This window comes from Zootoca vivipara, chromosome Z1 (assembly GCF_965207765.1).
Source record: "Zootoca vivipara chromosome Z1, rZooViv2.hap1.1, whole genome shotgun sequence".
NCBI lineage: Eukaryota > Metazoa > Chordata > Lepidosauria > Squamata > Lacertidae > Zootoca > Zootoca vivipara.
The window spans coordinates 17,202,374-17,263,917 of record NC_142583.1 but is presented as its reverse complement, the minus strand read 5'-3'; the positions used below and the strand labels follow the sequence as shown (position 1 = coordinate 17,263,917).

Below are 61,544 nucleotides of genomic sequence, written 5' to 3'. Positions count from 1 at the left end.
CATCAATAATATTTAGGTTTTTTTCTTTTCTTTTAAAAAAGAAGCTTTGAAATGATGCTACCTGTCATATCAAATAAAGAACTGGTAAATTGCCTCAGCTTTTCTTGTGATTTAGCCTGGCTCTTTGCGTACCAAATTATCAGGTGGAATATCGTTGTGCAACACAATGGTGAGGCTACTCCAGCCTGGTTTGGCGCACATGGCTGCTTCCCAGAAAACATGCGCACCTGCCTTGCACCTGATGTCATATGGGACATCAGGTGCAGGGCAGGTACAGATGGAGCTACAAAAGAAAAACTGGCAACTGAAAGGGAGCTGCCAATTGTTTCTTTGCAAAAGGGGCTCCCTGTTGGTGCCGATCAGCTGATCAGGACTGACAGAGAGCCCCTGTGAAATGGCTCACAAACATCAATAGACCATTGCGGGGGATGCATTCTTAATTGCCTGGTGGAGCAGAAAAGTTTCCAGTAGGAGTTAACGCCCGTCACCACAAATTTTAAAGTGTGTTTTGCATCACTAAACATTATGGGAATAGTTGACATCAAGAGATTGAGGCATATAATGACACCATCCAAGCCATACTCTTCTTTAATCCAGCAAATGAAGCGGAACAGACGGGGAAGGGCACCACTTTGCAAGTTTGTTGTGGTGCCTAAATTTCATTTTCAGCCTTTATTTGGAAGTCAGTGTTGAGTCCGAGCCAGCTCCTTAAGGAAGGAAATGTTGAGCCATTTCTTTCAGTGACCCGTTCATTAGCTTACACGCTGACACGAGGACTTGTGATTGTGAGCATTTTCACCCCTCCCATTCTGAAAATCTGGTGATATCTGCTGTTGGGAGGGAACAGTTAGGAATTGTTACTTTGTTGTTTTTCATTCCTGACTCTGCTCTCTGCTGTGTGCTGTGTGCAGTTTAATATCTTCTGTAGACAAGATGGCTAAGTGAGAGGCTGTAACACTCACAAAGCCAGATCTGTAAATATGCAGTAGTTAATAGAAATAAATGAGGAATGTTTTGAAACCTCTACAAATGCTTCTGCTGTTTACTGCTGATTTGGTGCTCATAAAGCCCAGTTATGAGTCCATGATTCCCGGGTGTATGCTGAAGGTGTTCCAGACGTCCTGCCCAGGCATAGGGGCCTAAGAAGACCTGGACAGATCCTGGCATTTACCCACATATGGTAGCAGGAGGATGGTTGCTGGTAGCAGACTGGTGGTTGCAGATGGCTATTGATGGTTGGATAATTGGATGTTTCTGATCCATTTCCATCTGATGCTGCACATCGGAGTTGAGCTGTGAGCTGAAGCTGTTTTTCAAGCTGCTGTTTGATTTACAGAAAGGTATGTTGCTGGCTGCCAAGAAGACAGCAGAGACGCTTTTCCAGTTTGCCTGTTAATTGTGCTGAGTGGGGAGAGAAGTTGCTGAGAGAGTCAAGAGTATTTGGGGTGCATGAAGGGAAGTGTCTTGCTGTTAACAAAACACAGGCATGGCTTCTGCACATTCTGGCCAGATGTCTCTATCTTTTCCTCTCCTTACACCAGAGACCTATCCTACGTGGCAGGTCAAAATGAAAGCACTTTTACAAAGGGAAAAGCTTTACCATATTATAGAAGATGACCCCCCTAATGAGGATGATGATGGATGGCCAGCATGGCATGAGGCAGACATGAGAGCCAGGGGGACAATTATTCTGAGTGTCCAGGACCAGTTGTTGGTCAACTTGGAGAACCAGCAGACTGCACGGGCTGTTTGGAATAAACTTCGAGATATGCATCTAAGACAAAATGCAGGATCCAGTGTGCTTTTCTTTAAAAAGCTGTGTAGGCTGGAATTGCAGAAAGATGGTGATTTGCCCAGCCATCTAGCCCAATTAAAACGTCTCAGACAGGATCTTGTCCAGCGAGACTTAAATATTTCAGAAGCTGTTTTTGCAATGCTTATCATAAACAGTTTGGATGAATCTTATGATGCTGTAGCTGCTCAATTGTCGTCTTTGCCCAATGACCGTCTAACAGAAGATTATGTGTCTAGCGTGCTCTTGAATGAGTGGGATCGCAGACAGACTGCTAGAGAAAGCAGGGACAAGGCTGTTGGAAATGCCTACAAGCCTTCAACAGGGGAAAGTGAAAGTGTTGCAAAAGCTCTTAAAATGCGCCGCTGTTTTTCTTGCGGAGAGGTCGGCCATTTTAAAAATCAGTGTAAAAACTCTTCAAAGAAGAAGGGCAACTTCAAAGGCAAAGGGGGAGGAGGCCGAAAACCCCAAGGGCCAGCTGCATCAAAGGCTTTGATTTCACGCAGTTCTAATCAACTCACACGTTCTGTTTTTGTTGTCGACTCAGGAGCCACAAGGCACGTGGCCAATGATAAAAATCTCTTTCTTCATCTTGAGAAACAGGGAGGAGCAATTCATCAAGCGGATGGAACGACTATTAAAAGTTTGGCTCAGGGAACGGTTTCTTTGCAGAGCCTTAATGCAACAGTTAAAAATGTTATGTATGCTCCTCATTTGCAGGATAATCTCTTGAGTGTTTCTCAGCTAGACGCTCAAGGATTTAAAGTGGTGTTTGCAAACTCTCGGTGTGAAATTCTTCGAGATAACAAACTCATTCTTTATGCTAAGTGTGTTGATGGTTTATATGTATTGCCTTTTGTTACAGGTACAGCTGCTGGAGCAACTAAAGAAACTGAAAAGGCGTGCTGTAATATATCAGTAGATAAGAATGAGAAATTGCATAACCATTGTATTCATGATTATCATCGTTTGTTTGGTCATTTGCATTTCCAGGCAGTAGGTAAAATGCAAAATATGGTTGAGGGCATGAAAGTTCAAAAGTGTCCTTATCATATGAAATGTGTCTCATGTGCAGAGAACAAAATTAAGCAAGCTCCCAAAGGTACAAAATCTGGGAGGGAGGTTAAGAAACCTTATGAGATTGTGCATGCAGACTTGGTTGGACCTCTAGCGCTCTCTAGAGGAAACTCATGTTATTTTTTGGTTCTGATAGATGCCTATTCTAGATATGTTTGGGTCTATATGTTACAAAAGAAGTCTGAAGCCTTCTCTAAGTTTCAAAAATTTTGTGCATGGCTCAGGAATGTTCACGATGAGCATGTACGTTGTCTTTTCACTGACAGGGGTGGAGAATTTTGTTCAGAACAGTTTGAAAACTTTACTGCAGAACAGGGCATAGAGCACATGACTGCCACGCCCAGATCTCCATGGCAGAATGGTTTATGTGAAAGAGTAAACCAGACCTTGCAACAAGGAATTAAAACTCTGTTGCATGATTCAGGCCTACCCAACCCCTTTTGGGCTGAAGCTCTATCGTGTTTCACCTATATTTACAACCGCAGATATCAATCAACCATTGATTGCACCCCATACGAAATGCTGTTCAAAAGGAAACCGTTTGTAAAACATTTAAAAATTTTCGGTTCTGAAGTTTGGGTGCACACTCTGCAAGGTGACAAACTGAGCAAATCTGGTCAACATGGCATTTTTCTAGGTTATGAAAAAGGTTCCTATCGTGTGCTGATGACAGACACAAACACAATTAGGCTGACCAGAAGCATGGATTGTAATCCAAAATGGGACAAAGTTGGCATTTTTCAATGTCATCCCATTTCAGATGATGAGGTGGTTAAACCAATTAACAAAGAGGCAAAACCTGTAATTGATGCTGATGGTAGCACAGATTCTGACACTGATACAGATGATCAGAATGAAAAGACCTCTTTTAAGAAATCAGATGGGTCTCACACTGATCTAGAGGTAGAATCTTTGCCAGATACAAGTCACCATTCTCCCAAGGAGGAGGAACCAGACCCAGAGGATCCCAGAGTATTGCGTAGATCTGAGAGAACTACCAAGGGACAAGCACCTAAACGATTTTCTAAAGAATTTGCTAAAGCTGCTATTTCAGATATGGCTGCCACTAGCAACCCAAACTCAGTTTTTGAACCAACTAACTACAAAGAGGTTCAAAATTTACCTGAAAAAGATGCCGAACCTTGGCTTAATGCCATGAAAGCTGAATTGAATTCCCTAAAGCAAAATGACACGTGGGAATTGGTTCCAGTAGAACCAGGCATGAAACTTGTAGACAGCAGGTGGATTTACAAAACCAAGACTGATCAGACTGGTAAAGTGGTCAGATATAAAGCCAGATTAGTTGCACGTGGTTTTTCTCAAGTTCCTGATCAGGACTATCATGAGACATATTCACCGACAGTCAAATTTGAGACAGTTAGGCTGTTGATGAAAATTGCTGCAGAAGAGGGCATGACCATATCTCATCACGACGTTAATACTGCGTTTTTGTACGGAATTCTCAATGAGAGTATTTACATGTCACCGCCAGACGGAGTGCAGATAAAAAAGGGAATGGTGTGTAAATTAAAAAAATCCCTGTATGGTCTAAAACAAAGCGCTCGATGCTGGCACACTAAGCTGACAGAAGTGCTGTTTTCCTTAGGTTTCAAGCAAGGAAAGGCTGATTCTTGTGTTTTTGTTAAAGAATCTAACCAGCACAAATTGTACTGCATTTGTTTTGTGGATGATATTTTGTTTTTCTGGAAGGATGCAAATATTTACAAAACCACTCTTGCAAAACTGCAAAAGCATTTTGATATGAAAGACCTAGGGGAAGTCAGCAATTATCTCTCACTGGAAGTAGAGAGAAATAAGCAAGGTGATGTTTTGCTGCATCAATCACGTAAGATCAATGATGTGATTGAAAAATTAAATCTGACAGATGCCAATTCTGTAGACACCCCCATGGTCACAGGGTACCAACATGATACTAATGCTAATGTTTTTCCTGACACTACATTGTTCAGAAGTGTGTTGGGTAAACTTAGTTTTATAGCAAGGTGCACAAGACCAGACATTGCTGTTAGCGTAAATTTGCTCAGCAGATATGTAAATCAACCTACAGTGCAAGACTGGAAGGCACTGAAACGCATAGTTAGGTATTTAAAAGGCACTATGCATTACAGGTTGAAGCTTACTAGCCAAAAATCTGGAGGTCTTGAGATCTATGCCGATGCCAGTTTTGGTAGTGATACAACTGATGGCAAGAGCACCTCAGGTGTGTGTTATTTGTACAATCAGTGCCTATTTGATTGGTCTTGTAAGAAACAGGCAACAATAAGCATGAGTTCATGTGAAGCAGAACTCAACGCTTTAAATTTTTCCCTCATGAATGTAGAGTGGTTGTTGCAACTATGTGAGGATATGAGAGTAAAAATTTGTTGTCCAGTTCAAGTTTATCAGGACAACAAAGCCTGCATAGAACTAATCCATTCAGAAGGGTGCAAGCAAAGAACAAAACATTTGCTAATCAAATTGCACCGTGCCAGAGAATGCATTCAGAAAGGAGTTGTAAAAGTCTCATATATGCCAGGGAAAGAAATACCTGCTGATGCTTTGACTAAAGCTGTTAATAAGGAACAACTTGGTATATATGTAAAGAAATTGCTTTTGTGCTAGATTTTCATAATGGTCAGAATGAAAAGGGGGAGGTTGTGAGCATTTTCACCCCTCCCATTCTGAAAATCTGGTGATATCTGCTGTTGGGAGGGAACAGTTAGGAATTGTTACTTTGTTGTTTTTCATTCCTGACTCTGCTCTCTGCTGTGTGCTGTGTGCAGTTTAATATCTTCTGTAGACAAGATGGCTAAGTGAGAGGCTGTAACACTCACAAAGCCAGATCTGTAAATATGCAGTAGTTAATAGAAATAAATGAGGAATGTTTTGAAACCTCTACAAATGCTTCTGCTGTTTACTGCTGATTTGGTGCTCATAAAGCCCAGTTATGAGTCCATGATTCCCGGGTGTATGCTGAAGGTGTTCCAGACGTCCTGCCCAGGCATAGGGGCCTAAGAAGACCTGGACAGATCCTGGCATTTACCCACAGTGATGCCATCCTGAGATTCTGCAAACAAGGTCCTACACCAACTTGATTGACAGAAACCTTTTGATTCTGCCCTTGGGAGCCTATTCCTGCAGATGATTATGTTCAGCCACTATTCTGCCTTCAGCCTTAATCACACCTGCTTGACCAGATGCTGATGAGATGCTTGAAGCACATTCGCATGCGACAGAACGTGCCTGGTAATAACATTTTGAGCTTTCTCTTGAAGGGTAAAATTATTTTCATATTGTGCACGTTACAATGCCATTTCCTTTTAGCATATACTCAACCAGTGACTGGTTGGGCTAGGGAATGTTCTGTGGGATATTAGCACCACTGACTTCATTTCAAATGCTTTTTTGACTGGTGCCCATTCAGTCTGAGTAGGAAGAAAATACATTTCAGCCTTTCCGTGTGTGTGTAAATCATAGCAGCATATTAGTTAGCAGAGACACCGTCAGTTCTATGCAGTGCTTTTGTTTTCTAAAAAAATGTTTATGGGGTACTCTCATTTTCCTTCTCATATTGAAATACTGCCCCTCAATGAAGCCAAACGTAGAATCACAACATGTTTAGGGGTACGCGTGCCCCCCCCCCGGTAAAAAAAGCACTGGTTCTATGAATACAGTGGCTTCAGAGCCCTAATAGATTGTTAATAGTGTACGTAATTACTTGAAGTCTTTGATCCTTACAACAACTGACTGAACTTTCACTATCACTTCATGGTATAACACAAGACATCTGCTTGGCAAAAGATCTGAGAAATTAAATCAATGCCTCTGCATTATTGGGGTGTGAAGTTGGATATAATTTCTTAAATGCATGGGGTTTCACATTTAAATTTCAGGGTTTTAGCCAATGCATGTGATACCTTGCATTTCATCTTAAAGGTTTCACTTTCTGCACAGTTGACAAAATGCAGAGCAGAAATCTCCCCCCCCCCCAAAGCCTCATTTGTGTTGACAGTCCAAGTATGTGCAGAGTAAGTATTAACTGTTGTGAAGCAGATGTAAGTATGATCGCAACATTATCAAAATGATGAACAGCCCCAAATTTCAGCCAGGTTGTATTCTGTACACAGTTGATCCTCATATTCTTTACAAGGCTTTGCTATCACAGAGCCACCTTCCCCACAATGTTTTATTGAATGGTGTTAGTGCAACGTATTATGGGACTCTGCATTGGTACCAATGTGAGCTTCTCTCTATCTCTCTCCTCTCTGTGAAGGCTAACAGCAGCCCGGAGAGTGGAGGTGGGTGGATTATTTTGTCAGGACTTTGGTGGAGAAGAAAGGGGTTAAACCTCCCCTCCACATGGATGAAAATGCCCCCCCTCCACTATTAAGAAAAATAATCCATGATTTGCCTCTATGTGAGCTAAAGGTTAAAGGTAAATGTAAAGGGACGCTTGACCATTAGGTCCAGTCTTGACCGACTCTGGGGTTGCGGCGCTCATCTCGCATTATTGACCGAGGGAGCCGGTGTACAGCTTCCAGGTTATGTGGCCAGCATGACAAAGCCGCTTCTGGTGAACCAGAGCAGCACACGGGAAACGCCGTTTACCTTCCCGCAGGAGCGGTACCTATTTATCTACTTGCACTTTGAGGTGCTTTTGAACTGCTAGGTTGACAGGAGCTGGAACAGAGCAATGAGAGCTCACCCCGTCGCGGGGATTCGAACTGCCAACCTTCTGATCGGCAAGCCCTAGGCTCAGTGGTTTAACCCACAGTGCCACCCGCGTCCCACCTCCACTATTAATTAAGAAAAATAATCAGTGATTTGCCTCTATGTGAGCTAAAGGTTACTTGGCACCAATTATCTGCTACTAATGAACTTAGGAAAAAAGAATTATTTTCTGCCCCACATCACTAGGGTTAAACACTGTGCCCCTGTTGTTTTTATTCTGCTTCCATATCCTGATAGGATGTGTCATGTGTAATATACAGTTAGAGCAATGCAAAAAGGGGTGGTTTGACAGATGTGCTTATTGACAACCTCTCCATATTACTTTATCATGCATTTAGAGTCTGGCTCCAGGAGAATGGTGCGTCATGCAATTATGTCTCATTCAAGGTTCCTCATCACCAGCATATAATGGAAGTTTTGAAAACTGTGGCAGGCAGTATTGTTTCTTTGAAATCTCTGGACATTCTCCTGTGCAGACATTTTTATAGGGCCAGGTGTTAGTAAAAGCAGGTGCAATAGCACAGAGCTAGTGATTTGTATAATGTTTGCTATAATATTGAATCACATTCTTCAGCTTTATATTTTGCTATGCCAGGCAACATATTATTCCTCGCCTTGCGTTTCTGCGTTCAAAGCACCTTGTCATTTACCTCATGCTCAGGTACATAAAGTCTCTGGCATATATGCATAAATTAATAAATCATCATTTGAACTACCTTTTGGTTCTTCGGGGAAATTTATCTAACAAAACAGCTCAGATAAAGGCGGAGTGTGTTTGAGGGGACTAGTGTTAGCTGTGGGAATCTTGATTTGAAATCAGGATTTGAGTCAGAATGATGGGCAATTCATGCTTAAGCAGCCTAGTCTACCTCTCTGGACTATTGTGCAGGATAAAGTGACTTAAAATATGTGTAGCATCCTCAGCAATTTGGAGAAAAGGCACGATATATCACAATGGACAAACCATCGTGCTGTTAAAAACAACAGCCCACTTACAGTTATTTACAGCTGTGACTCCAAGTACAATTTAAGTGTTGTGCTGGCTAAGCTAAAAATTGTTTACCTATGTATTGTTTTAATGACTCGGTTCATTTCTCAATCATGCCCTTGGCCATTCTGTCAGAGGCATTAGCAGGCCATTACTGTGCACACCAAGGCCACAAGTTTATATTGGGAACCATAAAACCAACCGGCAGGAGCGTAAATTCAATTTCTGTTCTATAGTCTTTTCTGCATTTACAACAGTCACACGTGACACAGGCCTGCGACTCTCAGGCAGCAAAATAAAACAGACCCTTCAAATTCCCCTATTTTCCAGGAACAGTCCCAGATTTACAGAAGCCACCCCAGTTTCTGATTTGATCCAAGAATGTCCCGCTTTCCCTTAGGGTACCCCTACTTTCATTGGAGAAATGTTGGAGGGTATGGAGTTATGTGACCCACAAAGCAAGGAGATAAGTAACTATACAACCTTTAGAAGACATCTGCAAGCAGCCCTGTATACGGAGTTTTATGTTGTTTTTATATGTGCTTGAAGCTACCCAGGGTGGCTGGGGCAACACAGGGTACAAATAATAAAACTGTTGTTGTTATTGAATAGGACATCCCTACTTCCTTCAGAGAAATGTTGGAGGCATCAATAAAATGGCAGAAGAGAATATATCACTTCAGGATGCATGTGATTATTTTTTTTTGGGGGGGGTGCTACCCTAGGGTTGCCATATTTCAAAAAGTGAAAATCTGGACAGAAGAGTTGTTGAGGGCGAAATAATGGGATGTTTTTGAGCTATTTTTTTTGTGGGAAATCGGCAAAAACAAGACTGCCAACATCCTAGACATTTAGCTGAATTCCACCCAGACACTGCTTTCGACTGCAGTATTCTGGATACGTCCGGGAAATTCTGGACGTATGGCAACCGTATCATTACTGCCCATGCCCCTGAAAAACCCCTAACACAAAGCCAGCAGTTGTTCATAAGGGGTGGGTGGCTAGAGGTAATGTCATCGTCAATGCAATATAGTTGTCGTGCTACTAGCTACTAGGAGGGAGCCATGCTTCTAAATCCCAGTTGCTGGAAACCACAGGAGGGCAGAGGGCTCTTGCGCTCAAATCCTGCTTGCTGGCATCTAGTTGGCCCCTGTGAGAACAGGATGCTGGGCTACCTTGGCCATTGGCCTGATCCAGCTGAAGGCTCTTATGCTAGGCTTATCAGGATACTGGGGTGGGGTGAGGCAACGAGGACACAGCAACGGATCTGGATGACTCAGTTGGCTAGAGCGTGGCACTGATAATACCAAGGTTGCAGGTTCAGTCCCATTATGGGGCAGGTGCCTATTCCTGCATTGCAGGGGGTTGGACTAGATGACCCTCAGGGTTCCCTTCCAACTACAATTCTATGGTCTTCCCGCCCTATCTGCATCCGGACGGTGGGGAGGGAAGCCACTTCACTTCCTCCACAACCAATTTCATGCTGACATTGGCACTAGCCAAGAGAGTTCCTTGCTCAGCTAGGGCTTTTGAGTTTTATTTATTTATTTATTTGTTTCATCAGATTTATATGCGGTTTGATTGTAGGGGGGGGGAAGCCTCGAGGTGGTTTGTTTACAAAAAAATAAAACAATAAATGTATCACTAAAAACTTAGAACCATAATTAAAAACGCGGAGACCTTTGAGGGTTTTGGGTTGTCTTTTTTTTTAAGCAATCAGTGTATAAATTTTACGAAATAATAAATAAAATTAAAATAAGAATAGAATGCACCAAAACAAATTAAAGCTTCAGTGACAATTAAAGCAAGTGTTTTATTAATCTATTCAGATATTGGATTCTTCACTTAGCACTGCCCTCTCTTAACATTTCTGCACTAGCCCCAATTTTACTCTATGGTCTTTCGCGTGGATTAAAAATAAAATAAAATCCTGCATCACTTGCAGTTTTGAAGGACAGGTCACCCTTCCCCCCCCCCCCCGGCAAATATAGTAAGGTTATACCCATCACATGGGCCCGCGCATGCGCCCCACTTTTTAAAACGAACTGCCGCAAGAACCTCTCCTCTTCCCAGGACAGCCCTGCCCAAGAGCTTGGCCAATCAGAGGTTTCCCAGTGCCTAAAACGCACGCGCAGTACTTTCCTCTCCCTCGGAGCAGCAAGTTTTACTGTGCAGAGCGGTCGGTTTCTTCCTTCCTTCTTTCTCTCCCCTCCCCGCTTATAGCCTGTAGACTTTTAAAAGGATTAGACTGTCAGTTTCATAGCCTGGAAGCGCACTTCCGGGTTAGTTTTGATGTTTTGATACCCTTCCTCCCCGCATATTACAAGTGACACCTCCACGTGGGGCATGCAACTTATTATTTTTTTATTTTATTTTTACAAATGCTTTCTTTTGGAAATTCCACAGTAATAAAACGAATAGTTACAATACTACAAAAATTAACAAAAATAAAAACCGCTATTGCATTTCAGTAATTACATTCCATTTTTAATTGACCTGCCTAACGACAAATAATTAAAATTACAACAAATAAAGGCTCTACATATCTTGCTTTGCATGTCATGCATCTTATCTCATATATTGGTTTCACCTTTTAAGTTGCATTACTGAAATAAATGCACTTTTTGACGATATTCTAATTTTCCGAGTTTCACCTGTATAAGCTCTTTCTTGAAAGAGATTGTGCGGTGGTGTGTGGCTTTATGTATGAACGCGCAAAACAAGAACTGTACTGTATAGTGTCAAGATGAGGAAGAACTTCCTGACAGTAAGAGCTATTCCAACAGTGGGACAGAAGGTGCAGTTTTTTATGGAAAGGTTGGATGGCCCATCTCACATGGACAGGGCCGGATTTAGGTTTGGTGAGGCCCTAAGCTACGGAAGATAATGGGGCCCTTTTATATCCAGCTGTCCGTTGTCAACATCAAATTGTCGCTGTTTTTTGTGTTGAAATTATGCTATATGGTAATTTATGGACCTAATAGGTATCTTTTTGCACATAGCAAAATATGTATTTTATCAAAGTAATTGTTGAACTGAGATACAATTAAGAAGGAGGATATTAATAGTGAAATAATTATTAAGTTCTAACTTAAAATGATTTTTTTATTCATAACAAACTTAATAATGCAAACACATTGGCATTTGGCAATGACAAAAGTTCCTTTAGAAACACAATTTACAAAGACTCATAATCTAGTCTCTAGAAATGTGCTATAACATGAAATAATAATAATAGCAAACCAGTGATATTTTAGGGAGCAGGCTAGCAGGCGGGGCCCATTACGTATTACATCATAGGAGCCTAGGCATGTATGTTGCTGTATGTAGGTTTTATTTTATTTGTTTTTTATCTTGTATTTTGGAAATGTACATCCAAAATACATTTGGATGTACATTTTTTTCCTTTAAATTTTCCTTTTAAATTTTTGGGGTGCCTCCAAGAGAGTGGGGCCCTAGACAATAGCTTTTTTTAGTTTATACGTAAATCTGGCACTGGTCTTATTCCAGACTGTGTTAAGTGGAGAAACAGCCGTATCAAAACAGCAAAACCCTAAACCGTGCGCTATGGACGTACGACTCTCTTTTTCTATCTCTATGCGCTCCGAAAAGCCCATAGAGATAAGAAACTTAGCAGAGTTATTATTTCCGCCTCTTACTTCCGGTATACATCGATTAGTTCCGTGTCAAGGGTCTCGGAAGTCTGTGATGTCCGAATTAGTAATGGTGGGTGATCCCTTTTTTCTTTTCCTTTCCCCCCGTTGCCTTTCTAAGAGGACGGCCAGTATCTTACCCGGGGTGCTAAATGAGGCGGTGGCAAGGGGTTACTCCGGGGTCTCTCTGTGTTATCCCTGTACTTCCATGTCAAGTGCAGATGAGATTGTAAACATGGAAAGGATGGGGAGAAGAAGCATGTGCAGCCATGAAACTGCCAGCACATTCGCAAAGCTAAGGAGGGTCCGGTGTGGTTTCACCTTGGATGGGGAATCAACACATGTTGTGATTCCCGCATATTGCAACGGGGGTTGGGCTAGATGACCCTCGGGCTCTGGGTCCCTTCCAAATTTACGATTCCATGATTTCTATATAAACTCCTCCTCCGACTGCCCTTGTCCCTGCAGAAGGGCCCGCTAGCAACTCTTCGCAAAGGCTGCACGTGACTTTTCATCCATTTATTATATACACTGCCTCTCTCCTTGGTGTGTGTTTGTATCTCTCCCTCCCCTTTTTGTCCTTACAGCAACCCTGTAAGGTGGGTTAGGCGAAGAGACGTAGTGACCTACCAGCCCAAGCTCGCCCAGAGAGCTTCGTGTTTTGAACCAGGATCTTTCATAAGATTTATACACAGCACTTGATTGTAAAAAAAAAGACAAAAAAAAACTTCAAAGCGTTTTACAAAAGATGAAGCAGTAGAATCAAGAAAAAATTACAACCCTACTTTAAAACACACAAAAAGTTAAAATACTAAAATAGACTAAAATTACACACCGACTTTCTAAGCATCTTGGTAAGCTTGCCTAAACAAATGGTTTAGGCAGGCGCCTTCTTGATCTCAATAGGCAGGGAGTTCCAAAGTATCCAAAGTGAAGGCGCTGCCATGCTGAACAGCTCTTGCAGATGCAGAACGGGTATTATGTGGCACCAGTAACAGTGTTAGTTCGGCCGACCAAAGTGTAGTGTAAGGCAAACGCATAGGTAAATTGTTCCCAAGCAGTTAAGGGCTGAATAGACTAATAGTAACACCTTGAAGTTGGCTTAGTAGCAAGTAGGCAACCAGTGCAGATCTCTGAGCGCAGGTGTTAAATGCTGCTCGTCAGCAATCGTGCAGCAGCATTCTGTATTAACTGCAGCTTCCAGATCAAGGCCCACATCCAGTCTTGAAGTAACCTCCCAACCTTAGCCCCCCCCCCCCGCCCTCCATCCCATTATGACTGGCTAGATTTGGTGCTTTGAGAGTTCTGATATAATTTGTCTGTTGCCTTTTGTAATGGAAAAATGCAAGTTGGAGACATGTCTCTGAATTTGCATAGCTTTGCTTCTCTGAAAGTTTGATGTGTTGCAGATTTCCTACAAGGATGGCATGTCTACAAGCTGTTTCATATGTTTACTACACCTGCCTAAACCCTGTGCGTTGTTGTCATAAATATGATATATGTGAGCAGTGCAACATAGTGGGAACATGGAAAAAAATCTTCATCCAATCTGGCTTGGATGTTCCAAATGTATATTTTGTTAACATAGAAGTTGCTGGTGCAATCTTCTGTGTGCTCCCACTATGCTGCTGCTTTGCCCGTGTTGATGGCAACAAAACCGTAAACATCATGTCTACACCAGCTGTGAAACAATTCTATGCATTATGCAGAATGTGGTATAACTGTACTACTTCAGACTGCAGAGAGAGTTCCTTTTTAAATGCCTGTCCCTAAACTAGCATATGCGGGGGGGGGAGGGGGTGGACACGCAGAGATTGCTTGTTTTACGTGAAGACACTTTCAAAAATATCACCCCCCACTAGAATTCTTTTTAAAAAAAATATATTTATTGAAGGTTTTCAAACACACACATACAAAAATACAAAACACAAAAATACAAAATACAAAAATACAAAATACAAAACAAAAATACAAGATACAAAAATATCAAAGACAAAAATTCTAACTTAAATCTTAATCATTACCCTTTAGACTCCCCCGACCTCCCCCACCTTGGGTCCCTATTACAATATTATTTAGGCAGTATTCATTATAATTTTGCTTATCTTAAATATTATTCTCTCAATCCTTTATTCTTATCTTCAACTCTTCTTCCAAATATTAATGCAATCACCTTTAATCTAATATTTCATACCAAATATTTCTAATTCCCATTATTCATTCTATAAATCTTTTCCCCTCTGCCTATAATTTTTTATTCAACAACGAATCATCATTCTAGTATTAACTCTTGTATCAAATATATTTCAGAACATAACAACATAACTCCCCCCCTTCCCCCAGATCTAGGTTTTCCAGAAGTTTACAGCGTGATCCATATAACACAGTGCTCCCCAACCTTTTTATCGCCGTGGACCAGTCAACATTTGGTAATTTTACTGCGGCCTGCTGAGGGGGAGGGGACGTTGATTGTTTATATTTTATTTAGATTGTTTTGATTTAATAATTTTAATTGTATTTAATGTTCCTTGGGCGGCCCGGTACCAATTGATCCACGGACCGGTACCGGTCCATGGCCCGGGGGTTGATGACCACTGATATAACATACCAGTATAGGGCCACTCCGTTTCATCCATCTCTTTCAACATTTATAATCTATTAACCCACTCCCACCCTTTCCCATAGCTTCCACAGAACACTTTCCCCCCACTTCTTCAGTTTCCCACCTGTACCTTTGTTCAGAATTCTACCGCTTTGCTCTACCGCTATAATTTCCCCTTTCCAATATTAAGGCTGTGAATGCTTATGCACCTAAAAGCACAGCATCCACACGCAAGAGGGAGATAACAGCAGGTTTGGGTTTGCAGAAATTCATATTTTAAAACCTTAATGCTGAAGATCTCCCCCCCCCCCCAAAAAAAAGCCCAGTGAAGGCTGAGTGTGTTCGTTGTCTATAGGATAATGACATAGACTGCTGAGGAAAAAAAGTCAGTGGGATGTGAGCAGTAATGGAGTATTGTGTTGGAGGTCATAGCTGACTGCCTGGAACAATGTTTTGTTTCAGGTCCCTAGTGTTCTGCATAATGTGTGGATTGATTCCTACACAGAAGTCTATTAAATAGTCAATAGGCCATGCATTTAGACTTGTGGAACAAATTCCTGATCAGTGGACTATGAAACTCAAGTCACATAAAATTCTGTTTAGTCCAGCCACAGGAGAGTTTTCTGAAATAATGCTTTATTTCTGCTGTTGTAAACAGGCAGTCTGCATCTCTTGAATTTAAAATAATGTGCATTTAAAATAGTGGCCATGGAGCACGTGGGTCAGGATAATAGAAGGCATGAGGAAAATAAGAAAAGCTTAGCAATTTTTTCTAGTCTAGCATTCTGTTTCCAGCAGTGCCTAACTAAAGCTTAGGAAGGGTGACAAACAGGGTATCACAGCTACTGCCCTCTCTTCTTTATCCCACCATCATTTGGTAGTTGAAGGAATATTGGCTGTGACTTGGGAGTTTCCACCTAGCTATCCTGGCAATTAACTGTTGATCTGCCTATCCTTCAAGGACGCATCTGGCTAGTGGGCAGAAGTGAAAGAAGGAGCACTGAGCTTGAGTTGCAATGAACGTAACTTTTAGGACAAAAATCAAGTCCTTTGCAACGAAGGATATAAGTTGATTCAGGCAAGGTCGGTCGCTTCAAGATTGCTTCGTAAATTGGTTCTCTCTCAAATATTAGTGGTTTGGTTGCTGCTGGGGAAGGAGCACACTTTTAGAACAAGTTCAGTGTACTGCTAAAAAAAAAAACTTAAGTTCAAGCTTTCTCTCTCTTCACAGGTGTAGTCCAGTGTCTTGGTGCAGAATGGGAATAAACACTGTAAGCCTTGGATTTTTCTGCCCTGTACAGAGAATACACGCACAGCTTCATAAAACCAAGTTTCTCCAACTTTTGGAAATGTCTTTTTGTTAAGGATTCCTTTGACTGATTATTATAGGAGCGAGAAAACGATGCTCAACCAGCGGCTGCCTTTATGCCCTGTTCCGAGCACTTTGCTTATCACACCACACTCTGGGCGGTGACTGCTGCAGTTCTCCTAAAAGCATGTTTGTGCTCATGAAAAGGGCATCATGGCTTGCTGTCAGCCTCAAGAGGTCGTATCATGCTGGCATTTTTTCGCCTCTTTCTCTGGGTTTGGAGAAGACTCCCGGACATCGCGTCACATTCCTCAGGCGATATTGCTCCGAGACTGGCAAGGTGACAGTTGTCTGTCTACTTATAAACTACTTGTTATTGGGTTGATTTTGGCATGATTAACTTCACTTTGTAATTAATGTAGCTGAGAAGTAAATGTGTGGCAAAAAATAAATAAATCCATAGCAGGTTGCAATCCAAGTCATTGGATTGGGTTCCGAAGTAGATGACAACAGGTAGCTAATTCCTGCTACTACTTTGCAAACATAATGATGCTCCTTGGCCACCTGATGTTTTTCTCCCCTCTTACCACTTTTTTATTTTGTTTTGTTAAATGAGTATCGGGGAGGTCAAAGGCTTAGCAAAAATCCCAGTCTTAGGAACGTATCCTTGGAAGTAAGTCTCATTCATTTCAGTGAAGCATATTTCCCAAGTAGGTATGTTTAGAGTTTATTTGTTTATTTATGTTTTGAGTTGGTCTGTTTATTTAGTAAATTTGTATGCAACATATGAGTTCACAACAGTAGAGTGGTTCACAGCATGTAGTTGCAACCTGAAACATCTCGGTTAAGAGTGACTGTCAATGACTGCATAGCTACTGGGTGTGTATGCGGTGACGAATAGAATCATAGAGTTGGAAGAGACCACAATGGCCATCCAGTCCAACCCCTGCCAAGCAGGAAACACCATCAAAGCATTCTTGACATATGCCTGTCAAGCCTCTGCTTAAAGACCTCCAAAGAAGGAGACTCCACCACACTCCTTGGTAGCAAATTCCACTGCCGAACAGCTCTTACTGTCAGCTCTCACTCTTAACTGAGATGTTACGAGCTGCAAACTTAAAACACACTGTGTGTGTATATAACATAATTCAGTGTTCCCTAGACTAGTGTTCTCCAGGTGTTTTAACTTGGCTACTGTCGAGTTGCCTAATGTGAGCTGCACCACTTTGGAAAGAACAGCACAGTTTAAGTTTCTCTTGTTGAGCTATAAAGCCCTAAGTTTCATCTTGGGACCAACAATGGGGCGGTCTTTTTCTGTTATGGTGCCCAGTTTGTGAAATCACCCCCCATCCCTTGAAATAAGACAGCCACTGGTTTTATTACTATAATTTAAATGTAACAACCTTTCTGTTTGCCCATTATTTGTTGCTTATTAATGCAGATGAAAAACAAAAGCTGTAAGGGTACTAAAGGGATGTTGCATCAGAATCACAAACTTTCAGTGGCCCGGACCTCCTCCCAGTTTTGTATCTTGGAGCAAAAAATGCAAAATGGTATCTTTTAGGTTTTTAATGAGAATGTAAATACATTGGTCTACCACCCCAAACTATTCATTATTTGTGACCCTTTTTTATTTATGTGCTTTAGGATACAGTGGACATGTCATTGTTTCCTGTTGAAAACATTAGAAATTTCAGCATAATAGCTCATGTGGACCATGGGAAAAGTACTCTAGCAGACAGGCTGCTGGAGATAACAGGTGAGATAATTTTACAGTATGCTTTATTTCACCTTCTGCTGTGCTGTGATTTACTTCTTTGGGTACCGCCTGGGGGATGTAATCTGTTGTAACAGCCAAATACAAAACATTCCTCATTTCCATAGAGTGGGCACAGGCAGGGGGACATCCAGTCGGTGTAACTTCCTGTTCCACTGGTCTGGAGTGTCTTCCCCCTGCATGTGATCTGGGAGATGGACATGCCCCTGCCTGACTCCTTCAAAGAGCTGAGTCTTGCAGCCAGCTTCTCAGTCTGTTTCATCTTTCTATTGTCTTGTTCTCTCTCTCGCTGCCATGCTGCTCTCCTGCAGCCATTTGGTTCTCTTAATGTAATTTTGCTGTCTGCTGGCTCTCAGCTAGCAGCACATGAGCTCAGTCTCCATGTGAGATGAACTCACAGATTGTTATGCAACTACTACTGGTAAGTAAAGCCTGCCTTTCAGGGATCAAATCGTGAACTGAAACCCGAGTAAACTTCTTGTTACTTTTAAGGAAAGACTCTTGTGTCTTTAAGAGGGATAAAAGGGGACAACAGGATTGGATTGGAAGCCAGATTGGTTTGAATCTCTTTAGTTAAGTAATCCAATCTGCAAACTAGCTTCCTGCTATGTTGAGGGGGATCTGCTCTGAAGGAAGGATAATACTTCTTCAATATATCCTTTCCTACTATCCTTGACATTCCCACACTGCCCTTCATTTGAAATAAATACCGAGGCAGAACATGTAAAACAGCGACATGAGACAAAATAGAATAATAAAAGCCATATGAATAAAACGTCAGAATCAGTTATGATAGGGAGGTCCTATTAATAGTCAGGAAAAGCTTGGGTGAAGAGGTCCGATTTCTATTGCTGTTGGAAACGAACAACATTTAGCAGCTTCCTGATGTACACAAGGGAGATGCCATAAGGGAGAAAGCCCTTCTTTCCACTGTGAGGTGGTGACCTGTCGGTAGGATTGCCAGACTCAATAGAGGACAGGACTTCTGTGCCTTTAATTGCCCTGCTCTCTTTTGAGTCTGGAAACCTTAAAGAGAAACCAGCAGACCCTTTGCTTGGAAATTAAACAGACTCAAAAGAGAGCAGGGCAATTAAAGGCACAGAAGTCCTGTCCACTATTGAGTCTGGCAACACTACCTGTCGGCCATGGAATGGCTACCAAGACCTGCTTCACAGATTGTGGTAATTGGCTTCGTCTTACTTCGTTAGTTATGCACAGCAATTACGATTCCAATGCCAGTTTTATTTTCTATGCTGCCCATTGTTTATAGATTCAGTAGAATACTTCTAATGTTTACCGTTTCCATACTTAAAAATAGAACGCTTTATGGTAATGGCTCGTAAATTGTAATTTTTCTTTCACTACCTGAGTGTGTATTTTTGTCACAGAAGTGGGATGCTAAAGTTTCCATTCTATTTTATTGCATTTAATTTGGGGGGACACCTGTTCTGTGAAACGGCAGTCAGTTTGCCTTAAAAAAAGTGTTAGTACCAAAAGAAGTATACACATTTCTCCTACCAGCTAAACATTCTCAGATTTTTTTCAAAGTCACAGAGGCAACATATGATATGCACACATATGACTTGTATAACTTGCCTTGTTTGCTGAATCCGCCTTTGTCCATTGAAAGTGTGCAGTTCTTAGCTCTTCTTTTTCATAGGGATCTTCTATACAGACTAGCATCTCTACAGATGACAATTTATCCAGCTCACTGAGGCTGCTGCCCTTCCTGCCATTTTCATGCATAGCACCTATTTAGGCCCCTGATTATAGAGAAGTCCTGGTAAGTCAGGTGGAGGCTGCTGCTTTCAGATTGCCTAAATGTACTTTGGAGTTTAAGACAGGACTGGGAAAGGCATGGACTTTTGAGTGTGGGAATGTTAGGGATGTGGGTTAGGATATATTATTAGATAGATCCTATCCAAGCTTGTGTTAGCAAGCTTCCAATATCAGCAGAGTGACATTCTCCTTTTGTGCGCAGCAAAGCGAGTGCGTTCAGGTTTGCTAAAACTTGTACAATAATATTATACTTTATACTTCAATATTATACTTCCTGGCAAAGTCCCCTTTGCCCCTCTTAAAAGAAATACACAACACAGTGTTTACTTACAGTTTCATCCTGAGTTAACAGCATAATCTCAGAAAGGCAGGCTTATGTAGAAAAGTTACAAGTATATACATGTGGAGACTACTTAGTAAAGTGAGACTCCATCTGGTCTCACTCTTGGCAGCAGGCCAAGAGGGAGAACCATCCTAACTGGAGATTCTCTGGAGATGTGTTCCCATCGGAGGAGAAAAGGCTAAGAGAGAGAATGGCTGCTGGCCAGGGGCTTTTCTGCCAGATAATCCATCCCATTTGCATATCTGGAGGAACAGGAACTACCTCCAGGTGAGTTCCTGTTAGTGGACACTCTAGGAACTGTTGTGACTTGTCTGCCCCAGTGTTCCATCCCACATTGAGACTGCACTTCAACATTTGGGCATTGGGGCTGTGCCACTAGAACTCTGAAATTCAGGTGTCGAAATGGACAATATATTTATTGCATCCATTTTGAGAGTAGCCCTTTCACCAATCAGTTGCTCGAATATGTTTTAGATGAGTTCCCCTGAGTATTGTCTGCCTGCTCTGCTAAACTTTGGAGCCCTTGCTTTCTTAATAGATTGAGAAAGATAACACATAAAAATTGATCGTGGTTTTTTTTTTAAATAAAAAAAATAGCCACAGGTCTATGAGAATTAAATATGGCTAGGGCAAAATGGACACTTATCACGATGTACATTAATTATGGAGTATTTTTGACCCTCTAGGAACCATTGCCAAAACTGACCATAACAAACAGGTGCTGGATAAATTGCAAGTGGAACGAGAAAGAGGAATCACCGTTAAAGCCCAGACTGCCTCTCTCATTTATAACCACAAAGGAACAAATTACCTCTTAAATCTCATTGATACACCTGTAAGTTAATCATCATCGTTGCTGAAGTAATACAAAATTGAACTATTGTTGTTGTTTTGAAAAATAAAATATTGAATGCTTGTAGATTTATTTTTTGCATTATTGTTACTTCTTGTTGCTGTTTTTTTACTTTGGCTTTATTCTGTTGGTTTTATTTTGTTTAGCTTTATTTGTTTACTTTAAGGGTTGTCTGCTTTGCTCAGAGGGGAGACCCATTGAAATGAATGAACCTAAGTTAGTCATGCCCATACATTTCAGTGGGTCCGTTCTGCGAAGAGTGAACAGTTGGAACCCCCCCCCCCGACCCCCGGTTTTCACTTTTTACAACAAACTGCCCAGATAATTGGGTGGCATGTAAATATTGTAAAATAAATATATAAATAACCGCGGACTGGAGCAAATCCATGGCTGTGATCTAGTAACACCAAATTGGTTGTGTAGCTTGGCTCAGTCCATGCAGGGGTACCATGGCCTGGTATATTAGCAGTGAGGAATCCTTATGCATCCTTTAGGGGTTGGATAAAGCTCCATTGTTAATCAGGCAGGAACGAAGCAGAGCTGCAATTAATCACTGGACACACTGCAGTTGTTAGACTAATGCAACTAATTTATTAAACAGGAGAAGCTGAGTTAATGAGGGGGTTTAGAAAGATTGAAGCAAATGAACTGGATGAGTCATCCAGAAATCTTCATCGCTCGGCACAGGGAGGGATTTGTTGACTCTCATGGTATCTTCAGAAGAAAGTACAAATACAAGGTTTCACAGGTGCATCCCAGATAACTGACTACAATTCCCATCCACCCTAGCTATCTTGGCCCAATGGTCAGGTCAGGAATGATGGGAGTTGTAGTCATCATGGAGAACACCAGGTTGGAGGTCCTTAATCCCTCCTATACTTAGTCCCTTCCTCCCCACAAAATAAAACTTCTGCCATTTCTTCAGGAACTACAGTTAACTAATTCCAGGTCAAGAAGCTTTCATAACTAAGTTTCCTAAAGGGGGTAAGTTGCCGTTTCAATGTTATGATCAGTTCCTCCAAGATAAGGGAGTCCCTGGCATCGGATGCTGCTGCGGACCCCCCCGAGTGTGTTGTCAAGTAATTGGGAACCACTGATTTTGACGATATTCACAAAACAGCAGAAACTAGATTCGATGCTTTCTGGTAAGCTGTCAGACAGTGGGTTACACCATGACTTCATGGTGTTCATTGGATGGTCTTTTTAACTAGACCTTGAGATGCCAAGTTCTTGAAATGTTTGCATCGCTTGTTTCCCCCCATACAGGGCCACGTAGATTTTAGCTATGAAGTGTCACGGTCGTTGTCTGCTTGTCAAGGCGTCTTGCTTGTAGTGGATGCAAATGAGGTAGGGTTTGTAAAGCATTTACCTTTGTTGTCTGAGGTGTAACTGACAACAGTAACTTCTGCATCGTCTTTGTTCTTAGAATCATAGAATCATAGAGTTGGAAGAGACCACAAGGGCCATCCAGTCCAACCCCCTGCCAAGCAGGAAACACCATCAAAACATTCCTGACATATGGCTGTCAAGCCTCTGCTTAAAGACCTCCAAAGAAGGAGACTCCGCCACACTCCTTGGTAGCAAATCCCACTGCCGAACAGCTCTTACTGTCAGGAAGTTCTTCCCAATGTTTAGGTGGAATCTTCTTTCTTGTACAGTGGAACCTCGGTTTATGAACACCTCGGTTTATGAATTTTCGGTTTATGAACGCCGCGGACCCATCTGGAACGGATTAATTCACTTTCCATTACTTTTAATGGGAAAGTTCGCTTCAGTTTATGAACGCTTCAGTTTATGAACAGACTTCCGGAACCAATTACACCCATGTTTCAGTTTATGAACGCTTCAGTTTAAGTACTTCACGGACCGGTCTGGAACGGATTAATCCACTTTACATTACTTTCAATGGAAAAGTTCGCTTCAGTTTATGAACAGTTACTCCGCGGACCGTCTGGAACGGATTAATCCACTTTCCATTACTTTCAATGGAAAAGTTCGCTTCAGTTTATGAACGCTTCAGTTTATGAACAGACTTCCGGAACCAATTGTGTTCATAAACCGAGGTACCACTGTAGTTTGAATCTATTGCTCCGTGTCCGCTTCTCTGGAGCAGCAGAAAACAACCTTTCTCCCTCCTTTATATGACATCCTTTTATATATTTGAACATGGCTATCATATCACCCCTTAACCTTCTCTTCTCCAGGCTAAACATACCCAGCTCCCTAAGCCGTTCCTCATAAGGCATCGTTTCCAGGCCTTGGACCATTTTGGTTACCCTCTTCTGGACACGTTCCAGCTTGTCAGTATCCTTCTTGGAGCAGTGAAGAGTTTCCCTCTCCCAAACGGTTCGAGGAAAGATTCGTCTATCGTTGTAGATAACTTTTCAGAAATATGGAAAAGACCAGTTAGATTTCCACCACAGGCAGTTCCTGATAAGCCAGGACGTTATGGGATTGTTGGCTCTTGAGAGTTGGATCCTGTGTGTTGACCAATATTATGAGTCTCTAGCTGCTGCGAGTGCTAGGGATCTTAGCCTGCAATCCTAAACACACACACACAATACAATCCTATAGAAGTCTCCTCAGGAACAGGCCCCATTGAGTGCAGTGGGACTTACTCCCAAATAAGTGAGTACTGGATTGCAGCCCACGAGAGACCAAGCCCTACTAGACATAGTGAGCCTTCTGAATGAACACTTCGAGTTTCTGCAGATATTACCTTTGCTTGATAACTGGGGTGATAGATTAGGTAACTTGTTATGCTGCGATAGCTCAGCCCGTAGAGCTCGAGACTCTTAATCTTAGGGTCATGAGTTCGAGCCCCATGTTGGGCGAAATATTCCTGCATTGCAGGGGGGTTGGACTAGATGACCCTCGTGGTTCCTTCCAGCACTACAATTCTGTGATTCTAACATCCACTGCTACATAAACAGTTTTCCATGACCATTTGATTTCATGGGCAGGGGTCTCTCCTAACCTACCTGGAGATTGAAACCTGGGACCTTTTATGTGGAAAATCTCCGCTCTGCCTGTGAGCTACGGCCATGTCTCCCCCCCCCCCCCATAGCGGCCAAGTTTTCCCTTTTCTCGCAAGGAAGCCTATTCAGCATAAGGGAAAATCCCTGTAAAAAAGGGATAACTTGGCAGCTATGCCCCCCCCCCCCTTTGGGACAATTTGGAGTGGGGTGGAGAAACTATATTCACAGACTCTCAAATAAATGATGTTTTTTCCCCTAGGGTATTCAAGCTCAAACGGTTGCGAATTTTTATCTTGCGTTTGAAGCACAGCTGTCAATAATTCCTGTTATAAATAAGGTAATACTTGCCACACACAGTATTAAAAATTATTAGATAACTTCCGACTGTAGAACAGCAACCTGCTCTCAGCACCTCTGAATGGAGTTGTGACAGAGGCCAGCCACGGAAGGGCAAGTGGCCATTCTGGTTGTGTATCATTTCTGTAGTTGCCTCTTCCCTGATTTATATCATTCCGTCAACATATACTTAAGGTCCTTTATGAGCTTCCTCTTTCTTTCCCATGGTTTGTTCATTTGTTTTATTTTTCAGAAATCTCTATACCATATAGAGAGAAATAATAATATCCCGGCAGTGGACAGCATGAAATCCACAACGAAATTACATTAGTGAAACAAGTACATCACAAATCTGTAGGTCGGATTGATGCATCAACATAAACACCAATGCAGGAGGGAAAGTCTGGGTGAACAAAATAGTTATAACCAGGTGCCCAAATGCCAGTATTGAAATTGCCAGCCTAGTGTTCTTTCAGGACACATACCAAAGGGTAGGTGTGGCCACACAAGAGACCCTCCCATCAAATGTCAAGGAAATAAACAACTATCTGACTTTTAGAAGGCATCTGAAGGAAGCCCTGTTTATTGTTTATTTTTTCAAATACTTTATTATCTTCTCAGCTACAAACACAAACACAAGATTACAATAAACAGAAAAATAATAATAATCAACATCATACACTTCTTCTGTTACACTCCCGTTTTTATTTGCAATATATATTCTGATGTTCTGCCGAACGCGACTTCCCCCTTTCCTCACTTTTGGTTTTCCACGCTTTCCTTTTAGACCTTGCGCTTTTGAAGGAAGCCCTGTTTAGGGAAGTTTTTAATGTTTGATCTTTTATCGTGTTTTTAGTGTTCTGTTGGGAGCCTCCCAGAGTGGCTGGGGAAAACCAGCCAGATGGGCGGGGTATAAATAATAAAAATTATTATTATTATTATTATTATTATTATTATTATTATTATTATTATTTATTGAGAGGATATAGCACTACTAAGTGTTCCCTCTTGATGGTCCCTCTTATTCTTTATATTGTGCTCAATTTAATCTTCTGGGTAGGCCTCCTACTTCCCCAGTACTGCCCTATCCTTGAGCTCAGAAGTTGCAATTCTGTGCATTTACTTGGGAGTAAGCCCTGCTGAAAACAGTGGCACTTATTCCTGAGTAAACATGCACACGGTTATGCTTGACACCTGTTTCCTGATGCCGAAAGAAAAACAGAATTTTGAACCTGCTTATTCTGCCCTGCATTTTCTTTTACAAATACTTCAGCTGGTTTTTTGTTCCGGATGTACATTTTCTGTTTCCCCCTTTATGCATCTCCTCCCTTACCCTTCCCTTTGCGTTAGGCAGAGGGTTTGTCTTTCTGGAAATGGTTTGTCCCGTGCCCAGTAATTTTATGTGCTTTATAAATGAAATAGGGTGACAACGAACCCAAGGTTTCCAATTTTGAATAAACTGCTCTCGACAAACTCCATCTTCTTGATTGCAGGTCCCTAGTCTTGTTCTCAAGTCACAAAAACTTCCCAGGTTGCTAGTAAAAGATGAGGAAAGTGAAAGTCTAAATGCAGTGCACATTTTTAAAGCTCCTCTCATTTTTGCTCTCTAACAGAATTTCCTTCTGACTTCTGTTTCGTTGGGTGCATTGTTCCGACAATAACTTTGTTTTGCAGATTGATCTAAAGAATGCAGATCCCGAGAGGGTGGAAAATCAAATTGAAACGGTGTTTGATATCCCCAAAGACGACTGTATTAGGGTAAGACACCTGTGTGTAGTAGCTGTTGATAAAACTCTCCTACATGGAGACCTTACCAGGTTATTTTTTTATTAAATGATCATATTCTCACAGTGCACAGTGTTTACTTAGAATTAAGCTCCATTGAGATAAATGAAACTCAGCACTTCCCCCAGAATAAAGTGCCTTGCTTCCTTCTCCTGTAATCATTGATTACTATTCAGAGTAAAGCATTTTCAAATATAACTGCATGAAGCATAATATATTGAGGTGACAACAGCTTACTAGTTAGTGTGCGCTGAATTAAGCTCTCTTTCCCTTTTTAATTTGCTTTAGATTTCTGCTAAGCTGGGAACAAATGTCGAAAGAATACTTCAGGAAGTTATTGAACGAATCCCTCCGTAAGTTTATTTTTCTGGCATCTTATATACAGTGGTACCTCTACTTGCATTCACCTCCGGTTACGTATCTTTCAGGATACGTACACGGCAAACCCGGAAGTATTTTTCCAGGGTTTGCTGCGCACGCATGTGCAGAAGCAGTCCCTCCAGTTGCAGAAACCTCGGGATCCGACCGGTGCTCCAGAACGGATCCTGTCTGCAACCAGAGGTACCACTGTATTATTGAGAAATGGAGTGTCTTACAGTTACGCTGAGCCATCTGCTTGTTTGCGTCTTTTTAATAATCTCCTTAATTTAGTGAGTTAACATCTCTCTCTCTCTCTTTCTCTCTCAAATTTTCTGTTTTACAATTTAAAATCCTCATTTTTTACATCCTTAAGATATCAATAACTTCCCTTCTTCTCTTTCCCTGGTTCATTTTACATATCATAAATCCCTGCATATTTTGCAAAAAAACTATACCATTCAGTATTCCATTACTGCATCCATCAAAACTTATTTACACTGTTGAGTTAATCTTAATGCTGCCCACATTTTCAAGTGTACACAATCTCCCTCCTTATATCCAGTCTTCTCTAAATGTATGTTCTTCTTGTTCTCTTATTCTATATGTTAAGTCTGCGAGTTGTGCATATTCTGTCAACTTAATTTGCCACTCTTCTTTTGTTGCGATGTCGCTCGTTCTCCATTTTGGGGCTAACAAAACATGGGCCACAGTAGTGGCATACATAAATAACCTTTTTTGACATCTGAATTGTCTGAATTGAATTCTTGATTGAATTCAGATCAGTAGATTTCTCTGGTAAATATAACATGGTAAGAAAGCAGAAACAAAGGCATTTCGATGTTCTGTGTGCAATATGTGTTGCTATTTGCTACTGTGACTGGAACTGTATTTATGTGAGCACTTGGAAAACAGACATTTGGTACTGAAAAGTAACTCTCCGTATGTATTATATAGTAACCATGATATATATGTCTTTCTTATAACAGGCCCAGCGCCAGCACACAGGATCCATTGAAGGCTTTGGTGTTCGACTCCACTTTTGATCATTACAGGGGTGTGATTGCCAATATTGCACTGTTGGGTGGGGAGGTTCGTAAAGGCCAAAGGATAGCATCAGCTCACACGAAAAAGGTTTATGAAGTTAATGAAGTGGGAATTCTGAAACCCAACGAGCAGCCAACGCACAAATTGTAAGTTGCAAGCGTTTGAAATAAATCGGAAACTGTTATTTGTTTGGCCCTTGTCAATATCCATATCAGGGTTTCCCAAACTTGGGTCTCCAGCTGTTTTTGGGACTGTAGTTCCCAGCATCCCTGACCGCTGCTCCTGGCAGCTAGGGATGATGGGAGCTGTAGTACAAAAACAGCTAGTAAGACTGATTTCCCATCAGCTTTGCACTTTCCTTTGGCAAAATGCAGAGCGGAAGCATCTTCTTGCTTAGCTCAGCATGGGGAAGTGGCTAATGGCATATAAAAAGGTAAAAGGTAAAGGACCCCTGGACGTTTAAGTCCGGTCAAAGACAACTATGGAGTTGCGGCGCTCATCTCGCTTTCAGGCCGAGGGAGCCGGAGTTTGTCCACAAACAGCTTTCCGGGTCTTGTGGCCAGCAGGACTAAACTGCTTCTGGTGGAACAGAACATCGTGACGGAAGCCAGAGTGCACGGAAACGCCATTTACCTTCCCGCCACAGCAGTATCTATTTATCTACTTGCACTTTGACGTGCTTTCGAACTGCTAGGTTGGCAGGAGCTGGGACAGAGCAACGGGAGCTCACCCCGTCACGGGGATTCGAACTGCTGACCTTCTGATCAGCAAGCCCAAGAGCCTCAGTGGTTTAGACCACAACACCACTCGTGTTCCATGATGGCATATAGGAGCTCTTTCGTGGTGCCTCTGCCCCAGGACAAAGCACTGTTGGCTGAGTAATGACATTAACATTTCACGCAAGAGTAAAATACGCTGGTTTCTGTCCATTTACCAAGGCTGTATAGCAAGTTTTGTAAAGATTGCAGCACACAAATGTGGGGAAGAGGATTTGACATAATTTCAGGCATTTGATAATGTGTGATTAAATCCCTAAACAGCTTCTTCTGCCAAGAAGAAAGGCTTGAAATATCTAATGTGATAACTATTTCCGCATGATGCTGGTTTCGTTTAGATATGCCGGCCAGGTTGGCTATCTCATTGCTGGAATGAAAGAGGTCAAAGAGGCCCAAATAGGAGATACAATCTATTTGCATAACCAACCAGTGGAGCCATTGCCTGGGTTTAAGTCGGCAAAACCCATGGTCTTTGCAGGTGAGGCGCACACATTCAATAATAGGAAGTACTTTCATGTTTACATATACTGGTAGAGTGCTTAGGTGCATTTAGGAATCGCTGTTAACCGCAACAGGAATGCCATGGATACCTGTATAAATTGTACCCGTTACAGCACCAAAACTTTTTTGTACTCAGAAACGTACTAGGAGCCAATGTAGTTCTTTTAGGACTGGTGTTATATGGTCCTGGCGGCCGCTCCAAATCACCAGCCTAGCTACTGTATTCTGGATTCGTTGTAGTTTCCGAATCGCCTTCAAAGGGTTAGAGCGCAGAATCTTCTTGTTGGCAATGCTTTCATTTTGTGTTTATGGTGGGTTTCTGTAAATTAGGTGGTGCTTCAGTGCCCGTGAAGATCACTGCTTATTACAACAGTGGCTTGGGAAAGGTGGTTTATTTTTTGTTGACAGAACAGTGGTTTTGTACAAGCTTGTGAATAACTATGCCTTTTCACAGTTATTCAGATAAACAGCTTTACTCAATCAGATTTAATTTCCAGGAATGATTTCCTCACATGGACGGGTAGCTTCGAAAATTTCAGTCCGTTTACTCTAATGGAGAATTTCCAGGAGGAGAATATTTTTGAGACTTCCTTATGTTCATGCAATTGATCTTTCTCTTCCCCTCCTCCCAGAAGAGAAGGTTAAGTTATTCAAGCTGACTACTGCTCAGTCAACCACTGGATTCAGCCCTTATGTGAAACAAGACTGAAGACTGATAATTTAAGAACCTGGTATATTATTTGTGGGCTGGCACCTGTCTCCTACAGAGAGAAGAGTTTTAAGTGGGTCTAAAGAAAATGCTGGATAAAATGTGAGGACCAGCTGCCTTTACCAGCCTAGGTTCTGTGTTGTATTGACAGGAATGTACCCAGTAGACCAGTCGGAATACAGCAACCTGAAAAGTGCTGTAGAAAAGCTGACTCTTAATGACTCCAGTGTTTCTGTTCATCGCGATAGCAGCCTTGCCTTGGGAGCCGGATGGAGGTGAGATCTGCCATATTCAATCTTCAGCGCCACAAAGCACAAACATTTTCTCTTGATTTCCTTTGGCCAGGAACTTTAACATGCTTAGTTGGTGCTTTTTTGGGGGTGGGGTGGGGTGGTATTTTTTAGCACTATGTGATTGACAGGGAAGATTGAATACCGTGCGAACGTTGCATTTACAGGTTGGGCTTCCTTGGCCTTTTACATATGGAAGTTTTTAATCAGCGTTTGGAACAGGAATACAATGCATCTGTCATTTTGACAGTGCCCACCGTACCCTATAAAGCCGTTCTTTCCTCAGCAAAACTGATAAAGGTAATGGTATAGTTTTTTTTTAATATAATTTTTATTAGATTTTAACAAGAAATACAGAAAAAAAGAAAAAGGCACAGAAAAGCAAAAAAAAAAGAAAAAAGACAAAAACAAAAAACAAAAACAAAAACAGATTCAGGCTTCCTCATTTCCCCTTCTTGAGTTCTTATTGTTAAAAATAGTTCTCGCATTTTCCCATTCTAACTTCACATTCTTTTTTCTAAGTTTCAACTTTTTCATTGCTATTATCCATTCTCCTTATACTTTGACCTCTTTTCTCTTAACATCCTCTCTCCAAGATTATTATTATCTAATCCCTAATCTCTTTCCCTTACCCAAAAATATATAAGATTCGCATCCAGATTTATTACCCATTTACTTCCACCCACACAACAAAGTTCCCGCCCCCCCTTCCCTGAAATCGAAGTCTCCAGATGTATCAGCCAGGTTCTTCATACAATCCTTAATACATTCCGAGATCAGACCATATTATTTCAGACAATACCAGATAATCCAGAACCCCTCAACCCACCCCTAGTCTGTCCCATACCAACTTTTGCCGAACTCTTGCCCCCCTCTTCTGTAATCCCATCACTTTATATCTTTGCACCTTTTCATCATCTTTCTGCCCCCCAACTGTTTGCATCCTCCCCTCTCTCACCGGGGCGCTGATTTTCCCAGCCTCTTTTTTGGGGTGCTTTTTTGCTTTTACCCTCTCCTGTTTCACTTCTCTCACCAGTGAAACAGTGTTTTCTCCTACTTTGGTATAGTTTTGATTTGGTATAGTTTTGATTCGGGGAGGGGGAGCGCTACAACAACTCTCTTCTCATCCCTGAGGCCATGCTGACTTTTTAAAAATTGTTTGCAGGAACATGGAAAAGAGGTGATCACTATAATAAACCCTGACAAGTTTCCCGACAAGTCAGTAGTGGCGGAATACTTGGAGCCTACAGTTTTGGGCACTATCATAGCACCTGATGAATATATTGGAAAAATAATAAGTCTATGCCAGGTTGGTGAAAAATTTTTGAGCTTGGGTTTCCTTTCTACCTTCAGGGTTGAGATTAAATGAGGCAGTTTTAGCGAGCCAAAAATTAATTTTAACGGGCCGGTCACGCCCACTTGTCTGCTGAAGAACCTCACTTGCTGCAGAGGATTCTGGGGCATATTCTTTGTTAACATCAGAGCCTCGGGTCACGTATCTTGAGCCTCCTTATCCACGGTGTGAACTAAGCGTTTGCCCTAGAACAGGCTTCCTCAAACTCGGCACTTCAGATGTTTTTGGCCTACAACTCCCATGATCCCTAGCTAGCAGGACCAGTGGTCAGGGATGATGGGAATTGTAGTCTCAGAACATCTGGAGGGCCTAGTTTGAGGAAGCCTGCCCTGGAACATGCTCAACCCGCAATGCAGAGAACATCTGTGGTGGCAGGCACGCTTTTCAGAAAACGCAGGTTCCTCACAAGAGAGTTTGGAAAGCCAGGGAACACGTTCCCATGGATTAACTCACCATGTTCAGAGCAGTTAGTCTGTTTTATCCCAGTAATCCTTAATACAACCCTGTGAGGCAGTAGGCAGCTTCATTACAGATTGGAAACCGAGATGAAATAAGTGGCCTAAGGCTATATATTCAGTTTGTGACGGAGATGAAGTTTCGGCTGACAACTTCCCAGCTCTCATCGCTCAGACTCTAAGCCACTGAAGTACTCTGTCTCTTCAAATAAAATCCATGTATATGTATAAATTGGTTGAGAGGAAGTTACACGCATCAGTTATTCATTTAACTGGTTAACTGATTAAATGAACAAACGTGGATTTGGTTGATAAATATGTTTAGGCTTATGCAGCAACAGGATATATATATGAGAATATAGCATGGAGACACCCAGTTGGTTGTCTTTTCCAATGACTTCTCTCAAACAAAACATCCTTTACAAATGCTTGTTTGATGGCCAAGAGAGAAGATGCCATCGCTACCTTAGGCTTCTCGCTGCAGTGCTGAGCTTCCCAGATTAAGTGCAGTTTCTTCTAAGGTTCATACTAAATCTGATGTACTATAATCTATTTCTTGTCTTATCCTCAGTGGATAGGATGGTTCCTTTCCCTTTCTTTGTACTAAGAACCTTCAAAATATTTGATGGTAGTCAACCAGTTCTCCAGATTATCGAGGCTCAGCACAGCAATATATATATATATATATATATATATATATATATATATATATATATAGGTGGGACTTTGTCCTAACTAGCTTGCCATCTTAAATTACAATTTATTTCACTCTGTACAACTTGGTCTCCTGAAGCCATTTCTCACCCAGCAGGCAAAGTTATAGGAGATTGAGCAAAGTAGCTTTCCATTACAGTGCTACCTTGGTTTATGAACTTAATTTGTTCCGGAAGTCTGTTCTTAAACCAAGGTGTTCTTAAACCAAGGTGTGCTTTCCCATAGCAGCGGGGGACTCAATTTACAAATGGAACACATTCAACAGGAAGCAAAACATGTTCTTGCTTCCGGGTTTGCGGCGTTCTTAATCCAAGTTGTTCTTAAACCAAGGTACCATTGTATTTTCATGAAACTGTTGGTACCTTAGCAATAAGAAATGTGAGTAGTCGGGAGGAAGACCCACAGAAGAATGTGCAAACAAGATGAGAAAATATATATTCCATAAAGAAATACTGGAGCTTTTATTGCTTAGTTATAAGTTAATTGCCAGGTCCCGGTGATATCGCTCCTTCAGTTTAAAATTCACCCATCATGTTTTAGAACGGAATATTTACTGAAGATTTATTTCACGGGGAATTCTAGTTGAATGTCAAAACTACTGTGTTGCTTGCCAGACGCGAAGGGCTATTCAGAAGGACCTGATATACATTGATGACCACAGAGTCATGATGAAATACTTCTTTCCACTGAATGAAATTGTCGTTGACTTCTACGATGCTCTGAAATCCCTCTCATCTGGATATGCCAGGTAATGTATTCTTTTTTATAAAAAATAAAATAAAGTGGGACATTCATTATTTGTTGGGTTTTCAGAATTCCAGTTGTACCCAGAATTCCAGTTGTCTCCACTGAATTTCAAGGTTTTGCAGAAGAGGTGGAGTCTCTCCAAAGTGCATGAAATAATAATAATAATAATAATTAATAATAATAATTAATTTTACCCCACTCATCTGACTGGGTTGCCCCAGCCACTTGAGGAATACAATGGTTTTGCCTCTCTTGTGGGGCAGAATGGGCAAGTTTATGTATCTTGCAGCACCATTCTATACATGTCTGCTCTGAAGTAGGCCCCCTTGAGTGGGACTTATTTGCAAGTACACGTGTTTGCAGTCTATTCCTCAGGTTTCCCTGCGACATGTTTGAGGACAAATAGGTGGGAGAGGCTGTCTTTAAGACCTTGAGGGACATAGGCAGGTTATTTCCTTTCTGCACTATTTTAAGTCCTCTACCAAACGCTAGTAAACACTGGAAGAATATTTTGAAAGGGGAAAAACCCTCCCCAGAAGATTATTTCAAGTACAGTCAAACCTCGGTTCTCGAACAGCTCCGTTTTCGAATGTTTTGGCTCCCGAACGCCGAAAACCCGGAAGTAAATGTTCCGGTTTTCGACGTTTTTCAGAAGCCGAACGTCCAATGCGGCTTCTGCTTGAGTGCAGGAAGCTCCTGCAGCCAATCAGAAGCCACACCTTGGGTGTCTAAGGTTTCGGAAGTCGAACGGTCTCCTGGAACGGATTACGTTCGACAACCAAGGTTTGGCTGTATAGAAATGGAAGAGCAATGACTTATCGGATCGGTGTCTATATATCTGGGTGAATTTAATGCAGTGGTACCTCGGTTTAAGTACACAATTGGTTCCGGAAGTCTGTACTTAACCTGAAGCGTACTTAACCTGAAGCGAACTTTCCCATTGAAAGTAATGGAAAGTGGATTAATCCGTTCCAGACGGGTCCGTGGAGTACTCAACCTGAAGCGTACTTAACCCGAAGCATGGGTGTAATTGGTTCCGGAAGTCTGTTCATAAACTGAAGCGTTCATAAACTGAAGCGAACTTTCCCATTGAAAGTAATGGAAAGTGGATTAATCCATTCCAGACGGGTCCGCGGAGTACTTAAATTGAAAGTACTCAACCTGAAGCGTACTTAAACTGAGGTATGACTATATTGAACTGGGAATAGATCTATAGTGTGATTAAGAATACACCATGCATTTATTGGTACAGTGGTACCTCGGGTTACAGATACTTCAGGTTACAGACTCCGCTAACCCAGAAATAGTACCTCAGGTTAAGAAATTTGCTTCAGGATGAGAACAGAAATCATGCGGCGGCAGCGGGAGGCCCCATTAGCTAAAGTGGTACCTCAGGTTAAGAACAGTTTCAGGTTAATAACATACCTCCAGAACGAATTAAGTTCTTAACCCGAGGTACCACTGTATTTGCAAAGGGGACTTTTTCTTTTTTAGTGAAGGACAACAAACCTGTATCTTTACTTGAAGAATCATGCAAGTATTATATTAAAAACACTGTCCTTAAAAAGCCAAAGCCATTTTGAGTGGTGAATTTAATGTTTTTTCCCCCCTCTTCAGTTTTGACTATGAAGATGCAGGATACCAGCCTGCAGATCTTATAAAAATGGATGTTCTTTTAAATGGGAACCCTGTAGAAGAGCTCGTAACTATTGTTCATGAGTAAGTAAACTAAAAATGCAGCCCTGGTCTGCAGAAGGTATCCTTAAGAGGTGGTGTGGGTGGGTGTTAAAGAAAAATCTGTGGTGGAAGAACTGCCAATCCCTAAACCAGGCTTCCTCAACCTCGGCCCTCCAGATGTTTGAGACTACAATTCCCATCATCCCTGACCACTGGTCCTGTTAGCTAGGGATTATGGGAATTGTAGGCCAAAAAAACATCTGGAGGGCCGAGGTTGAGGAAGCCTGGCCCTAAACTCTGCTAGATTTACACCAACTAGGGCAGAATGGAGGCTTACTGTTTTCCTTGCAGCAAGCTTTTTTCTTTTTTACAATCCCATTGATTACATTGGGAGGGGCTCACTTATCAGGTCCATGTTGGGAGTAATGGGAAGGCTTGTGGATCTGAGCTAACCCCTAACCCCACCGACAGCAGAGGAATAATAGAAAATGCCACTGGAAGGCCCACAATATCTTCTGACCCTTTTCAGGTATCATGGGATTATGCCTGAAGTGCAATTTCCTGCTTTTGGTTACATTCCAAAAGCTGCCTGTTTGGATTTTCAGTTTCATTGTACAGGTTGGTGCTGTTCCAGTACAACAGGAGTTCTTCATTTCAGCGATTCCATTTCCTCCTCCCCTTTATATAGCTAAATGGGAAAAATCAAATTGTAAACCTTGTTTTAGACTTTGATATCCTGGTCTCTTCCTTTTTTTAGGGACAAAGCATACACTGTTGGGAAAGCTCTGTGTGAACGTTTAAAAGACGTTATCCCAAGACAGCTATTTGAGATAGCTATTCAGGCAGCTATTGGGAAAAAAGTAATTGCGAGAGAAACGTGAGTTGTTTTGTGTTTTGCTTTGTTCTAAAAAAGTCATTTGTTTGACAACTGCTAGTATTGCAAACTGAATAAAAGCCCCCCCATCACTTCTAACTATTAAAGTTGTTTCCAGTATTTACTTGTGAAAATGACATTCGAGTCCAGGCATAGGCAAACTCGGCCCTCCAGATGTTTTGAGACTGCAATTCCCAACATCCCTGACCACTGGTTCTGTTAGCTAGGGGTGATGGGAGTTGTAGTCCCAAAACATCTGGAGGGCCGAGTTTGCCTATGCCTGTTCTAGTCCCTTAAAAGGTTACAACTCAAGTTAAAATCACTGTGGTCTTTCATTTAGGCTACCCACTTCAAGAGCATTTCAGATTAGTCTCCATTCGTTCTAGCCGATGCCAGCTTTATTTCAGAGAAGGCATCTAGACAAAGGCTCTGTGTGAAAATCTCAACTTACAAGGAACAAGAGCTGTTCACAAAGATCCCCTAGATCCAGGCCGTTTCATAACTTTTAAAGATCAGCACTTTGCCTTTAGCCTGGAGCAGGCACCCCCAAACTGCGGCCCTCCAGATGTTTTGGCCTACAACTCCCATGATCCCTAGCTAACAGGACCAGTAGTCAGGGATGATGGGAATTGTAGTCCAAAACATCTGGAGGGCCGAAGTTTGGGGATGCCTGGCCTGGAGACTAACCAGAATTTTGACTTTCTTAAAGAGGTGTATCATGTGCTGGTATTAGTTTGCAATTGCGATCTGGATCACCTGAAGTTTCTGAACTGTCTGGAAGGGTAGTCCCACACAGAAAATGGGGCATAGTTGAGGCAGTAACCAAATAACTTCCCATTCCGAATTAAAGGAATGGTCTCATGAAAGGAAATAGAATCATGTTTCTCTGTCGTACCGCTTTGTAATTAGGAAGTGCGTAGTAGACTGAGTACCGGTATTAGAATTCTCTCCAATTTTCCTCTTGGATATGGGCAAAGTAGCCATGGAGTAAGGCTGACACCCAGTGGTTAAAATGAACTAGAAAATAGATTTCATTCAAATTGAATACTTGTAGCTGATCAGTGCCAATGGGCATTAGCCATTTGAGGTCACATGCCGATTACCGAGTCGCCTTTTGTGATATAGCGCTAGGTGACATCATGTAACATTTCTGCAGGGCATCTTGTGAAAACGCACTTTGGTTTAAGCATTGAACCTTATTTCTTCCAGAGTGAAAGCTTATAGAAAGAACGTCCTGGCAAAATGTGTAAGTGTCTGATAATACCACCTTCCTTTTCCTTTGGCAACGTCTGGTGATTGTAGAATCATTCCCCCCCCCCCGTTTTGCTTCCTCTATCGTAGGTACTGGTGCTAAGCTATATACTCCTGCTTTTCTGTTATGTTTTAGGTTCATGTTGATACATGCACATTCAGTAAAAATGACACAAGTTTGGTTTTGGGTGGCAGTTCCACAGTATGTGAAGTTAAGAGATCTGGCTTTTATAAGAGTCGTGCCACTTATTTCACCCAAAGCTCAGGGTAGCAGTTTTACATTTATCTGTCTTTTTAGTTGCCTTGGGTATTTGAAAAACAGTAGAAACATTTTGACCAGAGTATGCCGGCCAGAATTATAGATATTAATGTTGTAAAACACAGAGAAAATAACCTGTTTGCTTCCCCTTTAAACAGTACGGAGGAGATATTACACGGAAAATGAAGCTATTGAAGCAGCAAGCTGAGGGAAAGAAGAAGTTGAGGAAAATCGGAAACGTGGAAGTGCCAAAGGATGCCTTTATAAGTGTTCTAAAGAGACAGATTGACAAGTAGTTGGAAATCCATGTTTGACAGACTAGTGGCGTTTACAATGTGGATGCCCTGCCTGGAATCCAATATATCCTGTGTGTACATACGGCTCAAGACTTTGAAATGTAATGAATGTAAATGTACACTTTTGACAAGTGTTCTGATTTCAAGAACTTTTATAAATGACAAGTGGCTAGGAAGCCTTCAACTCTTTAATAAAGCATTCTGGCTGGTAAATCAATTTTTTTTTGATGGCGTTATGATGCTGCAACTTATTGGCCGCCATAACTTCGCACACCACCTTTTATTCCATGTGCATTCCTGACATGCTCTGATCGCAAAATTGGACGGGACTCCCGGGGGTCATCTAGTCCAACCCCCCTTGCAATGCAGCAGTCACACCCATCCTTGGGTGGCCTTGAACCTCCAACCTTCTGGTTAACAGACAGACACACTGATCCACTGCACCACAGAGGTCCTTAGTGAAGCGCATTATGTACAGTAGAGGCAGCGACCACTTTGCACAGGGATTCCATCCCTGTGCCCATTGGCAGAGCGTGCATAAGCCTGTTCCGCCCTCTCCCAGATCCAAAAGGACCTGTGCACCAGGGGTTGTGCATCAATTGAATTTTAGACAGTATAATAGCTATGTTAAGCTTTACTTAAGCTAGAATTACAAGAGTGTGGCATTCTTATGGAAAGTTAATAACAAGGAGGTAATACTTTGAGATGTGTACAATTCAGTTTTCTTCCGCCTTGCAGGAAGGGCATCTAACCCTCAAAAATCTAGCTGAGTGTTATACATACATCCAAGTTCCTATTCAAGGTGCCAAATGATTCCTTGCTGTTTTTGCTGCAGAAGACCAATATTGGCTACACCTCCAGAATTCAACGAAACATGACTAGCAGCTAAGGGATGAAAAGTCTTTCACCTTATTTCTGTGCCCTATGCAGATTCCCAGATGTAGATTTTAAGGCACGCAGCTGCCGAGGTTAAAATTACACAGCCTGTGACAAAAAGAACTTTTATATATACTTGAGTTTACACAGAGCTCTCCTCCTGCAAACAGCTTGTCTAGCGCTACCTTTTAAATGGCTTCCAGTAGCATACAGGTAGCGTGTAACAGGCAAAAAAGATCTGGTTAAGAAAGCAGACAACAGTGCTTGTAACAGTGCTAAGAGGAATGTACGTTTGCACATTTGGACCTTTCCAAGACAAAACCCCACAGTACTTTAGATTCTCCATTTTAGCCAGTATTCCAGCATATTGCATAGCAGTACATTCATCTGCTACCTAAAACCACCGCCAGGGTCAGCCAGATGATTCCAACTTCGATCCTCTCCCTCAGTTTTGCTCTTTCATACTGTATAGTGGGTCCACAAGTTTGTTGTGCACATGCATTAAACCTTGAGAAAAGAGAATCAACGTTAGCAAGACTTCAGTGTAGATCAACTGTCATTCTATGTCTTTTCTTACCCTCTCTATCAGCAGGCTGTGGAATCCAGCTCCCATTTATTGCTAGTCACCAGGGCCAATTGTCAGGGAAGGGAATAATAACAGTAATCATTTTATTATTTGTACCCTGCCCATCTGACTCGGTTGCCCCAGCCAGCAGCTGGGCCAAACAAAGAAGTGGGATCATGGAGAGAAGTGCTTTTGCATGCCAGATTAAAGACAATTCCAAGGAAATTCTGCAGTACTAATAGGCAAATTTGCACTTCGAGGTTCAAGAATCATTAAATTGTAGAGCTGGGATCCCAAGAGTCATCTAGTCCAACCCCCAGACGCACTGGCCCGTTGTACCTCTAAACACCCCATCAAGGAATAAATGACCTATTATATATAAAATAAGTAAACCATTATTCCTTAAAATAACTTGGGAACAGGGGAGACTACTCTGGCAGAAGCCTGGTGTAAAAATGCAGCTCACCTTTAAAATACTTGACCGTTTTAACTCTTAGTTCTAAGGTGGCGTCTTCATCACATACGAAGATAGTGTGAGGATGTTGCTGAAAAGCAGAAACTGTCCACATGTGATTGACCCCCTCCTCAATTGCCTTGTACAAGGCAAAAGCTTTGTGCGCGCCAGTGATTAGAATCATCACCTGGAAGAAAACAGTACCATCATTTTGCTAAGGAAGATCTGCAGACAGTTGTTGTTATGGCAGATAACAACATCAACTTCGCTGGACTGGTCATGTTGTGCGGATGCCTGATTATCGTCTTCCAAAGCAACTACTCTATTCTGAACTTTAAAATGGAAAGTGTAATGCTGGTGGTCAACAAAAAAGGTTTAAAGACTATCTCAAGACAAATATAAAAAAAATGTATAAACACTGGCCTGCGAGCACTCCAGTTGGAGAACAGCCTTTACCAAAGGTGTCATGGGCTTTGAAGACAAACTCAGGACGCAAGGGAGAAACGTGCTAAGATGAAGACAAGCTTGGCAAATCCACACCGTGATCAACTCCCGCCTGGAAACCAATGTCCCCACTGTGGAAGGACGTGTGGATCCAGAATTGGCCTCCACACTTCACTTACGGACCCATTGTTAAAACCATGTTTATGGAAGTCAATCTTACTCGGCTATGAGTGATCACCAAAGAAGAAGAAGGCAGCGGCAAATATTAAACACACATTTCCTACTGACACTGTGTTATGCTCCTGTAAGAAGACACTGCCAAAGTCGACCCTGTACAGGCAGTAGAGGGCATAAACTTGACGGAATTGAGATGGAGAAGTGTGCCCCCGTTCAACTAAAGTAGTCCACCTAAAGGCTGCACTGTAATTGGAGGGGGAAAATATTTTGTCCTCTACAATCGCAGTGTTTTTCCAACTTGGGTCTCCAGCTGTTGTTGGACTACAACTCCCATCATCCCTAGCTAGCGGGACCACTGTTCAGGAATGATGGGAGTTGTAGTCCAACAACAGTTGGAGACCCAAGTTTGAGGAAAAATTGAATCAAGACTGTGCACAAAAGGACCCTAGGGTGTTTCCCAGTGCCCAGCCCCTTGGAGGTTTTTGGTTTTTATATATAGAAAACATGTATGCAAACTAACTCTGCTGCCACATTGGTTCCTTGAGCACATGGGACCACCGTCACCTCAATTCCTCCATCAACATTCAATACAAGGAGAATTGTAAGGGTTGTATAATTAGCAAAGTTTAGCTATAGTATGGGGGGTGGGGAGAAGGGCAATAGGTAGCTGTGGCCCTGGAGCATCGCTGACACTCTCCCCCTGGCACCCTTTCAAACAACTTTTTCCCCCTCCAGCAGAAAACAAGTACACTGTGAAACAGCGTCTATTTTACTGAGATTACATGCATTATCGGCTCAAGGGGAAGCCAAATCTAGAGAGCATTATTTTATTCAGTTCAATCAGGATGCTAATTGACAGTAAGAATGATACTAATGGATTGGGAATAAAATTACACCTCTAGCCCCTTGTCCAACTTGGGAGGAAAAAATTGTTTACCAACACCATCAGTTACACTGCACAAAATAAATAAACATGCATTATTAGGACAGAATGTTTGTAGCAAGGATTCATTTTGCAATTCCATTGTTTTGCAATGGAATGGATCTGCTATGCTTCACAGATACGCTTCTTGTCTGAAAGCAGCACACTACAAAAATACCCAGAAGAGAAAGAAAAATATTCTTACTTCTCTAGCATCCATCACGGTTCCCACGCCAACTGTTAATGCCATAGTAGGAACTTTAGCCAAATCTCCATCAAAGTATTTTGCGTTTGCCAGAATGGTGTCCATTGCTAGCGTCTTCAATCTCGTCCTTGATACCAAACTTGAGCCTGGTTCATTGAAAGCTATGTGACCATCTGGACCAATGCCTTGAAAGAGCACACACAAGGAAGACAATGTAGATGGGAATGTCTGGTAATACTAAATAACTTTATGCAGCAGTAGATGGGTGGCATTCATTCTAAGCTGTAGTTGATAGTTTGCTTTTGAGAGCATCAGAACAACACTAAGCATAGCTTTATCTTGGTAGTTTAGTTCATAAGATGTGCTCCAAACTGCAAGTTGAACAACCCTGCAACACAGCACTGAGCGCATATGTAATATAAACAGATGGTGTTTATTATGAGCTAAGCTTACAGGCTACTCCCACTATGTTTAATAAATCATTCCAACTATTTCTGTTCCACGCAGATACTTTTATTAGGTTGCAAACCCCCCCCCCCAACTTGCCTGAGAGTAAATCTTATTGAACTCAATGGGATTATTCGGAGGAGACCTGCACAAGGAATTTTGTTTGGTAATTATGCATTACTGATTAGAGTGCTCACTGAAAAACTCCCTTTTTTGCCACCACTGTTGAATAATATACAGTGGTACCTCGACATCCAAATGACTCGACTTCCGAAGGTTTCAACTTCCGAAGTCGGCAAACCCGGAAGTCTTTTTGCCGTGCGTGTGTTTTGCGCCTGCGTCGTGCGCGGTCCGCGCATGAGCGGAAGTGCAAAACTGCGCTTTGCGCTTGCGCAAGACGGGCGCTTCGGCAACCGAAGACTTCGACTTACGAGGAACGCCATGACACAGATCGTCTTCGTAAGTCGAGGTACCACTGTGTGTGTATATATATATATATATATATATATATATATATATTACCTCCAACAAATAGATCTATTCCGCCAGCTTCCTTTATCTTTTTTTCAAACGCATCACATTCTGCCTTTAGATCTGCAGCATTTCCATCAAGAATATGAGCGTTATTTGGATCTATATCAATATGCTTGAAAAAATTGTTCCACATGTAAGAATGGTAGCTTTCTGGGTGACTTCTGGGAAGCCCTGGAACAAAAGATTCAACACAAATGCTAATTACTGGACTGCAAACAATTTTTCTAGGATTACATGGCATACATGTAAACCATCCAGTCCCACCCTATTCTGCAAAAAAAACATTTAAGACAAACCTACCCACATATTCATCCATATTGAACGTCTTCACATGCTTGAAAGAAAGATCTCCTCTTTTGTGATATTCTATCAGTTTTTTGTAACATCTCAGAGGTGTACTTCCTGCAGGAAGCAAGTTCTCATTATTTCATGCACTCTGGAAAAAAATAACTTCACTGTAGTCACAAACTGCAAAATAGTCACAAATCCAGTTGATCTCTAAATCTAGGTGTGAAGGGTTGTTGTTGAGTATACGTGCGGCAAAACCGTAATTTATACCTGCCAGTATTTCACAAATGGAAATAGGACATGCGTTTACTTTATTCTTACACTATGTGTCCTTCTCTCTTAACATCCACCTTTTATTATTATAGTAAGGTAAAAAAAGGTAAAGGACCCCTGGACGGTTAAGTCCAGTCAAAGGCGACTATAGGGTTGTGGCGCTCATCTTGCTTTCAGGCCGAGGGAGCCAGTGTTTTTCCACAGACAGCTTTCCAGGTCATGTGGCCAGCAGGACTAAACTTCTTCTGGTGCAGCGGAACACCATGATGGAAACCAGAGCGCACAGAAATGCCGTTTACCTTCCTGCTGCAGCGGTACCTATTTATCTACTTGCACTGATGTACTTCCGAACTGCTAGGTTGGCAGGTGCTGGGACAGAGCAACGGGAGCTCACCCCATCGCGGGGATTCGAACCACCGACCTACAGCAGTAACCCAGAGAAGCAGGAAGATAAATACTTGCTGGTCACAGGACTGGACAAGTTGCCAAGCTAGGTGTAGCAATAGTGCTTGAAATACAGTGTGTGAGTAAGTCCACCACAATGCTTTCCTTTTTATGGGCAGCTTTCCAATACAGCAGAAAACAAACTAATACACCTGAAGATTTTTTTTAAATGGTATCACACATACCTACACAAAGGCAAAAGAGAAAGAGTGATTTAGAGATCGCCCTTGATAAAACAGGAGCAGTTGGAAGATACTATCCCAAATCAATGATCGCTGTACTGTAAAAGTAATCATGGCTACTTTTACAATAACAGCTGTCTACTAGTTATTATAGAAATACACTATCTCCAAGATCAGAGGCCACATGACTCGGGGCTTACGAAAGACATCTGACATCTCTGGTTGGTAAGCAGGCCTCCAGACTAGATATGCCCCTGGTCTGACGCAGAAGGGCTTTTATTAGGTTTTTATTCTATGCACATTTATTTAGAAGCTAGTCAGTACACATACAGGAGTGCAGACCACCTGCTCCCCACAAAAAACACCTAGGCATGGGTGATTCTCAAAGCAGACTTGCTCTGGAGACTCCACAGAGATAGAACCTGCTCCTCTGCATGTAATACATGCAGAAAAGAAACCTTTCTCTAGAAGCCCAGTCAGCAGTCGCTTGAAGGTGCTCCTACCATTCTTACCCCCGCCTTCAAAAGCCGGAGATCTGTTGTCGCTACACAAAGTTCAAGGCTCCTAGCCTTCTTTTTTTGGCAGCCAGTAGCTCCCCCCTCCCCTTCCCCCTGTAACAGACTGACTCTGGAGAGCAGGAAGAGAAAGAAATCAACATATGAAGTAACCCTTACTCAGAAGGAAGCCCCACTGAACTGTGTGGTAGCTGGCTCTGAGTAAAACCTGGTCAGGACCTTGTTGAAACTTTTAAAATGTGCTACTTCAAGTCTTGCCTACTTTCTTGCTGCATGAACGTGTAACAAAACTCCAGAAGCCATTTTCATTAGGCTACTCTGGGAGCAGGCAATTTGCAGTACATGTGTGTATGTGCGCATACACACTTTCTGCACCTGTCATTTTCCCTTGGAAAAATGCATGGGGTTCCTGGGGAGGGTTGGTTGTTGTTTTTTTGGAGAAGTTGGAAAAGAAAAACATCCTTATGTTCTTTCCTTTACAGCCCCTCCTTAGTATATTGGGCTTTCTGGGATATGTGTGTATCTGTGAACCCACTTTAATTGCGTTAAAACAAACAGGGGAAGTGAGTGTCACATGGTTGAGAATAGAAAGCAGGATGAGGAACTCGCAAGCCTGGCCGGAAGGAAATTATCCCACAACAATACACAGGCAGTTGAAGGATGTGACAGTGGCTTCCTGCACAGCGCAGGGTCTTGTTCGGTGCCCACCTGTAGAGTTGGAAGGGACCCCGAGGGTCATCTAGCCCAACCCCTGCAACAGAGGAAACTAAAGCATCCATGACAGATGACCATTCAACCTCTGCTTAAAAACCTCCAAGAAAGAGGAGTCCACCACTTCCGGAGGGAGCACGTTCCACTGTCAAGCAACACTTGCTGCCAGAAAATTATTCCTGGTGTTTAGTTGGAATCTGCTTTTCTTACAACTTTAATTGCTTGTACAGTATGGGTTTTCATTCTCTGACACTGTGCTAGGAGAACTGGATTTAGGGTGGTTCCCCTGCACAGGGCGCTGAGCCAAGGAGCCACAAAATAAATAAATAAATAAATAAATAAATAAATAAATAAATAAATAAATAATATCAATATTTATACAGGTGGGAACTCAAAGTTGGGGTGTGTGTGTCCAATTTTGTCCTCCTCACTCAGGGCACCCTATTATGTCTCTGGTGCTGGATTTTAATTCAGAGAGCCCCTGATGTGTGCGTGAGAGAGAGGCAAAAAACACACAAAAAACCCGAATAATACCCCTCCCCACCCTCTCACTATATATAAGTGTCTGCTGGCTTCTGTTTCAGAAGTGTGCATGCACACGAAAGCTCATACCAATGACAAACTTAAGTTGGTCTCTTGAGGTGCTACCGGAAGGAATCTTTTTTATTTTGTTTCGACAAGAACCCCCCCCCCAAGCAATTTTTAATAAATAAATGCCAAGCAATTGCATTCATTTACCTGTTGGCAAGCCCAGAGTGAAATACCTGCTCTGGCTTGGTTTGTACTGGATGATGCGGTTGCAGATATACTTCGCAGCCCACTCGCTGGCCAGGTCATAGTTGTCAAGGATCACCAGCCTCATCCTCCTCCTTTCCTGGAAGATGCAGCGGAGCAGCGGCAACGGCGAAGATGAGCAAAACAAAGCAGCACCAGCAGCAGCGACTCACTCACTACCCGGCCTATGGAAGCGAGAGGGAAGTGGGCGGACTTCCGGCGCCCGGCGCGAGCCCCGCCCCTTTCGGCCGCCGCCGCCGCCGCCGCTGCTGCTTCGGCAAGTCCCGCGGTTATGGGAAAGGGGCGGGGCCCTTTTCCCGAGCCGCTGAGGAAAGGGCTCGGAGAACCCAGCGCGCGTGCGCAAGTTAGGCTATAAATGCCTGTCAGCAGACGCGCCTCGTGTTATTCGCGTTTGGGGCGCGGAGTATGAGCGTTGGTGTGTTTTGAGGGGGGGGGGAAGGGGCAGGGAGAGGAGCGTTTCAAGGAAGCCCTTTTTTATAAACGTTGCTTTGAAAGGGAGGAGGCTTTTTCGACGAGTTTTCAAACAGTGCAGGGAGAAAAGAAAAACGCAACCTGAGGCAGTGCTAGGGGAAAAATGCAACCTCCCTTCCCGCCTCCCCTAATAGTTCGTTAAACGTGGGAAGAATGGTCTGCCGATGCAGATAAAATTGGATTGTTTTACAAGTATTGCAAGGGTATAGCTTGGAGAGGGGGCTATATTATGCCAACGCTGCAAAGTTATCTAATCCTTAGTTTGCTTGGTGTATGTGGGGGTGTTGGGATAGTCCAGTATGTAGTGTTTTGGCATAGTTTGGGAGAAGGGCAGATTTGGAACATAAAACTTATGAGAACTACTCAGGCTTCAACATTGATGCAATCACAAAATGGTGGAAATACGCTGCAGCTAGTTATATATTTAATTGTATTGCCTTGTGCACACGCACCATGCAAAAAATTCTGTGAATGCTTGGGGTTTTTCCTAATGATGCAAGCACCTTACAATATACAGACTCAAAAATAAATAGGATACTCAAACTTGAGCTGAGGGAAACAGCATTTTAAAGTTCAGGGGGCTGCATGACAGGATCTACTGAAGAATGAAGGTTGCTTTCAGGAAGGGTGAAACTTTACCTAATTCCCCCCCCCCCTTTGCTGGTATGCCAATAAATGAAGATCTTTAAATGTTAATTAAATTTATTTGCATGTTGCTTTCCTACAGTGAATGGCAAGAAAGACCGTCACGGGGATAGGAATAAACACTAAATATAAATGGTGAAATTCCCTGAAATGAGAAGTAATCTACTATAATAGGGATTAACTGAAAATAATAACCACTGAAACAATTGAGTATCAAAAGCAACTAGAGCAAAATTAAATGATGCAGAAATAACTTAAGTAATAATCAAAATCCTTAACGGGATGCCGGCTACAAAACCTCGAAATGGGAAGATACTAAACTTAAATGACCAAAGAAGATAAAGGGTAAACAACCCAGCGAAAGAAAAGCTTATGATAATTTTAATTGGACTTAAAGGAAGCCAATAACATTCCAGTAATGAGGAGTTGAATACCCAAACGTGTGAAAGCTCTAATGCTGCAGTATCAAAAAGGTTTGGGAACCTAAAATGCAGAAAGCAAGGGGGGAATTCAAATTATATTAGCTTTTAAAAGAATTTTAAAAACTGCTGTGCAAGCTCCCATGATCTAGTTGTTACTGGTGTTTGGCAAAGTGCTTTGAAAAGGCAGAGCATATTTTAACAAACCAACAATTTTAACAAACTCAGAAGGAAATATTTACCAAAACAATCTAGGTTTAAGGACACTAATAAAAACAAAACAGGAGTTAACTAACAAGAGTTTCTGGTAAAAAACCGGATGACAAGCAGCTTGCTTCTACCGTATATACTTGTTTCAGAGGAGGCTACCACCAGCAAAAGGCAAATGTTCCCTGGAAGTACCCATTTCATTGCTTTATAAATTTGAGATTGCCAATCCTTGCACGAGTCACAATTTGGGTACTCTTGCCTTTTACCTGCCAAATGAACTTTGATTGGATTGTTGGAATCAAATTATTTCCTAGGACGCATGCGATTTTTAAATCTAGTTAAGTCAAGTTATGGAACTCTTCACTCTCCCTACCCTTTTAAAGATCTTGTTGAAGTTTCCTAGGTACTGACTAATGTGTCTTATTGAATCTCTGTCCTGTAATGGTTAGAGGCAGATAATTTATTTTATTGCAGCATTTGAAAGCTAGAATAAATATCTTTTGCATGCTGCCATAGGTCATTGCAAGTACAATAAAATACAGTAACATAAGTATGTACATTCTGTTTAAAACAGTATTGAGGTTAATATAAATTTTAAAACTTTTTTTGGGGTACTCCTGCCTTTCTGCGCTGTCACTGGAAAAAGTAACTTGACAAGATATTTGTAAATGGATAAATCACCATGACCTAAATTGGACATCAATTATAGTGACACAAAATAAGAATTTTTGGGACAGACATACAAATGGCGATGCAATAACTAAATCCTTTACTTACTACTAGTACTTACTATATTAACAAATTAGAGGGGGCAGAATATATCCTTTTAAACTCAATCTTCTGTTGGAATGATTTTGATGGAGGTTTTCAATTAACCATACTAGTCTTAGTGTTGGCGTATTTAAGCAGAGTAACAATTGCGCAACAAAAAATGTTTTGAGGAGACTGCAAAGTATAATCAGGAGTGGATTTAATTAAAGAAAAATAACAAGTTGCTTTAACTACAAGAACGTTACAGAAACATGACCCACCACCCAGGGTACTGAGCGAGGTACGCAGACCTCCTTATATACAGTGGAACCTCTACTTACGAATGACTACTTCCAAAATACTCTACTTACAAATAGAAAAAATTGGCACGTGCTTACGAATTTCTTCGACATCCGAAGGGCCCTCGCCGCTGCCACCAGCGCTCCCGCTGCTCAGCCTATGGCCAAATCAGGCCCGCGCAGCCGGCTCCCGCCGAATCGGGGCCCTTGCCGCCAGCGCTCCCGCCACCCCGCTGTTCACCGCTGCCAGCGATCTACAACCCTACAAGCTCCGCGGGGCTTGCTTGCGAGTAGGCCTCCTTTTGCCCTCAGGAGCTGCTTCCCTCGGGCCCGGGTGGCTCTGGGCGACCGTCAGCTCCCCCCCCGGTGCCCCCTCAATCACAGCATATGGTGGGGAAGGAGGCCTTGGGGTGCCTCTCTGAGCTCTCGCCCAGCTGCAGTGGGTGCTCATCCTTGTCCAGCGGGTGGTTTGCCAAGCTGTTCATGGCCGCCGAGCGAAAAAGCAAGCGTGGCGGCTCCTCCAACACCCACCGCAGGCAACAACTACGACCAGGCCTCCCGGGCACAGCACAGACCGCGCTCCCTTGTGGCCCCCGAAGCCTCCGAGAGACTTAGCGGGGGGGGGAACGGGCCTCTGAGCTGGGCTTCCTACATCCAAAGGGTCCTCGGCCTCTGAGCTGCCACTCTGCTCCTGCCACCCCGCTGTTCGGCCTATGGCCCAAACAGACACACCTTGTAGTCACACCTTTGAGATTTATGTATGTTGCCTTAGGTTCACTTGAGAGTGCTGAACAGAATGAATATCCTCTTTCCAGGTGCCATCTTGACCCAAATCCTATATATATTTAAAACATCCCACCCACTCTAAAAGGCCATAGAGAATTAAAAGAAAAATGTTAAAAAGTAATGTTTTTTCTTGGTGCAGGAAGTAGGGCCTCGGTCCTCTTCTGCAGCCCAGATTTTGTAGTTTCCATGGACCTCAAAAAAGTGAAGCTGCCAGATGCCTCATTATTATTATTAGTGAATTAATGCTCAGTATATACATTGCTGTCATGCAAACATAATTAAAATTTTTGCTCCCTCCTGGCTTAAAATTCCATTGATCTATAGGATTAAGTTTTAGGTTCGGGCTGTACCTGCTTGCTTCCAGTGTTCAGATGCCTTGTTTAAATATACAATACTTGCCATTTTAAAAATTGTGTGACACGTATATATTAGCCACCAGATGGCAGAAAAGGCTTGTGAATGGCTGAGCAACTTGTAGAAAAACGAACACCTAACGTAGGAATTTACTATGATTGGCTTAAGGTAACGAGCAATCTTTTTGTTCTCCCTGCCAATGTTGCTTGCCCTGATTTCCTGAAATGTGCAAGTCCTGCTGATGTGCATATATCTTAATGGTTTGCTGCTGTTGAAAAAGCGGTATAGCGGTTACTTTTATACATGGCCGGCGCAGCCATTAGACAGAGTGATGCAATCTGCTCAGGCAATGGCCATGTGAGATCTATTCGCACCAATGGCCAGGGCTGGGCAGCAAAACAGGACACTAGCCACCCTTGCCATGGGCATACCGATAAGAATATGGCATCTTATCGCAGGCGCCGGTGCAGTTTGGGAAGTCCTTTTGCCTTAAAGCCACCCATTATCTGCAGAGGAAACGGGTGGCATATATTACAGGTATATGAGTGATTGGCCACAGCAAGCAATCTCGGTACAACCTTCCTTGCATATTTCATTACTGCCTCGTGTACAAACTGATAATGTATTCGTGAAATCCTTCCAAATTCACCAACCAGTTAAAAGATGGCACACAAGCCGTTCGCCAGGCTTTGATTTACCTTTTGCGGGATTTAAATACCCAAACGGCATACAAAAAAGTCAAATGGCAGGCCGTGGAGGTGGCCTTCAGGCTAGGCAAGTTAAACTTAAGAAGATAGTCAACCATCCAACCCAATCACGTGTTAGTACTGTGAGATCTCAAATCTCACACTGAAATGGATAGAAACTTAATGGTATTCTTGCTTGGACATGAAGTGCAGTCACAATCAGGAGGTTAAGAAACTCGGTCCAAAGTCAGTTTTTGTAAAAAGTATTATTTAAAAAAACTTTTAAAGCAAAACAACCTCATCTAGTTGCCTAACACAAAACACATAAATCGTTTTATGAGCAGGAGAGCAAGATACTAACTGGGGTCTGAACAGGCACTGATAATCCATTATGAGCTTTCCCCCTACCAGTCCTAACCCAGATTTAAGAGTGTTAACTGTGGGTGTTCACCCTTCCTCACCCCAAAGGAATCTGTCTCTGTTCCCATCACGGTTTGATTAACAACATTGGCCTTGAGACCTTAATGAGAAACATTTGTGCTTGAGCTTATAATTCCAGAATTGCTAACAGCTTTCCACACAAACCCACAAGCTAGCCTTAAAGGGGGAGGACTATTATCTCAACAGACAGCCACTATACCGGCTTTTCTAAGGGCATTTATTGCCTCGGGGACGACAGTGCTATCATCCCTGGGGTGCTGAAGTGACGTGGATCAAGATCACTTGGGTCTACCAGAAGTTTCTTTGCATACCAAACCATTTTTGGAGCACCTCCTTGCCACCAAAATAGTATATTCTTTCACCTTAAAGGTGATGCTAAATTCCCAACTTAAGTTGCACACCTCAAAAAGTTCTCATTTTATTTTCATTTTTAAATTATATTTCTACAGCGTTTTCCACTCGCACGAGTCACAAAGTGGCTTACAAGCTAGAAATAACAGAGCATCACAATTAGAATTACCTTGTGTGTGCAACCGTGGCTGTGATAATGTTACTAGCCCAGTGCTGGAAAGGAGACAATATAATGACAAAAATGGAATGGCAGACAAAATTATTTGAGTATGTGGAAATGGCTAGACTAACAGGGAATGTTAGGAATCGGGATGACAAAAAATTTAATACAGAATGGGATAAATACAATCATTGTGAACATCTGTGAAGTCTTCGGCAAGGTGACACAGTTTATGGACATAGCCTACTAGATAAATAAGAACTAGATGTTATTCAAATATCCAGTTAATACAGAATTATAGAAGACCCACGTTCGGGGTGGAGGGAGGTTTCAATACTTTATTACATCATTCTATTTCATTTTCAATGTTGTATTATTTGCTTCTTACGTACATTTTTGACGGAGAATGATAATTGTGATGTATAACAAAAAAACCCAAGAAAGATTAAATGCAAAAATGTAAATTACAGAAAGAAAATATTGAACAAAATCAGTAAACCACAATTAACCAAGCAACTGGGGGGGGGGACGACAAGACACCTAAACTGTGTAACCACAACAAAGTCGTATTATAAAGTTCACAAAGCATTACAGCACTCCTAATCCAAAATACAATATTAACATTAGCAAATCTGCAACCCAAAAGAAAGCACTTGTGGAATTCACACCCCACATTCCCCATCCCTATAACTCAAGTCTTCTACTCAGTTCATCAAAAGACTTATTTTATAATTACAATTCTATTTATATGCTTCCTATCTTGACTAGGGTGTCCCAGCCACACCCTGAGTTGGCTCCCAAGGAAAAAATTAAAATACGCACTTTATGCCCATGGGGATCAACTCCATTTGGAAAACTAGGGCTTGGATGGTGAGGCAAGTCAGGTGGGAAAAGGCATTGGTGGTCAGACGTACAAGGCAATGTAAAACACAAATATTTTTAAAATTCTCATAAATATATAACATAATTGGCAGCATCCAAATGCATAACTGATTTTTGACTCAAAATAAAAAAAATCCTTCAGTAGCATCTTAAAGACCAACTAAGTTTTTATTTTGGTATGAGCTTTCGTGTGCATGCACACTTCTTCAGATACACTTGAAGCAGAAGAGCCAGACCCTTATGTATATACAGAGGGTGGTGGGGGTGGGTGGGAATGGGTGATGGGCTGATAGGAGTGGTAAACCTGTTGATGGCTGTTGATGACTGCAATTGGTCCTGCGGGGGAAAAGCAAGGGCTGAGGCGCTAAAGAAAGCTTGATCATGCATAATGAGATAAGAATCCTGTGTCTTTGTTCATCCCAGGTGGCTCCATGGTTTTAAGCTTGTTAATGAGTTCCAATTCAGCAACTTCTCTTTCCAGTCTGCTTCTGAAATTTTTCTGTAATAAAACAGCTGCTTTGAGATCTTGTATAGAATGTCCTGGGAGATTGAAGTGTTCTCCTACTGGTTTATCTGTCTTGTGGTTCCTGATGTCAGATTTATGTCCATTTATCCTTTGGCGTAGGGTTTGGCCTGTTTGTCCAATACAGTGGTACCTCTGTTTATGAACACAATTGGTTCCGGAAGTCTGTTCATAAACTGAAGTGTTCATAAACTGAAGCAAACTTTCCCATTGAAAGTAATGGAAAGTGGATTAATCCGTTCCAGACGGTCCACAGAGTAACCGTTCATAAACTGAAGCGAACTTTTCCATTGAAAGTAATGGAAAGTGGATTAATCCGTTCCAGACGGGTCCGTGAAGTACTTAAACTGAAGCGTTCATAAACTGAAACATGGGTGTAATTGGTTCCGGAAGTCTGTTCATAAACTGAAGCGTTCATAAACTGAAGCGAACTTTCCCATTAAAAGTAATGGAAAGTGAATTAATCCGTTCCAGATGTGTCCGCGGCGTTCATAAACCGAAAATTCATAAACCGAGGTTCCACTGTATAGAGAGCTGAAGGGCACTGTTGGCATTTGATGGCATACACAATGTTAAAGATGAGCAATTAAATAGTCCTGAGATGGTATGTTGGATGTTGTTGGGGCCAGTAATGGTGGTGTCCTGGTGTATGTGGCAGCAAAGTTCGCATCTGGGTTTATTGCAGGCTCTGGTACCAGTGTCCATATTAAGTCTGGTGGTTGTATTATTGTGGGTGAGGAGTTGTTTAAGATTAGGTGGCTGTCTGTAGGCAATGAAAGGTCTTCCTCCCAGAGCTTGAGAAAGGGAGCTGTCATTGTCCAGGAGAGGCTGTAGATCTCTGATGATGCGTTGTACTGTTTTAACTTGGGAGCTATATGTGATGACTAGTGGTGTTCTGTTATTTTCTTTTTTGGGTCTGTCTTGCAGCAGGTTCTCTCTAGGTATCAGTCTGGCTCTGTTGATCTGTGGATATTTTAGTTCTAAAAAGGTTTGCTGTAGATCTCTTAGGTGAGATTCTCTGTCTGTAGAGTTGGAACAGATGCGGTTGTAACATAGGGCCTGGCTGTATACGATGGATTGTTTGGTATGTTTGGGATGGTAGCTAGAAGCATGTAGATATGTTTGTCGGTCAGTTGGTTTTCTGTATAAGGTGGTGTCCATACGTCCATCCTGTATTTTTATAGTAGTGTCCAAAAAAAATGTATTTCTTGCATAGATTGGTTCATTGTTAGGTTGATGGTGGGGTGAAAGTCATTGAATGTCTGGTGGAAGGTTTCCAGGGTCTGTTGTCCATGTGTCCAGATAATAAAAATATCGTCAATGTATTGTAGGTACAAGAGAGGTTTGAGTGGGTAGGAGTTTAGGAAACGTTGTTCTAAATCTGCCATGAAGATGTTGGCATACTGTGGGGCCATGTGGGTGCCCATGGCTGTGCCGCTGATCTGGAGGAACAGGTCATCACCAAATTTGAAGTGGTTGTGGGTAAGGACAAAGTGGCAGAGTTTGACTCATAATCCTCAAATAGCCTTGCAAAAAGTTTTTGCTTTGTGTCTTAAACAAGTGAGGGCGAGACATAACCTCCACATGGTCGGCTGCTCCATGTGCAAATACTTCTGTGCCCCTCAAATGTGAAGTGCACATCCAACACAGGTTGTGTCCGTGCTTCAATAAGGCCGGAAACCGAAACGAGTCTATGCAGTCTTGGAAGTTGCCTGCAACAAAAGGCCTTGTTTTCTTTAGTACTCTGAACTCTGGAGTACTACGCTTGTACTGATGGGGAATGTAAATTAGCCAGAATTTCCTTCCTTAAGTTGTTGGCTTGAAATGCAGAACATAGACTTGGATAAAGTTTTGTGATAATCCTTATTGATAGTTTGTTTAAACTATAATGACCTATGATTTGCAACACCACACTGTTCATCCGTACTACAGTTACGCATTTGTCTTCGTTCAAAAGCCAAAAGCTTTCATTCATCCCCTCGGGGGATCATGAAGCCTGCAACACTGAATAAAAACAAACAACGTTCAGAGCAAACAATTCATAAGTCGCTAATAAACTGTACGCAGTTTGAAAGATATTTCCTGAATACTAAATGAACAGTATATTCTTTTTGGAGTATAATAATGTGGGTTGACTTGTGAATACTTAACCGTGAAGAGTTCGAAGCAATACAAAAATAGGAGGCCCCCTCCCCCCCGGCAGCCTTATTCCTGCTTGTTCCCCTATGTTAAAAGCAGCTATTAAAAGGACAGTGGGCATTGTTGCTGCTCAGGTGTTTGTTTAAATTTGCCTTGAACTGTAGGCGCCAAGCATAGCCTTTTCTTCTGTGTTCGCTTCAATCTGTATAAAAGCTCCCCACCCAATCATCTCCAGCTCTGGCTATCTCCTAATGTTTTCTGTTAATAAATCCATTCATCTATTCTGGCATCAGAACATCCCTGGTCTGTTTCAGTCCTCCAGACAGCTGTATGGATATTCACTTTTAATCTGCTGTTTACCGCCCCCCACCTTTACCTCTCAAGTTCTAGCAGAATAGGATCCACATTTTTCCTCACAGGTAGATGGAATCCCTCAGGCAACCTTTATAGAACTGCCCCAGCAGCTGATATTCCCCAGGGACCTTTTGGGGCACTATGCCTAATGGGGAAACCCACTGGGTCTGGCAAGGGGTGTGAGTCGGGAGAGGACCGACCAGCAGCTTACCTTGCCCAGGGTCCTTTTCCTTCATTCCTTTCTGCTACTTAGGGAGCTCCCTTACAGACTTTTGACGGCGGGTGCGTTATCAGAAACTTGTTCACGAGAAGCCTGGGATGTGAAAACAAAATTTGAAACCTTTCTGTCTGTTAATAACTGCATAATTGTAGAAGGGGAAGCATGGTTATTTAAACGGGTTGGTGCTAACCGAATATTAAAAACAGTACAGCATCAAACATTAAAAACTTCCCTAAACAGGGCCACCTTCAGTTGTCTTCTAAAAGTAAAATAGTTGCTTATTGCCTTGACATCTGCTGGGAGGGCATTCCACAGGGCGGGTGCCACTACCGAGAAGGCCCTCTGTCTGGTTCCCTGCAACCTCACCTCTCGCAATGAGGGAACCGCCAGAAGGCCCTCGGTGCTGGATCTCGGTGTCCGGGCTGAATGATGGGGGTGGAGACGCTCCTTCAGGTATACAGGACCAAGGCTGTTTAGGACTTTAAAGGTCAGCACCAACACTTTGAATTGTGCTCGGAAATGTACTGGGAGCCAGTGTAGATCTCTCAGGACCGGTGTTATGTGGTCCCGGCGGCCACTCCCAGTCACTGGTCTAGCTGCCGCATTCTGGATTAATTGCAGTTGGCCGCCTTTCTGGATGCTTCAGAGCCCCGAGAGGCCCCAAAAGGTGGTCTTTAAAACACATTTGAGTGAAGATGTGATCCAGCACAAGGGCCGCCGTAAGCATATCTGGTGCCGTGGCGCAAAGCTGTTTTCCAGAGTTGTCAACCTTTTTAAAGGGGGGGGGACGACCCCAAAGTTGTTGACTTTTTAAGGAAAGGTTCCCCAGAGTTGTTGACCGTTTCTTAGGGAGCTGCACCATATACAAAATAACTTTTTAAAAAACCGTGTTGCACCAAGCCAGTGACCCACCTAGGCCAGTGTCCTGTTCTCACAGTGACCAAGCTCCCCTCTTGCAATTTCCAGCAGCTGACCTTCAGAAGCATACTATCAAGAAGTGCCACTCCAGTTAGGATGACGTTACCCTATATAAGAGTGCAAAGCTCTGTGAAGCTATTTGGTATTCTTTCTTTTTTAAAAAACGCTCTTTGGGTGAGGCATATTATATCAAATAAAAACAAAGGAACAAAATATTAGGGGAGTTAAAAGGTTGAAACAGGCTTGACATCCACTTGACTGGAAAGTAGTTTTGGTCTCTTTCTAAAGACGGACCCGAGCACAACCACATTCACATCCATGGGAGTAACAGCAACTTTCCCTACAACAAGGCCCATTATTAAATTCCAAGCACAATCTATGCTACAGTTTCTGTTTGGGTTTTTGCAGCCTGGCCTTTTGTTGCAAGGTGGGTTCACAACCCAATCAGATGCCAGAATTCTTCTCGGACCCGTTTCCTAAAAAATCTCATCATGCTCAATGGCAGCTATGTCACCGGCCTTCTCTAAATCCCCCGGATTTTTTTCCTGCTGGTTAAAAAGCTGCCACCCCCTATCTGGGTGTAGGAGGCAGAGACCAGCTCAGCATATAATAGCATATAATAGGCCATCTATCATCCAGTTTGTGAAATTAACACTCCGCTGGGGTCTTTTTGCCTTGTGTGTCGAGGCTTACCAGAAATTACCCTTAAAATAACTCACAACAGACACGAACATTTTGGTTTGGTTTTTGGCATTAATTTAGGCCACAACTTTATTTAAATACAATTTTAATCCGAGTGTTTGCTTAGGCTTTTGGTTAACCATTCGTCCTTCCCTAAAAAGGACCATCTCCATCTGTCCACTTGGGACAGGACTCAATCATCTGTCCCCTTTTGGACAGGACTCGCATCTGCCCCCTCTTGGGGTAGGACTCACTTCATCTGTCCACTTGGGACAGGACTCACCACTGTCCGCTTGGACAGTACCAGCTCCGACTTCCTGAAGGGAGAGGAGGTAGCTGAGGCCAGGCATTCTCTCCTCTCTTTTTCCAAGAATGTTCCCCAAGGCTCTTACTCTTATAATTGGCCCCTCCATCCGGCCTATGGCGGGGATGTAAGGACGAGAGCGTAAGCCCCGGGATTCCTTTAATGGAATACTTCTATGTGGAGCAGCAAAGGTGGGGGGGGGGGTAGGCATCTGGATGCCACACCCCTCTTCCAACCGATTCACCAACCAAAAGCCTAACCGCCAATCAAGCCTGCCAAGGCTTGCCGCCAACACTCAGACCTAACCATCTTTTTAAACCCTCTGAAACATTCGCCCAACCAAACATCATTCCCAGCTGGGGACAGGTGAACCCCATCATCCCAATATAGGAGAGGGGCTCTAATGTTAATTCCGGGATGCTGTATTAACATTCCCCCAATCTCAATCACCCGCTTGGCAGCTATGCTATTGATCCTCTTCCTGGCTCTTTCAGTGGCCAAAGGGCCAATGCTGCCCTGCCAATGAATTCTTTGCAACAATTGTGACCAGAAGATGGCTGTTTCCGGGAACAAAGTCCATCAAATCCCGCAGGATAGCCAAGCGCAGCGATAAAGAGTTCAAAGCGGGGATATCATTTTCACCCAGCTAGTTCACTAGGGCGGACGGGCAACTCAAGTATAAGGGCCTTGCGCTGGAGCAAGGGGAGGAGTTCCCCCCAGCGCATGCCTGTCTTGCCCATCCAGGTCACGTGGATGTTAGCAGGAAGGCCAAGCCGAAGACTGAATTATGTCTCACCAGCGTCAAGGCCTGCCCAATGGACTATGGAATGTTCCACCATCCATATGTGCACGTCCGCAAGTCCTGGAGAAACAGCGGAAACAAATAGAAAGATTAGCGACGTTTCCTAACATGATTTTGTAAGTGGTAGATTTCTACCTGCCCAAATCCTTAACTGCTTCGACTGAGAGGCCCAAATGGGCCGCTGTGGTGGCAGCCCCAATACAAAATGAATGAGGAGCGTAATCAGCGGCCACACAACCGCAGGCCGCTATCACCTTCCTCATTACCCTGGTGAACTGTTGCCTGGTCAACGGAGCTCCATCCTGATGCAAAAACAGGGGGCCATCCCCAGCAGGCCTATCAGACAAGAACTTGGACATATCCTTAACTGGGCAGGGGACCGACTGTCCCGTAGCGGGCGCCCCTTCCGGCCTGGTCAGTTTAGGAGCTCCGGATGGTAAGCAACAGCTCAGTCAATGACAGGCGGATGTCCTGCAAGAGTAGACCCCCAGACATCCCCTGCCGCACCTGTTCAACCACAATTTCGCCAATCCTCAGTGCGCCAAAAAAGGCCACTGAAAAGGTGGTGGAAAACAAGTGGGCCTCAAATTTGGACCAACATACAGCTTTTAACTTCCAGTGCATCCTGCTAAGGAGATCGAAGGAGATTGGGCTGCTCGAAGGAGATCGAGGAGGACACAATCTGCCCCAACCCTCCATGGCCTTGCGCACCACAAATTTGGCGCAAGGGTCCCTATGAAAAAATAATTTAGAGAAAAAGGAAATAGCCGCAGACTGGAGCTTGATGGTCCTGGCTGCCCTTCCCAAATGAAAAAGGTGCGCCAACTCTTGGAGCACCTGGGAAGAAGAGGGACAGGCTGTTCCCCCTACCGCGAGGGACTGACAGCGAAAAGCTAAAAAGTCAGTCCAGGCTTTCTGGTAAGCCTGCAGAGTAGAGGGGGAAACGGAAGCTGCTACTCCCTGCAAGACTAGCAGCTGCCAAGGTTCCATAGACGATCCGGGAAAAACTCCGGCAGAGGCTGGGCGTCTGGAACCAGGGACCTGAAGCACTCCATCTGAAAGCGGGACAAAGCATCAGCTATATCATTGGATATGCCAGGTACAAAACACGCTGAAAAAATTATATTGAAATGCAGGCACTGCAGAACGAAAGCCCTTAGCAGAGCCGATACCCAAGTTGACTTAGATGGCTGCTTTGCACAGACATTCACCACGGCCTGGTTGTCGGACCAGAAGCATATGCGGCGGTCCTTGAAGTCGTCAACCCCAATATGGACTGCCACTGCAATGGGAAAAAACTCAAGGAAGGTTAAATCCAGCGAAAATTACATGCTCTGCCATGCAGGAGGCCAACGTTGTGCACAACGTTGCAATATTCAGCAAGCTAATTGATCAATAATTGGAGGGATCTTGAGGGATCCCCCTTTTTATAAATAGGAATTATACTGTTTCCAATTATAGGGAATCTTAAGAGAGGAATTAATGGAAGTGAAGAGGCACCAGTTCCAGTTGGATAAAAAAACCTCAGGTGGATTTGCCTCCAGATAGCAGGCTGATTAGTTGGACACATCTCTCCAGGGAGACCGGGTCCCAGGTTGGCAGGGACTAAGAGAGAGGGAAGGAGACCTTATTGTTAAAGAATTGTAGGCGGTTTGTAAATGCCAACTACACCAGTTGGACTTCAGCAGAGTAAGCACAGGCACAGCGGAAACTCTTTGGTTGCAGTTGAAGGCAAGTAGCTTGACACAGGAACTCACTGCCACTAGTACTGAGTAACTATATATAGGTTTATTCACAAGAAAATAACAAACAGCACATAGATCAGTAATTCTCTCCACACACACCGTCCACCATCTCCTAACTCTCCACAACTTTCTACACAGAGCACATGTCTTTATTGTTCTCTTCACCAATCAACTGGCTGTTGCTAGGTTACTATCTCTGGGCAGAATTTTGGCTACGTGCAAAGCTGAGTCATTCACCAGGTGCTTAATTGATGTGGTGTGTTGAGCTGCACGTTCACACAGAGAGGCCAAATCTCGTAACATTTATTGGTATCAAAATCTGGGGCAGAGTAAAGCTGAACAAAAAGTCACAGTCAAAAAACCGGAAAAGCCACACAAACCAAAATGCAAAAAATAATAATCACGGTTCTCTTGCCTTTGCTGCTTTTCTTCATGTCAGAAGTCCCAGGAAGCTGAACTGGGCTCCACATGATCCCCAAAGCAATGGCAGAAGGCAGAGTCCCCCAGAAGTCCCCCAAACGAAGGCGCAAAGCAGAGACAAAGGCACAGGGCAGACTCACATAAACAAATCCCAAAATCCCTTGCAGAATCCCAAAATTTTCCACTCCCCCCCACAGGGTAGGTGGGCTTACTTGGCTAGGTGCCACCCATCTTGCTACACCTGGGGGTGGGGCAAGGGTTGGTAAAGGGCTTTTCAGCCCAGGCTCATCTTTGTTTCTTAACAGCTTGTTCCTTTTTTAAAAAAGACATTTTATTAAATTTTCCAATTAAACACATTTAACAATAACAAAACAAACAATAAACATAACACAAAAATTTTCTTCTAACCAGCTTATCAATTATTACAGTTTTCTTTGCTCTGCCGAGCTTTGACTTCCCTCCCTCCCCCCAAACGGTTTTTTCTGTCCATTCCTGTCTTGCAGTTCCTTTATTCCTTCCATTTAAAATCAATTCGTAGGATTTATTTCAGTCCTGCAATGTCTTTAAACTTCTACAGTTCTTCTCCATATAGTCCACATATTTACTCCAGTCCTTTTGGAACTTTGACTCTCCCTGGTTTCGGATCCTGCTAGTCAGTGTTGCTAATTCCGCATAGTCCATCATTTTTGTCTGCCACTCTTCAATCGCCGGTAACTCCTGAGTTTTCCATTTTTGGGCTAACAAAGTCCTAGCCGCGGTTGTCGCATACATAAATAATACTTGATCTTCTTTCACAATCTCCTGTCCTAGAAGTCCTAATAGAAAAGCTTCAGGTTTTATGGGAAAGGTATATTTAAAAATCTTTTTCAGTTCATTATATATCATTTCCCAAAATCTTTTAAGTTTTTTGCATGTCCACCACGCTTAACAGCTTGTTCCTTAACAGCGATGTCGGGGCTTGGCTCCAAGCATTGGAGGAGGCCTTGGAGGCCGATTGCGGAGCCTCCGCAGGCCCCGCAGATGTCTGGGCTTGGCTCCCGGCAGTGGCAAGGCCTAGGAGAGCTCGGAAAACTCACTTCCTGGTTACAATTGCTCATACCCCCCAAAAAGCAACCCGAAGCGTTCATATCCCGAGGTACCACTGTACACAACTATGGGGTTGCGTTTGACTTTAGAGATCTGTATCTGAGATGCACCAATGTCATTTAGATGACTTGGGCCTTAAACTCCAGTGTCGTTTATAAACAAATCACAGCACAGCACAGCATCATGAACAGAACACTTGCTTAATAGTCCTCCAGGAAAGAACAATGTTTGTAGAAGCTCATCAATGGAAGATTATGGTTCACTACCTTGTGGTTGAAGCAGGAAAGCATTTAATACGAAAGTGGCCAGCTTGTGGCATTCAGTTTCTGTCTTTGCCCAAGCTTCAAAGGACAGACAAGGAGGAAAGGGTTGCTTACCTGGTCACAGGGTGGGCAACTGTTGCTGTCAGTCATGCTGGGCCCCTCCGTCAAGGCTAGGCAGCCAGCTTTTTTGGGGGGGGGATTCCCAGGCCAGCCATGGGAGATTAGCAGGCTTTCCTGCCATAGGTCATTCAAATCCTGGCCAAGGCAGGTGGGCAGGGTTTCAAAGTAACAAGAGTCTGCTTATGACGTGGCAGGTCTGCAGTTTCTCCATCTTGGGTGGAAGTCAAGGCATTGGGTAGTAGTCTGTCCAAAAGCCAAAGCACATGCGGCAGATGGGCTATAGATTAGATTAGATTTCTTTATTCTTATATGCCCCAGGTATTTAATAGTGGAGCCTCCTATCTGACATTTACTAGCTTTGATTGTTAGGCCA

General features: G+C 42.7%; 2 protein-coding genes across 3 annotated transcripts; one reads left to right on the top strand and one right to left on the bottom strand.

Annotated features, from left to right (window-relative positions):
• The first annotated feature begins 12,261 nt into the window (after window positions 1–12,261).
• On the top strand, window positions 12,262–37,523 carry GUF1 (GTP binding elongation factor GUF1). 2 transcript variants are annotated; one of them, XM_035112784.3, is made up of 18 exons: window positions 12,262–12,314; window positions 16,075–16,492; window positions 17,800–17,911; window positions 20,738–20,886; window positions 22,171–22,251; window positions 24,142–24,219; window positions 25,893–25,976; window positions 26,292–26,356; window positions 27,350–27,553; window positions 28,522–28,661; window positions 29,545–29,668; window positions 29,851–29,983; window positions 30,849–30,992; window positions 32,821–32,954; window positions 34,571–34,672; window positions 35,388–35,507; window positions 36,714–36,750; window positions 37,173–37,523. In XM_035112784.3, exons 2-18 carry the CDS (start codon window positions 16,340–16,342, stop codon window positions 37,308–37,310), a joined length of 1,998 nt encoding a protein of 665 aa, XP_034968675.2. In that variant the 5' UTR covers window positions 12,262–12,314; window positions 16,075–16,339; the 3' UTR covers window positions 37,311–37,523. The 2 variants fall into 2 exon arrangements, with proteins under 2 accessions (XP_034968675.2, XP_088514918.1); XM_088658792.1 differs by lacking the exon at window positions 12,262–12,314 and adding an exon at window positions 14,523–14,670.
• A 403-nt stretch (window positions 37,524–37,926) lies between these two features.
• On the bottom strand, window positions 37,927–45,316 carry GNPDA2 (glucosamine-6-phosphate deaminase 2). The gene is made up of 6 exons (XM_060278868.2): window positions 45,086–45,316; window positions 42,235–42,336; window positions 41,923–42,105; window positions 40,954–41,138; window positions 39,218–39,392; window positions 37,927–38,693 (listed from the first exon to the last, which is right to left on the bottom strand). The coding sequence occupies exons 1-6, from the start codon at window positions 45,207–45,209 to the stop codon at window positions 38,632–38,634; spliced, it is 831 nt and encodes a 276-aa protein (XP_060134851.1). The 5' UTR covers window positions 45,210–45,316; the 3' UTR covers window positions 37,927–38,631.
• Between the last annotated feature and the right edge of the window lie 16,228 nt (window positions 45,317–61,544).

What these genes read in the sequence shown, in the direction of transcription:
- GUF1 (XM_035112784.3), top strand. Translation starts at nt 16,340, where the DNA reads ATGTTTGTGCTCATGAAAAGGGCATCATGGCTTGCTGTCAGCCTCAAG. An exon ending in TTGTAGTGGATGCAAATGAG is followed by an intron (nt 22,252 to 24,141) that starts GTAGGGTTTGTA and finishes TTTTTCCCCTAG; the next exon opens with GGTATTCAAGCTCAAACGGT. An exon ending in CTCGTAACTATTGTTCATGA is followed by an intron (nt 34,673 to 35,387) that starts GTAAGTAAACTA and finishes TCCTTTTTTTAG; the next exon opens with GGACAAAGCATACACTGTTG.
- GNPDA2 (XM_060278868.2), bottom strand. Translation starts at nt 45,209, where the DNA reads ATGAGGCTGGTGATCCTTGACAACTATGACCTGGCCAGCGAGTGGGCT. An exon ending in CACTCTGGGCTTGCCAACAG is followed by an intron (nt 42,337 to 45,085) that starts GTAAATGAATGC and finishes TGCTTCCTGCAG; the next exon opens with GAAGTACACCTCTGAGATGT. An exon ending in AACGGTCAAGTATTTTAAAG is followed by an intron (nt 38,694 to 39,217) that starts GTGAGCTGCATT and finishes TCTTTTCTCAAG; the next exon opens with GTTTAATGCATGTGCACAAC.